At 42.2% G+C, this 72,089-nt stretch overlaps 1 protein-coding gene across 4 annotated transcripts; it reads left to right on the top strand.

Annotated features, from left to right (window-relative positions):
- The first annotated feature begins 12,995 nt into the window (after positions 1–12,995).
- Positions 12,996–26,950, top strand: kcng4a (potassium voltage-gated channel, subfamily G, member 4a). 4 transcript variants are annotated; one of them, XM_035417184.1, is made up of 3 exons: positions 12,996–13,054; positions 15,705–16,581; positions 24,893–26,950. In XM_035417184.1, exons 2-3 carry the CDS (start codon positions 15,832–15,834, stop codon positions 25,754–25,756), a joined length of 1,614 nt encoding a protein of 537 aa, XP_035273075.1. In that variant the 5' UTR covers positions 12,996–13,054; positions 15,705–15,831; the 3' UTR covers positions 25,757–26,950. The 4 variants fall into 4 exon arrangements, with proteins under 4 accessions (XP_035273075.1, XP_035273074.1, XP_035273077.1 ...); XM_035417183.1 differs by lacking the exon at positions 12,996–13,054 and adding an exon at positions 13,064–13,636; XM_035417186.1 differs by lacking the exon at positions 12,996–13,054 and adding an exon at positions 14,479–14,503.
- The last annotated feature ends 45,139 nt before the right edge of the window (positions 26,951–72,089 follow it).

Raw genomic sequence — 72,089 nt, forward strand, 5'->3', positions numbered from 1 at the left:
CTAACTACTTTCTTCAGGCGCATATGTTCAAGTTTAAAATTTGGGTTGGGTAAAATTGACTGTAACTAAAACTTTTTATGGTTTGCATATTAACTTGAAAGGTGAATAGGGGGAGGGGGGTGGTGTCAGGGTGATGTCACCCACTCACCCACTTGTCCAGCCTTATCTCCCCAAAACTATGCATATTATAGTTTATTATATTAGTTTATTAACCAAGCATTTCTGTGTGGAGTTTGCATGTTCTCCCCGTGTCCGCGTGGGTTTTTTCTGGGTACTCTGGTTTCCTCCCACAGTCCAAAGACATGCAGGTAGGCTGGAGACTCTAAATTTCCCATAGGTATGAGTGCCTGAGTGAATGGTGTGTGCCCTGTGATAGATTGGCTGCCTGCCTCTCGCCCAATTCATGCCGGTATAGGCTCCAGCACCGCCTGCAACCCTGTCCAGGATGAGCGGGTGCAGATAATGGATGGATGGATTCTGCTTGCATTACCAGTACAATTCCTTCATATCTTCTTACTTTAACTTTCTTTCAAGCTTAGTTCAGAGTAGAGCCAACTCTGTGCATGTCAAATGACAGCTAAGAAATGAATTAGACATTTCCGTAATGGCAAGTTATGCATCACATTTGTAATTCTGGACTGACATGACAAATCATGGAGGTCACAGCAGGCATCAGCAAGCGTTCACACTTTACAATTTCCTCCTGAAAATGGCTCTGAAAGTGTCTTGTCGGCTGATGACTCGCTATAATGGCGCTCACAGGAGGGTGAAAATAAAGTACGAGAAGGGGGCGTGTGAGCTTGGGCTGGGAGGGCGGCCGGGCCCTCATTCACCTCCCTGATGGATGACTGTCCTTCTGGGAGCAGTTTGGTTTCCCCACTCACGCCTGTGTCCTTCATGGAGGGGCCAGTGATCCTGCAACATCTGTGCCGCCCTCCCCGCACACAGACACTCACTCACACCCGCACACACATACACATACAGTACTCACACACGCACACACACACCCCACACACACATAAACATACATGCATTCATAAAAACGCGTGCACACACCGACTCAACCACACACCCTTCACCCCTGTGTCCTCCCTGTCTACTATGCCCTCAAAGAGAAAGAGAGAGCGAGAAGGGGGAGGAGGGGATAGAAGGAGAAAAATAAAAAGAGAGAGGGCAGAGGAAATGGACCGGTTAGACATGGGAGTGAGGGGCGGGGGGGTATGGGGGGGAAGGATAAAGGACCACAGGGTGAGAAAAGAGAGAGAACAAAAGAATAGAGAGAGAGCAGAGATGGGGTGATATCCGGGAGGGGGAAAAAGACAGGGGCCAGCGAGGTAGAGGGCGACTGATGGAGAGGAACCGATGAATTTAAGAGACACACATTCATGTACGTTCTCTGTAGGAAGATGGAGTCAGTCCTTGCACTGCTCATTACAGAAGCTATTACCCAAGTCTTTCATTTCTGAAATCCTCCCATTTCTCTCTCTCTCTCTCTCTCTCACACTCTCTCTTTCCTCTGTTTTCACTCTCCTGAGGCCTGACCCTTCCCTGGACGGGAAAATGTAATGGACACATTCCAGCACCTTCTAAATGGAGCCAGCCCTCTACTCACTCGTAGGCTGCTCAGCATCAGAGGAAGGGGGACAACAGGGGATTTTGGTCTGCCTGCTGCTCATCCCTCTGTCTTGGTAAACCATTAGTCTTTAACCCTTTAACTGGCACAACCAATGAAAACCAATAGATTATCTTTGCCATATAGTCAGTTAATAACAAAAGGTGAGCTTTCAGTGTCAGTTTTTTTTAACGAGATATTATCAGTCAAAATGGGCTAGAGAGCTTGGCTACTGAATCCATTAAAAGGGGTGAATGTGACAGGTGATTTCACCCTTTTACCTACCACTGCCAGCTGTGAGAGCACAGGTGTCATGGGTCATCCTAATGTTATGCAATGCATTGCCTGATCCTGTCTGCCCAACACAGACTCGTGTAATGCCTAAAGCTTCTGTTCACACAGGCCTCTCCACTTTTTACATTATTCATTTGTTTGGAGGATTCCCTAATCCAGGGCTGTCAAGCTGAAGCCCAAAGGGGCCGCAGTGTCTGCAGGTTTTTGGGTTTCCTTTCAATCAGCTTTCAATTAAGGCCTTGAAAACAAGGTGTGTGAATGCTTTAGCCAATCAATGACCTAAATGAACCACTTAAAAACACTGAGAACGCCCCAAAAACCAGCAGACACTGCAGCCCTCCGGGACTTGAGTTTGACACGTGTGCCCTAATCCAAGATTGGTTGCACAGATTTAGTGGGAATCCATGGTTATGTTCTGGAGCAGCAAAAATAGACGTAACTCTGAGGACACCTATAGGGTACCTAGAGGACATCTTTGATTGTTTTTATCAATGAAAAATATGACCATTTTCATATTAATATTTTTCAAAAAGAAATAAATATAATCAGTAAGGCATAAGTGCATATATTAATTCATACAACTGTTTTCAGTTGACAGGTCAGTCTATAACTCTCAGCTTCTGCTGGGATGTGTGCTGTCCTCTCTGTTCCCAGTAACCCTGTCCTTCACCCAATCAGCAGCCAGGTTTTCACAGACTCCGCCCTCCTTTAATACACCACCTTGACTCTCGCAGACCTGGCTCTGCTATGGTCTCCTTGTTTCTTTTGGAAGGGCGAGGCTGTGAGCAGGGCAAAAGGAGGGAGCGAGGGGGGGTGGGGGGGTGGGGGGGGGGTGGTAATTATCTTCAGTGAGAGCGGAGACCTCTGTGACTTTTAGCCCCGCTCCCGACAGCGATTTTCTTTATCTTTATTAGGATCCCGCTGGGCATCGCTTTCCCTCTTTTAGAACTTTTTTTTCCCCCGCAAAGATTTACAGTCCGGTTGCTGTTACGTGACAAACGTGACTGATATAGCCCGACGGAGGCACGTCCCTGCTAGGGGTGTTGATTAAGTGCAAGGCCCCTTTTCGTGACATTGGGTCGTTTTTTCAATAATGAATGCGCAGCGAAGTGCCAGTGCCGGGCAAGGCGGAAGGTCAGCGAAAGTGATCGCGGTGCAAGGTTCGCGGGTTGGGTTTCAGGAAGCCACTTCCGACGTTTGAGGGGAAAGGGCTGGGAGGGGCTCCGATCGAGCCCTGGGATGGAGTTACAAGGGTCCCATGGTACTGCGCTTCTGACCCAATGCGCGGAAATCATTCGATCAGCTGAGGCATTATGGATCTATAGGTCCTCTGTGCGCGTAATACACTAAGAGGCGCAATAAGCATTTTTACACGAGGCGCATCGACCAGTTCTGGTAAGGTGCAGTGCAGTTGGCCTTAACCCAGCAGTCAGTGAATGCATTTCTAATAAATAACTGACTCATCCATACAAATAACAAAAACAATAATTCTTCTAGTTCTTCTTCTCATTATTATTATTATTATTGTTGTTGTTGTTGTTGTTATTATTATTATTATGATTATTATTATTATTATTATTATTATTGTTGTTGTTGTTGTTGTTGGAAATTTTCCCCTTCACTGAAGCTTAATGTCAGAGTTCACTTTATACATAAATGCCTCTTTTCTCACTGGGGAAATCTTTAAACCACATTCATCTCATTACATTACATTACATACATCTCAGCTCCTTTATGTACATTTAGATTTTTCTTTGTACTCACATTGAATTTCTGGAGATTTCTTTTGACTTTGAACACAGTCCATGCTCTCAAAATCCTCATTCAGATGGTCTGCATCAGAGGTTTGAATGAAAACAACTTTCGCTGACCGGTGCCTGCTAGGCCTGCGTAAGAGCCTGTAAGTAAACCTGGTTTGACATCAGTCTCCTCCTTAAAACATGCAGGGAATGAAAAGTATTCTCTGAACTGCAACCTGCAGTTGTTTAGTGGTTTGTGTAGCGGGGTTTGGTGGATTAGAGTTTACGTAGTGTGATGGGATGGGCTGTATGGTTATCCTTCATATTGGCCAAGATTAGGTTCTTTTTTACTCTCAAAGATGTAAGCAATTTATTAATTTATGGAATGCATATGTGGGGATTAAAACTGTGGCAGAAATGAGAGAGGATAAAATGAGCTGGGGAAATGAGGAGTCTTGTTAATGCTCCAGCCCTTGTTTCATACTTTAATGGTCCACTCTGACACTTCTGTAACAATTACTCTTTGTGTGTGTGCTTATGTGTGTGTGTATGTGTGTGTGTGTGTGTGTGTGCTTGTGTGTGTGTGTGTGTGTGTATGTGTGTGCTTGTGTGCGTGTGCATGTGTGTGTGTGTGTGTGTGTGTGCTTATGTGTGTCTCAAAGGACAGCCTGATTTCTGAGATTAAAGCAGGAGAGGCATGGAGGCATCCAATTTTATTCTTTTCCTATAACAGCATCAGATGCATGACAGCTTTGAGCCAACATGGCTCCAGCACAGCACCGCCGATACCCTCGGGACTACAGTCCTGCTTCTTCTAATTGCACTAACTTACTTTCAGAGAGCACTAAAACGAGAAAAAGAAGAGGCCATGTTATATGTTTTGGTTGAAATTAAGAATGTTGAAGGCGGGTAAATGGCCCCCCATTACAGACAGGAATAGTATTAGTGACCTAAATGGCTCTGTCCCAGTTCATTTGTGCTATGGATGGCTTTTTGGTTCTCTGCAAAGGACATAAGAGACCTTTGAGAATAGAATGGAACACCCTTATAAAAATGTCGGTTCCACTTCACAGGAAGTGGAGAGTTAAGCCTGCGTGTAAACAGCGTTAGGTGTGGTTTCTCGCATCTGTGTTCGGAGCCGCTGCCTGATACCCACACCGGGAGGGTGCGGTGGCGCGTGGCCGCACACGGTCGCGCGTGAGGGGTCGTGGCGGCCAGGTGTCTGTCACCACCCCTCCCCTCCCCTCCCCTCCTCTCCTCTCCGCTGCATTTTACGGGAGAGTGGGACGGAAAATGACACCACTGGCTATGAAGTGACACGCCGACATGGCTGGAGAGTGAATGCTTGCTTGGCCCTACACAGAGACACAAACACACACACACAGTTACAATATAGGCAGACGGATGTAGACGCACACACACACACACACACACACACATATAAATATACATTTGACTGCATGCACACAGAGAGGAGCATAAAACCACACATATATGCACACATATTTTCTCATCTTCATACATGCTTAAATAGTGTCATACAACACTATTTCTACGACCAGCCTAATGTTATTGTCTGCAGGCACGCCCACATCAGAAGTCGCGCAATGATATGCATCATCGAGTTCGACACTAAACTGCCTGGGTCTACGTCCTGCATTTGTAAAGGAAAACAACAAAACAGTGTAAAATATTAACATAATGAAATAACTAATCGAAAAATGAAGGGCGACACATTCATTAGAAGGACAATATCAGTCATGAGAAGCAGAAGTGTTATAAAGTGTAATTCCCCTTCAAGCACACACATACACACAAACACATATATAAATATAGTGTGATGCAGGGCTGGGGTGACCACAGAAACACAAAAGGGGGATAATTGGCTCGTTGTCACATATTTACTTCTGAAACTGAAAAAAAATAGGCAGGCAAAACATACAGAACCACAAAAGGAGATGAAGAAAATGCAGCAATGTTCAGGAATCCAGCCACACAGTCCAAAAACACATCCTCCACTAAACCTCACAACCAAGCCCTTAATTAATGAGTAAGCACCAGATATGATAAAAAATGAAATGCACCAGCCAAATGGAAGAAGTTGTCTTTATGATTCACATTAAAAAATAATTTTATTGAGATAAAGGCAAAAAAAGGCAAGGCCTTAAATGATCTAATCCTAAAATATACCTTTTTCAACAATCTCCGAATGATCACTTGCATTATATTTTTGGTTTGTGATAGAGTTAGGAATTAGCCTACATCACTACAACTGAATGAAAGTTATTGCGACAACGCTAATTGAAAGCGAGTTAAATCGACATATGATGCTAGACTAATTCACTTGCTAGAGGTCATTTTTTCAACCTAAAAGTATAATAACAGAGCCTTTGAAAATAAGAAAAAGCCAACCTGGCAACCAAAACTTTCTAGGCAGAAGCAGGTAAAACACACAGAAACAAAAAAGGAAGTGAGGCACCAACTGCAGCAATTTCTGGGAACCCAGTCCAAAAACCCATCCTCCAATAAGCCTTACAACCAGGCCTTTTATTAAGCCCAATGCTTAGGTAATTGGCCACAGCTGTAGTGAATACCATGAATTACAGCTGTGGCCATGCCTGTGTGTAGGGTCAGTGCTTGCCCCCAGGTGGACAGCACCCAAACTCCCTTCTTCGCACCATAATATGTGATTATACTGTATGTACTCAGAGAGGTGCACAAAACCACACATTAGTGCACATATTCTCTCTTTCATTTACATACATGCTTAAACATATATACACACATTCTCCATCACACATACATGTAAACACATGCACACACACACACACACGCACACACACACAGTGTAACACAGGCTTTACATATACTGAGTATTTTGTTACACTGAGAGAGGAGAGGAGGTTGGGTAGGAATAGTACCCATGTGGAAGCGTAGCACTTATTGATCAACCTTACGGGAGGAATGAGTAGGGGAAACACTAGACGTACGGGTGTAAGTGGACTCTTGGGCCACAAGGTTAAAGAACGCTCTCTAGTTTTTTTCCCAGGTGTACCTGCCTAAGAATAGGTAGCATTAGATGACAGCACAGGAGAGCTGAAAAAACACACAGCCCATTTAATTTGATCATTCTCATGAGATACCGCGAGCGCTATCTCAATCTGTCTCCCTCTCTGTCTCTCTGAGGTACAGTGTATGTTTGGATTGGCAGATCTGGGTTCACAGGTGCCCTGTGGGAGAGAAGGTGATGTGTCCTCTGATAGGCTAGGAGGGGTTAGGGGTGGGGTTCAGGTCATATGTGCTAAAATAATGGCAGTCATGCTTCATTACAGTTATTATTAAGTTACTTATAATAGATGCTCAGTAGCCAGGGCAATTATAGATTAAAGAATTCTTAGCCAGGTAACTTACTTTAGTAGACTCTGAGGAGTCATGGAGATTGAAAATTCGGTCTTGTCATGTCCTGTTCATTAAATGTGCTAATTAGCTCACCCAGCTGTCCCACATGGAGCTGAGGAACTTGGGGCAGGTACTTCCTGGCACCAAGCAGGATATGACATCAGCAAAAATCTGAGGATGCTTCAAATCACACCTCATACCACAGGAGCACATTATTTTCCCCCACACTTCTGAAATTGGCATGAACGTTCAACCATACAGGCAGTGGAGCCCTCTGATTCCAAGGGCCCTCAAAAAATGATGCTGTAATTGTCCCGGGATGGGATGGCCTGGAGTGGGGTCCAAAACCCTGGTGCCACTACTGCTTACAGGGTACCCCCTCTGTTTCCAGAGAAGAATCCACCTTCTGGATGGCCAGGACCAGATCCACCCTTGTCAGCAACGAGCAGACATGCCGCTGATTTGGCTCTCTATCTGTAGGATTAAGATGTAATTCAATGTAGCTATGGATTATGATGTAATCTATGTATTCCAAGAATATTGTCAGCTCAGATTCCACCACCACCCCCCATTTCCTCGCCCAACCCAATCATAGGAGGTCTCACAGTGTCGTGGATCGATTTCTGCCAATTAGAGGCTCTCACATCCGATTTCTAGTAATTAGTGGTCATACAAGCTGCAGCAGTGACAATGACATGGTTCTGTAGTTAAGAAACTTATTTTGGTGCAACTTGTGTGGATAAGCAGTGGAATGTTGAGTCAATACACGGATGACCATTGTGCTGCCTACCATCTACCAACATATTTTAATTTTTTGACATGTAGCAGATGCTCATACCCAGAAATACTTGTGCAATTTATATTTATTTCAGACAATTTATTCAGCTAGATATTTACTACAGTTATTCAGGTTAAGTACATCACAAAGACACTTAAAGTCTTTTTTCCCCAAACCATTATACCACACTGCTTTCTTTTGAACAAAAAAAATCTATTTTAATAATTCTGTATAATTAGCAAGATTGTGCTCATGGTTAAAAGTGACAGGTGTACGGCGAAATATGCAGTGCAGTCCATAGAGCAGCCGACTCCCAAGCCATGTACAAATCACCCGTATGGTGGGGGGTGGGGGGGTTGATCTCCTACCTTGGTGCTTTCTGTGCAAAGGTCCCTTACGTGTAGTACTGTATCTGTTACTCTACACTCTCAGAGAAATGTATGAAAAAGTGCCTTAAAGGCACTCATGCTTGTCCCTGGGGTGGTAGCCTATAGGTATCCCTATTGTACCACTAGCCAGCAATAGACAATTAATTTGTACTTCTGTTGCTTCCAAGAGGTACTTATTAGTGGCCAAATAGAACATTATTTTACTTTCAGGGCACATTTGGGAAATGAGTTTCTTAAAGAACAAAAATGTTCCTCCACTCTGCCTTAATTTTTGAGTATGCTTCCCCTGGCTGACTAAAGCAAGAAATACAAAAACAGCGTTTTTTTTTTCAGACAGAGAAGAAAATAATCTACTGTGGAATGTCAACAATGTCAATGTCGATAAACTTCCACAGGCTGAGCTTCCTGCAATGATGTGACCAGCAGCATCACCAGCCATTTAGCGAACCAGACTGATGGCTGACCTCGTCAGACTGCACCGTGGCACTTTCTCCCACCCCCATTAGCGGTCGCTATTTAATTCATCGTGTGATTGTTATGGCACTGGAAGAACCACTCATGTTATTGTATGTACTTACAGTTCTGTCATGGTTGGCATGGTTAACCTACATTAGCACTTGCAAGAAATCTCACTCTCTGAAGTAATCTCATTAGCCTGGCCTGGTCACTGTGGCTCATATATCTGCAGTGGATGCACTAATGTTCTCCTGCATTGCAAGTCCCTCTGGATAAGAGTGTCCATTAAATCAATGTACTGTAAAGTAATCAACTCCTGGCTGGATCACTGCAACTGTGAAGGTAACTTTATTTAGCTTCGCGTTCAGTAGCTTGCAAGTTCCATTCAGCCTCAATGGTCATTTCAATGCTTCTAACCAGTGCTTGAAGTGGAAAAAAATAAGTGTGGAAACTCATTTGCCCAGATGAGAAGGGAATTCGATATTTGGACACCCTTGTGGAGGGGGGAAGAAGCACTGGAATCCAAGAAAGAAATAGTAGAGTGGTAGAAAAAGTGCCAGCACTCATATGAGCAAAACATAGAGGTTCCAGGACAGTGTTCTGGTCCATTCGAGCGCATTTCTTATGACTAATGAGAGCAGAAGGAAGATAAGCATACCAGCGCCTGAATTAGTAAACTCTGCAACAATGCCCACTTGTCATTGTACATGGAGTGCATGGCCATGATTGACTGAAACGTGCACGTATTATCCAAACCCATTTAAACTAATGCATGGTCCATGTTAAGGAAAATCAATCTGCAATATATGACAAGAGTAACGAAAAGAACTCAACAAGTAGAATAACCTCTATCTGCTGGGGTTAATCACCAACACACAAAGACAAGTAATCGTATCAAGCAGTGCAATTTACTGAAATGGAGAAAATAACTGATATGTCGCAGTGGTAGCCAGACACAGAAAGAATAACTGATGTTAGAAAGTTCCAGTCATCAAAATGCAAAAAGCATAGCCGATAACGAACGCTGATCACCACAAACATACACAGAGAATAACTGATATCAGGCAGTGTTAATCACAGACACGCAGAGTCAGCAGCCAATATCAGTATTAATCGCTGACACGCACAGGCAGACAGAGAATAACTAATATTAGACATGCAGAGTTAATTGCTCAGACACAGGGAATAACCAAGAGCAGATAGTATTAATTCATGATACACAGTGAATAACCAATATCACACAGTATTCATCACTGACCCACCAGGACAATAATTGATGTAAGGCGAGTTAACAACTGTTATGCAGAGATAATTATATGCAATGTCAGATGCTGTTAATCACTCACACGCAGAGATTTAGCCATGGTAAGCATTGCTAATCTGCATACTGTGTCCTCACGCACATGCTGCAAGAGTGATTAGCTCAATGAAGCCTGCGGTCATTTCGAAGCGCCTGGCAGAAGCCAGGCTATAGGCAGCGGAGCTTCAGGGATGACTGCGTCCATATGTGGCTCCACATCTTTCAGCGTTCCCTCTGATCTCCCAGCATGCTCGCTGTTCAGATCTCATCCTGCTCTGCTGGGGATTATCGCTAATCTTTGTGCAGATTTTTTTTATTATTTTATCCTACCAGAGATCACGGCCTGCCAGAATTGCTGGGCACCCTGGTACTAATGAGAGCACCTGCAATGCAGTACGTGTCATGTGGTGCCCGCAAACCCAGAGGGGGGGTGGGGGGGGGGTTATAAGTGTGACAGGGCATGTGCATGACAGTGCATCTGTGTGTGTGAGTCTGTATTTGTGCATAAGAACCAGGTATGTGCTTCTGTGAATATCAGTTCACATGTGTATGTGTGTAGAAGACAGCGTGCATGCCTGCTTGTGTGAGTGAGCATGAGAAAGTGTGGCTAAGAGAGTGAGGTATGATTGTGTATGTGTGAAGGTAAGGGATACTGAAGGAGAGACAGCGTGTGTGAGTGTGTTTGTGTGTGTGTGGGCGAGTGCGTGCACATGCGTGAGTGTGTGTTTGTATGAGCTTGTGTGTGCATGTGAGTGTAATGTCTCCAAACCTGTCTGGGTTATGGTACATACACAGACACAAAAATGAAGTCCTTGGGTGATTGAGAAGGTAAATAATCTTCCAGAGTGTCTGTGTCACAGGCGTCTTCTCCTGGCTCAATATCCATTATCTCCATGCTAATGTCTCCACTCTTCCATGATAAGAACTTTACAAACTATCTGCTTGTTTTAGCATCTCCCCAGACATGTAAAACTTAATGAGCTCTCAAGGACAGGCTATGAAGACCACCCCCCCTTAACTCCCCCAATGCACAGACTATCTCCAATGCAAGAAAACTAAGTTTCCTAATTGTTAAGCGTAGAGCTTTTTCATTTGGTAGCTAACAGTTATTGCCTGTTTTTGTGTGTATGACCATACTGCAGACTGTAATGGGTTTTCAGTTGGCTTCACTGGTGTCATTTTCCCCCCCAAACCACTGCACTAATTGGTTAAATTCGGCTTGTGTAGTGACACTCCGTTTGGTCTTCTCAATCTAATGCACAATATATAGTTTAATGCGTGCTGGCTGGCTAGAATTTCTTGGATCTCTGCCGTGATTTGATTTGACTGTAAACTGTATTTGAATCTCACCAGCCCACCAGAGTCCTGTTGATTTGATTTTTTGCAAATGATGCACCATGGCATAGACCCTTCAAAATGTGCATATTAGATTTAATCCATGTACATTAAAGCAGTTAATAACATAGCGTAGGAAATTTGGGGGGGAAAGGAAAAAGCCATATATTTTCCCGTATATTTATTAGGGGGTAAAAACACTCCAATAATATGCCACTGTCTATTTTTGTATCGTCAGTGATATGGTGGGCCAGGCCTACTTCTTTTCTCATTTTTATCAGTTAAATGTACATACAAGACCGTATTTAAATGTAAAGATGAAAAACGATTTCATGCACTAAGGTTCGTAGGGAGGTTTTGCGTGTATAAACGTTCGTTGATACGGAGCGCGGTCAGCACCCTTATCGTGTCGACCAACGGAATCTATTCTGAACGTTCGTTGCAATTACGGTGCGTGGTTCGCACTAAAGTGGGTGGAGGGAACAAATGAAGCCTTCCACTGAGCCTCAGTTACTGTTGCATTGGGTAGTCTTTCATGCACTTTCTCCCAGGCTTGTTTTTTTTTTTTTTTTTTTTTTTGGTAATCATGCAAATTAATAGGAGCAGGTCTTGGACCTGGGTTTTATTTATCAATTCATTCATTTATTTATTGCTAAAGTTGGTAAGGATGCCTTTCTGGGTGCCTGGGGTAAATGAATAGAATCAATGTGTTAAAAAGAGTTGAAAACATTGCAGCTGCAGCCCTCTACATCTTAGATTTCCCTTTCAGTTCCTCACATTCCCATAACAATTTGTGTGCACATCTGTGCACAGTGCATATGTGTGCTTCTGTGTGAATTAGAAGGTTTATACAGCAACTCTTTGCACATAGATGTTTCACAGTATGTTTGTGATACTTCCTACGCTAATGCATCTTTTATATGCATAAAAGGCCTATATACAGCATTTGTGTGCATCTGTGTGAGAGTGTGTGTGAGTGTGTGTGAGAGAGAGAGAGCGAGAGAGAGAGAGAGACCACATGGGAATGGGAAATAAACGGCAGAGTATGTTTTAACATGCAAAGGTACATGTCAGTGCACATGCATGTATGTCCTGAGGGGTGTACATACATTACGCAAATGAACATCTGCATATCACCGCTCCACTTCCCCTGCACGGTCAGGAATCATCGGGTAACACTGACTGGCTGCTCCTGTATCCCTGTTTTGGATGCCGCAACATGAATACATAACGGCATAAACGGAGATAACTACAGATTTCGCCTCGCCTAATGGATAATGGCCCGTCAATGTATTTGGTTTATCTTTACGCCCTTGTTTTTTTGTTTTTGTTTTTCATGACGTAATTACATTTTATTTGGTATTTCACTTTTGTAAAATACTGCGACATGGTTGTCTCCTCAAAACGGGATCAGAATGAAAATTTAAAAATAGAAATACGCATCAGTGTTGTTTCCTTTAGAAAAGTTACACAATATGAGGTAGAATTCAAAACTAAAAAATAAAAAAACTTTAAAAAGTACACAAATCTGGCTCAGATGACAGACAAATGAAAGATACCGCCAAATATGTGACTTGATTGTAATTACACTGCGGCGTACGATTGATTGTCGACTACACATTGCAATTAGTAAAATCAACCACTGAAAGTTCAGTGTTTCCTCAAATCTCGATTGGTGGAAAGCCGGCGCTGCGTATTCCTTCCGCAGAGTGAAAACGAGTCCGTCAGGTCGACACTCATATCCCACCTCAGGTAGGTTAATAAAATACTCTAGCCAGGTCTGAGCAGCGAACGGATCCGTGACCGAATGAGGAACATAGACTCCCTAACTAATCTCCGTTACTCCCAGCATCCCTCCTTCAGTGAACTCGTGATTTTAATAATATCAGCAAAGGCTTAAGTACTACTACACTTAAAATGTGGACAGAACGCGCCGTGCCAGCAATGGATAATGAGGACGCCCTCTCATACAGGCTATATGCACACACCTGACTCTGCAAACTTAGCCTCTAGCGCTGGTGCGGACTGTGTTGCGCGCACGCGCACACGCGCATCAAAAACAGTGACTTCTGCCTGGGAGCCTTGTCAGACCGGACGGGACAGTTTTGTGGCCGATTCCCTGTCTTATTCTCGCTAAGTGTCTCGAAACGGATTTTACTCGAATGGGACAGGTGCGTTTCCTTTGGCAACGGGACATCTTAATGCTGAAGTGCACTCTTCTCGGACGTTCCAGAATTACTGGAGAGCCAATGTTAGCAGGAATGTGTTTTAATATTTTGCGAAAAGTGAAAATCGCTTTACATAAGTGAGGTAGGGACTCTCGTCAGAAATATGGTGAGTGTAAACTTTATTATTTTTACAGCGTTATGTCAAAATGCTTCGGTATTTGCGTGTATAGTAATTTTGTATAATATTTTCCCTACTTTTGAAATTATAAAACGTTAATGCGTAAACGCGTTCATCCAGTGCTTTCGAATTAGCCTATTTAATTTCCTCTGTGCAACCTACTGTACTTAGATATTTCACACGTTTAAAACATGTCCTGTTAATCTGAACAAACCAAAACCCTGGTCGAGACTGATGTACACTTGAAATGATACATATAGACAACCGTATAAGTGACTCTCACGCTGAGCACTGCCAATTAACGGGGTAATACCTCGAAAGCGAGTTTGCTATTTATCTAGCCTTCGGGCAAGTGACCATATCACAAGTTGAGGAGGGGGGTCGTGGGGTAGAGATGGATTGGAGTTGCAATGTCTGTGTTCATTTGTCCTAATCTGTTCTTTTCATGTCAGACCGCCTCATCAAAGTAACAAACCGTACATAAGGCAAAATCAGACGAATTGTTCTTTGATTCACTTCAGGTCAACTGACCCTCGCCCACGATAATATATATATATATATATATATATATATATATATATATATATATATAACATCCCAAATAAATAGGATCAACAACTGATTTAAAATACACTGCGCGTGGGTTAATATTCATTCCCAGAGGAAAATGTGTTTCTTTTACTTTATTTTAAGCACTAACGGTGTATAGCCTATATTTATTTTTCCTACAATCCTTTTCAAAGTGTGATTGCAAGCTTCCTAATTAAAACAGACGCAATTGACCTACAGTGTACAGCGAAGTGCCACGGAGAAGCCTCTGAGCTTCCGGAAAAGGACTCTTTACAGGTCTCCTGGGTTAGTGGAGAGAATGCCCCTGACGTCGTCACTGCGGCGCTTTAAAACACTTCCCTCAATTAACTTTCCACTCGGCAAAGCAACCCGCCCTCCGATGGGAATGCTGTTACCAGTGGTGCCGTTAATAAATAGTTTATCACTCTTCCCTCTCCCGAACGAGATGGAACACCTTGGCAACCACAATGTGTTTTGAATACCTGATGGCTTTCTCCAGAATTTAGTTTGTTTATTTTCGGCGTAGCTTTATGTGGTCGCTCACCTGAACATGCTTTGTACCCCAGGCTGTTTAAAGCAAGTTGATCGCAGGTTCTCAGGTTGCTAAATTGCGGTATCGTAATGATAACCAGGCTACGCAATGTTCCTAGATTTGAAACTCAGTAGACGCATGTAATTTCTGCTTCTCTCTTCACCAATTACAATCCATGATGTGTATGATTTTATCTGCAAGACAGTAATAAGTTTGTAAAATGTTCTTCAGTAAAGGTAACACCATGTTAAATAAGCGTATGTCTGTTCAGAAATTATACCAGTAAAATTTCACCACACCAAAATCTGACGGATTTAGGTTAAGTGTGTTGTTAAAATGGGCAGCTGGTTTTACAGCAGGCTTATATTCTGCAAACTGAATACTGATAAGTAGAGAAAGATGGAAACAACTGAGGCGAGAGAGGGAAAAGGAGAGAGGAAGAGGTGGAAGAGTGTGCAAGGAGGAGAGAAAGTGTAAAATCCCCATTCTTATTGTGAAGGCCCACCTGCTACAGTCTTTTTTTTGTCAGTGGTAATTGTTTTCTAGTATAGAGTATATATGTATATGACATATGGGCGAAATGTATTTTATGTAGGCTAAATATATTTGCTGTTTAGTAAATAGACTGTTATGTATATGTACCTTGTATATATTTATGTATATATGCTATATATATTTGCTATTCTTTTATTTACCATCTTTGTTTGGGCAGCATTGTGTAATGTTATGGCAATAAAACACCTTTAATTTGGAAAATAATTAGATTGACAAAGAGAGTGGTTCTGGTTCTGTCAGACCTCTAAGTTGGGTCTAGGTGCTGTGATGAAGGACAGCTATGTAGAGGCTCTCTTTCTGTGTGTGTATGTGTGTGTGTGTGTGTGTGTGTGGGTGTGTGTACATTGTGCTGTTGTCATCCTTCAAAGGTGATTTATTTGTTTCTGCCCTTTCACACAGCCTCTGCTTGTAGCTGCCCCCCTCGGCCCTCCGTGAACACTTCAGCTGTCAATCAGGAGGGCACGCCCTCTTGGCCCTCCCGCTGCGCTACTGACTCTGCCCCCCGGGCACCCGCCCTCATGCCGCCATGCCCATCATCAGCAACGCCAATCACGATTTCAGCCACCTGTCGCTCAGCGACGACAGCAGCCTCGACCGCATCTTCACCGAGATCCCGGAGACCGAGACCATCAAGGGGGTCTACTACCAGCGCGCCCAGCTGATCCGCCGGCCGCAGGACCTGCTCTCGGTCGACCACGCGGCGCTGGCGGTCATCAACGTGGGGGGCAACCGCTACACGTTCCCCTGGACCACGCTGGAGCAGTTCCCCCTGACGCGGCTCGGGCGCCTGCGCCTCTGCAGCAGCTACGAGGAGATCGTGCAGGTGTGCGACGACTACGACGAGGCCGCCCGCGAGTTCTTCTTCGACCGCAGCCCCTCCGCCTTCCGCGTCATCCTCAACTTCCTGGCGGCGGGGAAGCTCCGCCTCCTGCGGGAGATGTGCGCCCTGTCGCTCAGCGACGAGCTGGCGTACTGGGGCGTGGAGATGGCCTACATGGAGCGCTGCTGCAAGCGGAAGATGTACACGCGCATGGAGGAGGCGGCCGAGCGCGAGCGGCGGGAGGAGGAGAGGAGGCGGTGCAACGCTCAGCCTCGCCCCCCGGTGGAGGAGACGCGCTACCGCAGGATGATGGGCTGGCTGAGGGACACGGTGGAGAACCCGCACTCGGGGATACCGGGCAAGGTGTTCGCCTGCCTCTCCGTCATCATGGTGGTCATCACCGTGGTCAGCCTCTGCATCAGCACCATGCCTGACCTCAGGGAGGAGGAGGACAGGGTGAGTAACCCACACCGTCCCCTGCTGGGGAGTGGGGAACTGTGCAATCGCACTGAGCACTGTAAATTGAGCTATCTGCCAGCTCAGTTTACTGTAATTGGTATGCATTTACACTCACCTAGGCTCGCTTTAGACTGAAATTCAAACCCGACACAGCGAGGGAGTAATACTATGCCATGGAGAAAGACACGCATCCATGTTTTACTCATTCTTAATTCACAGCAAGACACATAATGTAGGTTGTCTCAATCCGGGCATGTCAGGAGATCAGTGTCTGTATGACATGTTTTACAATGATACATGAATTCTACCCACATAAATACACGCACACGCACACGCACACACACACACACACACACACACACACAGGTGCGAGGATTCCTTTGTGGGAGTTTTCAAAAGGCACGTCCCTAAGGCATATCATGGAGTATGTTTCTCTGCTTAGTATTCTGCACTCAACATCAGGCTTGACAGAAATGGAGAAAGGAAGTGTGTGTATGTACTGTATGAGTGAGCTTGGCAAGAATGTTCTCTGTTAGAGAAGAGAAAAGAATGTATCTCTCTCTCGTGTTCATTTGTTCTGAAAGCACACTTTTTTTTAGGACTATACAGCCCAGCATTTGGCCTTATACATGATCTAAAAGATCATACTCTTCTGGTATTGATCTGTCTCACTTTTGAACAAATGCTCTACTCTGATGTTGGTTTGTCCTTTGACTATTAATACTGTGAACCATACTGCCATGTTTGTTCACTATTAACTTAAGACCTGGCCAGGTTCTGACATCTGTCTGTTGCCAAACAACTCTTATGATATTTTCTGTTTGTTTTCTTGACCATTAAAGGGCTGTACTGTCCACTTTTTGGCTTTAGACTTGACCAAAATAAAGGACCAAAATTTTCTGGTAGCAGACTATCTCTGACTGATATTTCAACAACCGTTCATCTATGATTTAGACCGTTAAAGGAGTGCACTCCTCCATTACAGGAGCATTTTTGCGAAACAGATTTTGTTTTGATACATCTGTCTAGACTGGCAGATGGGTATTTTTACTTTCTCTATGTAAGTAAAGCTAAGCACTAGGTAAGGTCTGTAAACAAGCCAGCGAGAAGCTTGTATATAGATATGAAGTCCTTGTGTCAGTGTTTGTTGAAGGTTGTTGACGGTGATGGCTGGGATTTTTATTTTTATTTTGCCGATGATTGGTACAGCCCACGGCGATTTTTTTTTTTGGCATCATTACAATGTTTGTTCGGGAAAAATTGTAATTAAATGTATGTTTAATTGTGAAATTGGATGTACTTAATGAGGTGATTACAAAAAAGTAATTATGTAGCTAGACACATATATAAATTCCAATGTAATGAACCTGAAAAAAACACAAATTTGACGGATGAAAATAAGTAAGGAAACATTGTAGTTAGATGTAAGTTTAATTATGCAATTGGATAGACTTAATGAGGTGATTACAAAAAAGTGATTATGTAGTTAGACACATATATAAATTCCAATGTAATGGACCTGAAAAAACACAAATTTGAGGGATGAAAAGAAGCAAAAGTATTGTAAATGTAACATATTGAATGGAGGTCAGTGATGGTCAGTAGGGGACACTGTTTTCCCCTAGCTGTGGGTGTGGCCTTGCTATGATGTAGATACTTTCCCCATAGTTGAGAAAGCAGATGAAATCGCATTGACGATGAGCATTGATGACCATTTCCCTTGCCTTGAGAGATGTCTCAGCAACTGCTTGCCTGGTGTTCATTGAAAATTTCTCTAAATCTCAAGTTAATTACCTGGAATATGATGGTAGTGCACGTATTCGTACGTGACTATTTTTCTTGTGCGAACACGCGTGTGCATGACACGCGTGACATGAGCTCACCTGTGGGGCCATCTCTCATCTCATTTTGTGCTTCTGAGAAGTTATCATTTGAACACTTACGAAGTGACATTAATGCAATTATTTAGAAACACAACCAGACTTCCTAATGTTTTTCATGAGTTGTGGTGTTTAGCTTCGCATTTAGAACCCAAACCCCAACTGCAAATTCTCTATCAAGTGACTGAGCGTTGACCTTATCTAGACTGTGCCCTATGCTCATCTGATCAGTATTAAGAGGTCATACATGGTATTTGGGTGTGGAGTGTGTGTAGCCTCCTGAGACCTGTGACCAATTAATTTATGTCCCCTGTAGGAGACGTGAGTCTCTGGTTTGAGTCTCAGTAACCATATATTCTACTATGCTGAAACCTACACAATAAGGGACATTGGATAAAAATAAAATAAATTACATTTTTGAAGTTATTTTTACTGCAACATGTTTTTAAAATTTTATTTATCCAGACCAGATTTTGTATAAGGTCAAAATAGTTAAATAATTCTAACTTCTCCTGGGACTGGGATGATATGTACCGCATTCTTGGGGTTGTGTAATTGGGTGTTCCTGTTGTCACACATTGCCAGGAGGATGATGGCTGTGGCATACTAATGTCAGGAGGAAGTTGGAACAAGTGTGTTATTAGTGTTATTAGAACCGTAAATGTTGGAGGAGTTTTTGATTGGCTGCTGTTAGGTTCCATCTGGAACATACTGCACTTGCTATTTAATTACTTTACATTAATCAGGTGGATGTAAAGAGGTTCAATTCAATAGGCCAGCAGGTCTGTGCAATGTTAAAAGCATTTCTCTGTGGATCCACTTTGATTATTTTTTGGAGAAACAGTGGTGTTCAGAGGCATATGGTCAGTGGTTACTCAGCCCCACTTGTGCCCCAAAAAGCAAAATCTTCAGCCTAAGATCAAATCTAATAATATTAGAGTACATATTGTCCCCATTGGATGCATTTAAGCACCATTAGAGTTGAGTTCACGACAGAACTCTTACACAGCAGCCCTCATCTCACGATGGAGTTTGCCTTTCAAAGTTGAAAGGCATGTTTTCGGGGTTTAGCAGACGCCAGTTGCTTCATTTTCTTGGGGGGTGGGCATCAGAAAATTTGGGTTTGTCTAATTGGGTGGCATGAGATTACTCCCCGGGAAAAACAGTAATGTAACAGGAGGAAGATGGGGAGGGAGGCACTACCTACGGATTTATGCCTTACCTGTGACCTGTGGCACAGACTGACCTCAGTGCGACCGAGGCCTCGGCAAAGAGCACCGCCATGGCCTCCAAGACGCTGATAAAATGTGATTGGACGACGGCCCTCTCTCAGGGGACAGCCATACCTCTCACCCCCACCGTCGCGGTCTGGCGCCGTTCCGGTTTTGGGAACAGATGCAGAGGCGGTATTTTCACACCTCGTGGGCCGGGCGCGATTTCCTCTCTCTGACCTCGGAGTCATTGCGCATTCCCGCCACGCGGGTCACCTCGCGGCCGCGAACGCCTCCGTCAGTCAAGCGTTCCGTTCTCCCGTTAATGGAATCCGGAGCGGAAACTCAGAAAAACCATTTTTAACGTACTCGTGATCACATTATTTTATCTTGTCTCATAATGTTGACACCAATTTATTGCGGTTAAAAAAGTGTAAACAAGTACTTAAATATTCTGTGGTTTTTGGTAGAAAAGCAGAGCGATCAGAAGACCTCCCAATTCCCAAGACATCCCAAGTGTTCTTGCATTGTACACTCGCTAGGAACTGAAGATGGTTGTTGTGCATTAAATAAATCTCAATTTGTGCATAAAAATACAATATAGACAGATTAAATTATATTATGATTGGACGGTTGGCGAGTTTGTTGCCGTGGAAGCCATTTTTATTGCTGCATTCACACACTTCCGTGGTTTTTACTGCCAGGTGGAAGATATCGCTCCCATATCAGCCATTCCCAGATCATAAAATTCCCATATTTCCTATTCGGAATCACAACTCGGAAGGTTGACTTGAATGGTTTTCCCAGTCAGAAGATGGTCATTTCAGTAACTCCCATATGACGTGAACGTGACATTAACTTCAGTAACCTTTAGCCACTTGATGTGTGCCCTTTTCACACCCCTTACATACATAGGGAGGGGCCATATTTATTTGTATTTTAAACATGCATTTGCATGTATGCATTTCACATGTAATACAAGTTGCTCTTGTGTTTTTTGTATGATTCATACCTGTGTGCAAACTGCTGAGCAGCCATCATTTTAACTGTAGTTTGCATACGTGTATTTTGTAAAATGTGTATTTTGGCTTGTTTTTGGCACGCTCAGGGGAGAAAAGAAGCATGGCCGGGAAGCACTGATATACCTTTCAGTATTCACTGAGATTGAGTTTAAATCCTATAGGGCTCGGTGAGGAAGTGGAGTAAAACAGTTTAATACTGAATAGTAGAGCACTGGGGATTATTGTCATGTAGAAAGATTCCCCCCCACACACACACACACACACACACACACACACACATTCACAAATACAGAACACTTATTCTAACATACACACAGATACATACATGCACGCATTCATGCTCAGATGCACGCGTGCACACACACACACACACACATACGAACGCATACATGATCTCTCTCTCTCTCTCTGTTTCACACAGATTAATGAGCATGCTAACACTTACACGCACACAAATGTACATATTGACACAAACACTCTGATCCTAGCACACTGCATGTCGCAGGGTAAGAGGACTCTGAAGGTGACCCTGCTGGCAGAGGCAGCGGGCCCCCGGCGGCTTTGCGCTCTGTGAAGTGGCGAGAGGTGAGGAGAGGGTGAGAGAATGCAGGGGTAATTCAGGGGGAACGTTGAGGGGATATTACATAACATTGCATTATTTTCAAGAATGGGCTGCTTCTGCGGCAGCAGTCTCCTGCAGCCCCGCCACAGCCGTCGAAACCCCACTATGCCCAGAGCCTCAGCACACTGGTGCAGATCCTCCTGGGAACCACAGTAATGATAATGAAGTGACAGGTCTGCTGCTGCTAATTCTGTGTGTGTGTGTCTGTGTGTGCGTGCGTGTATCCTTGATGGATATTTGAGTTTATAGTTTGTGAAAGGGACAGTCTGCTTTTCTGTACTGCTGTCTGTATCCCCACAGCCCTCTCCCTGTCTATTCCCATAATCCCCTCCCTATCTGTACCTCAAACACCCCTCCCTGTCTGTACCTCACACACCCCTCTCTGCCTGTACCTCACACACCCCTCTCTGTCTGTGCCTCACACACCTCTCCCTGTCTGTACCTCACACTCCCCTCCCAGTCTGTACCTCACACACCCATCCCTGTCTGTACCCCATGCACCTATCCTTGTCTGTACCTCACACACCCCTCCATGTCTGTACCTCACACACCACTCCCAATCTGTACCTCACGCACCTCTCCCTATCTGTACCTCACACACTTCTCCCTGTCTGTACCTCGCACACCCCTCCCTGTCTGTACCTCACACACCTCTCCCTGTCTGTACCTCACACACCCCTCCCTGTCTGTACCTCACACACCCCTCCCAGTCTGTACCTCACACACCCATCCCTGTCTGTACCTCACACACCTCTCCCTGTCTGTACCTCACACACCCATCCCTGTCTGTACCTCACACACCTCTCCCTGTCTGTACCTCACACACTCATCCCTGTTTGTACCCCATGCACCTCTCCTTGTCTGTACCTCACACACCCCTCCCTGTCTGTACCTCACACACCCCTCCCAATCTGTACCTCACGCACCTCTCCCTATCTGTACCTCACACACCTCTCCCTGTCTGTACCTCACACACCCCTCCCAGTCTGTACCTCACACACCCATCCCTGTCTGTACCTCACACACCTCTCCCTGTCTGTACCTCACACACTCATCCCTGTTTGTACCCCACGCACCTCTCCTTGTCTGTACCATACACACCCCTCCCTGTCTGTACCTCACACACCTCACCCTGTCTGTACCTCACACACTCATCCCTGTTTGTACCCCACGCACCTCTCCTTGTCTGTACCATACACACCCCTCCCTGTCTGTACCTCACACACCTCTCCCTGTCTGTACCTCACACACCCCTCCCTGTCTATACCTCACACACCCCTCCCTGTCTAAACCTCACACACCTCTCCCTGTCTGTACCTCACACACTCATCCCTGTCTGTACCCCATGCACCTCTCCTTGTCTGTACCTCACACACCCCTCCCTGTCTGTAGGACTGAAACTCAGTGGTAGTGATTCCTATTCATTAGCACACAGAGGGAGGTAGTCAAGGAAAGCAGCACCCTCTCATGCAGATCAGACAATTACAAGAACTGCTGAGTGGGGGGGAAATTTTGATGAACCAGTTTATGTTGCACAGACACGCACGCACACGCATACACACACACACTCTCTCTCTCTCTCTCTCTCACACACACACACAGCAATGCTCATTGGTGTTTGTCTTGCCATTGTGCAGTCATGCTACAATTGTGGAATCCATTGAGTACATTCAGAAAACATGGGCTATGCCAGATTGTACATTCATGCAGTAGTTTTACAGACCCCTGCGTAAGATCAGCTAACATTGAGAACGACCATTTTTTACATGCTAGAGTTTCAGAGCCAAGGAATTCTACAGGACATCAGGCCATATACTGTAGTTATGTAATGTTTAAACTGCCATGTGAAAGTCATGTAGTGCAGGCCTGTGTACACAGTCACGTAATGGTCATGCAGACCAGAGAACATGTTCACAGTGCAGAGATAACCAGGGTCTCCAGTTTTCTGTCCCTAATGTACTTTTAGGAACACTGGAGCAGATGGTGCGGGGACATTTGAGCGCGTAGTGCTTCCTTGCTTTCCAAAGTTGAGATGTGACCGCAGTGTCACAGTGAAATATGTCCTCATCACGATGCCATATGTTGAGGGTTCCTCCTCAAGGTAATCAGGGTGATTTATTGACTGAGTTTAGCTTCATTTTTTGTCCCACTTGTATAAAAATTGCCCTTTGGCTAAGCTTGCTTCTGTGCCAGCTGGAGAAGGAGGGGAATTAGCTGATCTATGCAGTTTAACTTCCATGATGCCAATACTGAAGAGAGAGGAGAATATCTTTCTCCTCAATTTAGGATGTCCAATCACGTACAGCCAGTCACAGTCAGCACTTACAGGGTCCATATTTGAATATTCAAATGAGGCAGTTTAACTTTTATGATACCGCAGCAAAGAGAAAATGGCGACACTCAGGTCTAGACATTGCAGCTTCAAAGGTATAGTGCCACAGGTGGTGGGTGCCAGGTGTAAATTATGCATGCTACATGAACAGACTCAAAAGTGTGTGTTTGTGTGTGTGTGTGTGTGTGCGCGTGTGCGTGTGCGTGTGTGCGTGTGTGCGTGTGTGTGTGTGTCAGCAGGTTGTTAATGAAGATGTGTCTCCCACACTGCCTGGCACTGATCCAGAATTGTAATGGCCAAGAAAACAAGCTTAATCTCCTACTCTCCCTGTATGATGCTGTGACTCCTCCTAATCTATGGCTGGGATTCCATCAACATTTCTCCTTAACTTTCATGCAGAATTGAAGAATAGAACGATTGTTTTGTGTATGTGTAGGGAAATGTGCACGCATGTAGTTGTGTGTGTGTGTGTGTGTGAGAGAGAGAGAGAGAGAGAGAGAGAGAAAGAGAGAAAGAGAGAGAGAGAGAGAGAGAGAGAGAGAGAGAGAGAGAGAGAGAATACATTTATTAATTTATAATTTTTTTTATTTATTTTTTTTTTTTTTATAGAATGTTCATTATTAGTATTCCATTGTAAATATGTATTTTGAATTGATTTATGATGCTTTGGCAATATGTACCTATGTATTTCCTGCCAATAAAGCAATTTGAATTTGAATTTGAGAGAGAGAGAGAGAAAGAGAGAGAGAGAGAGAGAGAGAGAGAGAGAATTTCTGCCTTATATAAGCCAGCACTGATAGAACAAGGGAAACTATGAATATAGATCTCACACACACACACACACACTCCCTCTCACACAGGGTCACTGATAATCCATGTAACCAAAATCTGCAAGTGTTTAGGATCTCAAGTGAAGACAAGTCAGATCTCTGGCAAGATGTACAAAATGCAGAGGGAAATCTGGAGCCCAGTCAACTAGACTAACTCCCTTCTCTCTGTCTTTCTCTTTCTTATGCCTTCCTTTTCTCCTTTCTTATCTCCCTCATTCTTTTCCCTTCTTTCTGTCTCTCACTCCCTCCCCTTTTCTCTCCTTTCTTCCTTACATACTCAAATTCTAATTCCAAATGCTTTATTGGCATGAGATACGCTCTCTTCCTCCCTCCCTTTCTCTCTCTCTCTCTCCCTACCTTTTCACTGTCCTCCCGTTCTCCCTCTGTCTCTGTGTCCTTCCCTCTCCGCAGGGCGAGTGCTCCCAGAAGTGCTACCACATGTTCATCGTGGAGACGGTGTGCGTGGCCTGGTTCTCCCTGGAGTTCCTGCTGCGGTTCCTGCAGGCGCGCAGCAAGCTGGCCTTCGCCCGCGGGCCCCTCAACATCATCGACGCCCTGGCCATCCTGCCCTACTACGTGTCGCTGCTGGTGGAGGACGAGGACGAGGGCTCGGGCCCGCCGCACGAGAGGCCCGGCGGGGGGAAGGGCTACCTGGACAAGCTGGGGCTGGTGCTGCGCATCATGCGGGCGCTGCGCATCCTGTACGTGATGCGGCTGGCGCGCCACTCGCTGGGCCTGCAGACGCTGGGCCTGACGGTGCGCCGGAGCACGCGGGAGTTCGGCCTGCTCCTGCTCTTCCTCTGCGTGGCCGTCACGCTCTTCTCCCCGCTGGTGCACCTGGCGGAGAGCGAGCTGACGCCCGGGGCGCACGACTTCAGCAGCATCCCCGCCTGCTACTGGTGGGCCATCATCTCCATGACGACGGTGGGCTACGGGGACATGGTGCCGCGCAGTCTTCCGGGCCAGGTGGTGGCGCTGAGCAGCATCCTGAGCGGCATCCTCATCATGGCCTTCCCCGCCACCTCGATCTTCCACATGTTCTCCCGCTCCTACCAGGAGCTCAAGCAGGAGCACGACAGGGTGTTCAAAGAGGAGGAGAGGGCTGCGGCGGAGGCGGCCGCCATCGCCGCCGGCGACGATGACCTACAGGAGGGGGAGGACCGCTTCCCACCCTCCAGCCACTTCTACTTGAACCCAAACCTCACTCAAGAGTCCTTCACTCTGCTGGAGCCCTCCGAGGAGAATCTGCACACCCTGCCGGCTGGGGCGTTCTGAGCCTCCTGAGCTACCCCTGACATCTGCCCTTTGACATTTTGGGGACATTGGTTCTGCCTTGGGCTGGGGGCGGGCTTTTTTCAGTCTGACGGACAAATCTGTTGTCAACTCAGACTTTGGCCTTCGCTGTCGATGGAAAAGCTGGAATTGGTGGGTACCTTCTATGAAACATGGGTTCTCTGAGCTCTGAAGAACCACACTTCTGCTTTGCGCCTCTATCTTGTATCCTCCTGTGAGGACACAGCAGAACGGTCTCTGCTTCTCCTTGTGCTTTTCCCTTTCTTTCACTGTCTTCCAGAACCATTTGCCTCTCCAAACACCAAAGGGCACTAGACAAACTATGGCTATAGAGCTTCTTTTTTTATTTTTAAAAAGAGACAAACTTCATCAGGGACCGAAATAAAAAACAAATAATCCCACTGACCCTCTGCATTGCGTGTAATCTTTTTTTCTGAGAAGCGTAATCTGGTTTTTGGATTAATGCTGATCCAGAGGACGGTTCCCTCCATCAGAACTGAGACAGGGGTTGGCCAGGAGGGCCGCCACCATCTGCTCACTGGCTGGCTTTCGGGGGCACCCGGCAAGGGGGGTGGGGCTGTTTGTATGTGGATTTGTTTATGTCCAAACAAAAAACTCCCAGGGTTTACGTGAGGTCTCTCACATCCTTTTACGAACCGCGGAGGTTCAAAGGTCACATGGGGGGGACCAAGGCCATCCGGTGCAATGCCAGATGCAGGGCTTAATCTTGACGAGGAAGGGAGTTAGCACAGCGAGGACATCTTGTTTCCTCTCTTTCCATATGGGTAACTAGACATCAGCACAGAAGCTCTGGGTTGCAGCTGGCGTGGGGGGGGGGGGGATGCGCTGACGCTCTGCAGTTATTCATGGCACGTCCCAACGAAAATGTCTTTTTTACCTCTCTCTCTCTCTCTCTCCCCCTCTCTCTGATAAAAGGATTGCTGATTTGAAGTTTGACCACGTTGTCAGGTCACTGCAGGAGTCTGTAAACAGCAAACAGCTGACATGAGCAAAAGGCACTTATAATATGCTCTGATAGCCCATTTATCTAGTACTGTTAGGCCCAGTATAATGGGATAACATAATATTCACTCCTTTGCCTCATGAAAGACAGTATATTCACAGTATTGTACAATCGATGATTCCTTAATTAAATAATTAACGATCACAACTTGACCTTCTGTTTGTATCACAATGTCACAGTGCTCTGAATGTTTTTTTGCAGTAGAATGTCTGTGTCCTGAGTGGTGTGTGCATTAGAATGTCTGTGTTCTGAGTAGTTTGTGCAGTATAATGTTAGTGTTCTGAGTGGTGTGTGCAGTAGAATGTCTGTGTTTTGAGTGGTTTGTATAGTAGAATGCCAGTGTTCTGTGTGGTTTGTACAGTAGGATTTCAATTCTCTGAATGGTTTGTGCAGTAGAATTTCAGTGGTCTGAGTGTTTTGTGCAGTAGAATGTCAGTGTTATGAGTGGTTTTCTCAGTATATTGCTTGGGTTCTGAGAGGTTGTAATGTCTGTGCTGTTAGTTGTTAGTACAGTATGTGTTTTGAATGTGTGTGCTTGTGTGTCTGACCATGTGTTATGTGTATTTTTCAGAACACATTTATATCACTTTTCCTCTTTTAGTATTTTTATTCAGTTTCTCCAGCTGTCTCATTTTCATTATTTCTCACGCAATAGCTTGACACTGCATTGTTTTGTTTGCATGGCTTTCCACAATGCTACCAAAACAAAGATAACATGTACGACAGATTAAACAAAACAATTGCTGAACTGAAATCGATGAGGGAAGGGGAACGTGCGTATAGAGCAGAGGAGAAAGAGAAAGGGGAGAGGGAGAGAAACAGAAATTTAAGTACGTTCTCCTCTCAGACACTTTCTCTGCAGTTTCAGCACACTTTAGAGGGCTGTGGTGGCAGAAGAAGGGAAGCATTTGCATTCCCATCACCTGTCTGAACACCTCCACATCCTCCGCAAGCTTTTGCGATGCCGGCCACTGTGACGTCCGAGCAGACACTGAGAAAAATACTGAAACGGGGCCATTTCAGAGCGAGGGTTAGCATCGGGCTAGTCCTGCGATTCACTGATGACCTTGAGTTGGCTAAAGGGATGCATTTATTAATACAATATTTCAGGCTTTCTTGCTAGCTAAGCACAATTTAATGGTGGAGTGACTTCCCTTTCTCTTTTTGCGCATGAATGATTTCAGATCTGGGTTTGTGCCATAAGATGAGAGTGGGGGGGGGGGGTGTGCAGATACAGTAACCCTCACTGATTTGGAGCCAGTTTTGGGGGCGGGGGGGTTCCATTAGGAAGGTCCTTTAAACTATCTGACAGCCAGGATAGGGAGCTAGTTAAGGGTGGGTCAGCCTTCTGTACACACAAAGTTGCCCACATTTTGTCTGTCTTTGGTGTTAGTCTAACAGAGCAAGGGTAGATAAATAAGAGTGAAAAGTCCTATTTGAAATTCTGAACATGACACGTTGAGTCAAAGTGCTGAGCCGCCTATAATGGCGGTAATAAACCAGGTTTGGATGAAGGATCCATTTCTATCCTCTCCTCCATTACTCTCACTCCATTCCTTTTCATCCTCTTTCTTTTTCAAATCTGCTTTCTCTCACTGTCTTTTCACTTACTCTTCTCTCTCTTTTTCTGTCTTTTTTACCCCCTTATCCCCTTCCTCTCTCTCTCCTCCCTCCCCTGATATGGATGCAATTGATGTGCAATTGAGGCAGGAAGACAAAGATGTTTAAAAGCTCTGCATGTGTGTGTGTGTGTGTTTGTGTATGCGTGCGTGTGTTTGTGTGTTTGTGTGTGTGTGTGTTTGTGTATGCGTGCGTGTGTTTGTGTGTTTGTGTGTGTGTGTGCATGTGTGCGCGCGCGTGTGTTTGTGTGTGTGTGTGTGTTTGTTTCAGAGGTACAGAGGTGACAATATTCTATGCAGAATAAAGGATAAAGGTAACACGCTGAGTCAGTCTGCATGATCCTGACCGGATGCTGTACTGCAGGGTTCTTCAGCCCTGGTCCTGGAGAGCCATAAGGTCTGAGTCTGCTGATTGTCATTTTCACACAAACGGGAAACCTATTCAGACCCAAGAAACCAGGTAAGGCGAGTTAGTTGTGAAGTGCCAACCACGTCAATTGACCAATTACGTGGCAACAAGACACCAGAGCATCCTGCGGTTCTCCGAAACCAGGGTCAGGGAGCCCTGCTGTGCCGGGTGTCTCACAAATGGAGCAGTCGCAGTCGCAGAAGCTCCCCCAGGACTGACAGCGAACCACGATTACAGAGTGGGAAATGGGCGTGGCAGACCTTTACCACCACACAACCAGAACCAGGCTGAAGCTGCTTTACCCCATACCGTCTGACCGCTCTCTCACTGCATCGCCATTGTGTAACAGGAGCAAATAAAGTTACCGAGACTATAAAAGGGGTCCGGTTGTTTCTCGTGCAGCAAAATTGAATCTGAGATTATAGGCAACCGACTAGCGAAGATGAAGGTCTGCATTCAACATCTCAGAATATAAAACAAGTGCAAAATGTGTAAGTATTCTGAAAGTAATTTAAGTGTGGTCCTGCTCTTATACCTAAGAATAAAGCTGTTCATAACACACTTTTGTGCCTTAATAGTATATCCACAAGTAAATACTTAAATCCACAAGCATACAAGACTCCCAACACCCTCTCCTAAATTGTTTTGGAGTTGCTGAAGGTGGCTGGATTTGACTTGTATTACTCTCTGAAATGATGCTTTTTGAATACAGGCCCAGATCTCAATGACTAAACAAGGTAGACTTGTCTGTGACCAGCACATTAGGTCAGGGGTCTGTAAGCCTGGTCCTGGAAAGCAGCAAGTTTGGTAGTTTGGTGGTTTTCGTGGTTACGCAGCACTTAATGATCACTAAAAAGCAGTTGTGTTATCACCATACCCTGTGTCTTCTTTCTGAAATGGCTGCTGGTTTTAACATGAAACCAAAAACCAGCAGACTCTGTAGCCCTCCAGTAGAGCTGGGGGCTGTACACATTTCGGAAATATGTACACGATTAGCACAAATGTGTTTTGTATGTAATACAGGTGTGTCCATCCATCCATCCATTTCCTAAACTGTTTATTCCTGGTCAGGGTTGTGTTGGGGGTGGGGCTAGAACCTATTCAGGTATACAGTGAGCAGAGTCAGGAATACACCCTGGGCAGGGCAGCAGTCCATCCAGGGTACACACACCGGTCACTCATGCATTCATGCATACAGCTAATTTAGAGTATCCAATTAGCCTACTAAACATCTCTGGACTGTGGGAGGAAGCGAAAGTACAGACATGGGGAGATCATATAAAATCCACACAAAAAGACCTTTGTTCAGGATTCAAACTTGGTACCTTCTTGCTGTGAGGCTACAGTGCTATTCGCTGCATAACCATGCAACCCTCATACAGGTTTAGTCCCTCTTTTTGTATGGTACACCCACCTCTGTGCAGCCTACAACCTGAACCATTTACTTGGGTGACATTTTGAATGTTTTTTTTTTCTGTCACTGTCTATCCCCAGTTATAGTTTCAAATAAGTAGAGAGACAGAGGGACAGTAACGGATGTGAGGAAGAGAGAGGGAAAAGAGCCAGAGCTTTTAAACCAGGCTGTTAAAACCTATTATAGATTTACATTAATGATCACATCTTAACAGACGGGTAATTAGATTTATCTCTGAAATCCTGGCAGAGATTTGATCGATCAGCCCCCAGGGCAGGGCTCTCTAATTGAAGTGAAAGCAGACAAGGACATTTCAGCCACCTGCAAAAGCAACCGGAGGCACGCACTGTGTGTGCCTCATTTTTAAGCCAAAAGTTTTTCCAACCAAAAAAATGAAAAACAAAACAAAACACAAGCCAGTCAGTTGTATTTTTCACTGTCTTACAGAACAACAGGCATGAATCACAGCGACCTCATCACTACACATCAACCACAAATCAATCCCAACATAAATACACAGTTTGTCTGAGAACTGTTCCAAGCAAAACTTTTAGACCATAAAATAGACCTTTCTTCATGATAATTACCTGCAAAAATCATAAAGTTTTCATCCAATGAAGGCCAAGCTATTTGGAATGTTGAAAGTAAAAAAACTCACCCAAAAAATATTTTACTGTCTTCAGATACAAAACGAACACCCAAAGCTTGATCCATGTAACACCTTTATTTGCAGGAAAGCGGGGTGTTAGATTACTTCTGATGAAGTGTAAGTTCACTGACATTCATGCTCTTGTTTTTATCTTTGCAGTTTCCAACTCAATAGTACGCTTGTGCATGAACTTGTCCTTGTGAATTGAGCAAGTGTTAATGGAATGTTCATACTTTCAAACTACCTTCAAAAACATTGAAGACTTGCCTCAGTCTCCCATAGTTCATTGCAAAGTCTCTGTCTATCATACCTATGACATGTTGGTCCACACTATTTTGGGTCTGGGTGCAAACATAGGGTGGAGATGTTTGAGGAAGATACTTTGATTATAATGTTAAATGGTCCCACCCAATGCCAAAACTTAATATAAATTGTCTTTATTCATTTCGCAATTATTTCTGGACTGCATGGTAGAGAGTTTTTATTTTTGTGGGCGTGATTCTAGGGCCAGAACTCTTTTTATAAAGCCTACATTAGGTATTTAATACACAGGTGCATTGTATAAAAGAGAAAACTGCCAGTGGGGAAATTAGGCCTTGGTTGGCAGTGAATAAAAAAATACACAAAAATACATATTTTTACCTATCCTCTATATATTACAGGAACTGATTCTATTTCCTCATGCTTAAACAAAGCTTAAAATACATTTATTTGAAAGGAAGTCACATTTTCGGACTGCTGTTGATGGTCTGGATACCTGCAAGTACTAGTTGCAGTTATATTCATATTTTAGCTGCCTATATATTGTATATTTTATGGATTTGGCCAAAGGGATGAATATGAATGCCCCTTCTATGAACAAGACCATTTCCAGTCTATATACCTAGCTGTCTTTCAAACCATCTATGTACCTCTCTAGCTATAGCCTGTGGGCACATATCTCTGGCTATAATTTATCTAGTGTATCTCCCTCTTAACTTTGTCTGGCTATCTGCCCTATTCATTATATATTTCTTTATCTGTTTATTTCTTTATATATAACTGTGCAAAACTACAAAAACACATAGCCAAGCCCCTCCCGGTTTAGAGCTCACCCACGCATTACATTACATTACATTTATTTGGCAGACGCTTTTATCCAAAGCAATGTAGACTAAATGCATACTGATGGTCATTGGAACAACTACAAAATACAGGTCTGATAAGGTGCAATACTCATTATGTAACTGTTATTCATAGCCATGAAAACATTAAGTCCAGTTCACACAGTGAGCATAGGTCAGAAAGTTATGGTAAGTCAAACTAGGAGGCATGACGATGAGCTACAACATCAAGATAATGATCCAAGTGCAATAGAAGTGCTGGATGAAGATACAGGTATAACGTGAAAGTGCTACTGCAACAAATTAGAAGGATTCAAATAAGAATGATCCTAGACTGGTAGTGCCCTGCAGTGTAGCAATAGTTATTCCAGGTACAGTGTGAAGTGATGCATCTTCAGACCATGGCGGAGGATGGGCAATGACTGAGTGGTTTGAAGAGGAATAGGGAGTTTGTTCCACCACTGGGGGGCTAGGGTGGAAAAGTTCCATGGTTGGGACGAGTGAGAACCATTGAGCTGGTTTGTAGGGTTGAATTATGTCCCGTAGGTAGTTGGGGGCTGTCCTGTTGGCTGAAGTGTCGGCCAAGGTCAGGACTTTGAATCTGATCCGGTCGGTGACCGGTAACCAGTGGAGTGACCTCAGCAGAGGAGTGACATTTGAGAACTCAGGAAGATTGAAGACAAGTCAGGCAGCAGCATTCTGAATCTGCAGTGGCTGTATGGCACAGGCTGACAGGCTTGCAAGGAGGGAGTTGCAGAAATATAGATGGGAGATCACCATGGCCTGGACGAGTAGCTGGGTGAAGTACATGGTCAGGTATGGTCGAATCCTCCTGATGTTGTACAAGAGGAATCTGCAGAACCATGAGGTTGCTGTCATGCGCTCCTTGAGGTACAGCTGGACATACGCTGGCTTCTTACAGCATGAGAGGCAGTCACTGTGGTGCCATAACCAGTGATAGAGAGCTCCCGTAGTAGGGAGGTCTTGTGAGGGATGAACAGCAGCTCGGTCTTGTTGAGGTTGAGCTCCAGGTGATGCCTGGCCATCCATGTTGCTCTGTGCTCCAGCTCATTGTATTTGAACTAAAACAGTTAATATAAAGTGTAGACTGTCAGCTTTAATTTGTGGGTATGTACACTCATATTGGGTGATCTATGTAGGAATTACAGCCCTTTTTAGACATAGAAAGGCATAACACTACCTCCACCATGTTTCATAGATGGAGGGGTGCTTTGAATCATGAGTAGTTCCTTTCTTTCTCCACATTTCCTCTTTCCATCACTTGGGTACAGGTTAATACTCATCTGCCCATAAGACTGTGTTCCAGAACTCTACAGTTTTCTAACAAACTTTTAAGATAACTCTAGCCAGGCCATGCTGTTCTTGAGGCTTGAGTGGTTTGCATCTAACAGTGAACCCTCTGAGTTATGCTTCTCATTATGGTAGTCTTTCACACATCTGCCTACATCTTGGAGTGTGTTCTTGATCTGTTCAAAAACTCAAATGGGGTTTTACTTCACCAGGTTGACATCCCTGGTCTCACACACATACAGTTCCCTTCTCAATCACACACTCATATTGTCTGCTCATACACAAAGTGTATATATGTCCTTCATAGATATTAGTACACAGTTTAAAGGCACTCAAAATGTACAATCTGCATATCCTTTGCTAGGTATCGTATTTCAATAATCAAGAACCAAAAGTGTTATTTTGGTAAAGCTACCAGAAATGAGAAATGTCTTCAGATCTAAACCTAAAGTGGAAGCCAAAAAAAAAATAAAAATAAATAAAACAAAAATTTTAATTAAACAATAATGAGGTTTGTACAGCATATAAGAACAAAAAAATCACTAAGTGTAATCACCACCCTTATGTTTGTGGAATTTCAAAGAACTTCAAATTTCTGTAGGCCAATCCCAAAAATAAAAACAAAAATAACGGTATGTGCGGTATCCATGGGTATACATTTGACAACAGGAAGAATAATATGTCATTGAGTGCACCCTCTTTGAAACCCTGGACCGGTATGAGATTTACAACAATGGCGTTTAACAACCGACAAAGGCCATAAATAAGACTGGAGGAACTAAAGGTGATAAAAATTCTTTAATCAATGATGGCAACAGAGTAATGAGACAAGGCACCACAAATATACGTGAAGTTACCGCGACAACTGAGATGGAAATCTTATCTGTGGCAACGTATTGCTTGCCTTTCTGAGAGATGTCCTATACATTGTGACACACCTGGGTGACCACACTTGGAAAAAGAGCAGTCGCTTTGCGAAACAGCAGCAGATCAGTGTCACAAGTTTTTAAAGTCTCATTAATTCTCTCAGAAGAGCCAAGTGGAGTGGTGGTTAAAAGAATACCCAAATAACTCTGGTCTTTAAAAGTCGTAGGTTCAAAACCCCAGTCCCATACCCTGAAGATAAAAGCTATAGTTACTGTACAGATGCTGACACTGACCAGTGCTCATAATCATCAACACTGAAATCTCTGTCACTGCCACTATTGTTGAAACTCTGCTCTGATTTGTTGGCTCATCATGACTATTCATAAAGGGGTGTGATCACATGAAAATCCCTGAGGTAGGCTGAGTTTAAGCTTTAAGAATAACATTTACTTGATAATCAATTTTAGGCATGAAGAGCAAGAAATGTTGAAATACAACTTTTTTTGAGGAAAATTGATTATTGGCTGAATTCACAAGAAGGGGTAATGGTGAAACACATACACTAGAGGCAAGATCATGTGAGCTTTAGATATTACTGGTGTCTGAGACACAGATACACCACTCTACACTAATGTAAGCAACTTTTTTCAGTCTGTTGTTTTTATAAATCAGGTATAAGCACAAGTTGGAAAATAATCATGCGATTAAGTTCAAGTTCAGATCGAAGAACATTTTTATAAATTAGGCCCCTGTGCTTTGTATAGAACATCTGTACTTATAATCTCATTTAAACCAATGAATATTCTGAAATGAAAGAATAATCGAGAATTTTAATCAATTTCTCTGCTCCTTTCCAACTATTGTACATCTTCACATATCAGATCAAGGATCTTTTCTGTACCAGAAGCAGCTTGCGAGCTTGAAAGAGAGTTATAAATCTTGCCTTTAATCGGATCACGGTCCTCAACTGTAAATGCATTTTGCTTGAATAAAAAGAACTTGAATGATCTGAATAATCCATTGGCAAGAAATCCCAAAGCATTCATTTCATTATCTCATTCTGTAGCATCCTCTTTTCATTAAGCTAGAACATTTACATGATCAAAATCAAACGAATGAAATCATTTCAAAGAATAGTGTTAATTTAAATCCCATTGCCTCTGTATCTCATCACCTTTGGGTTCGATAAAACTTAGCAAGCACACTACAGAAAGTCAGAGAGTAGGATTTGATCTGCAGATCAAGATGCTGTGGTTCCTTCATCAGTATGTCATGACATTATATTACATTACACTTATTTGGCAGACGCTTTTATCCAAAGTGACGTACAATAAGTGCATTTTGAAGGTCATTGGAACAACTGCAAAATACAGGTCCATTATGTAATAGCCATGAACAAATTAAGTCCAGTTCACACAGTAAGCATAGGCCAGATCAGAAAGTTATGGTCAGTCAAAATAGGAGGCATGACAACCAGCTACAACATCAAGATAAAAAATATTCAGTATAAGTGCTGGATGGAGGTACAAGTGTAATGTGAAAATGCTACAGGAACAAATTAGAAGGATTCAAATAAGAGTGATCCTAGATTTGGAGTGCCCTGCAGAGTACAATAGTTAGTCCAGGTACAGTCAGAAGAGATGCGTCTTCAGGCCACGGCAGAAGATGGGCAATGACTGAGTGGTTTGTAGAGGAATGGGGAGTTTGTTCCACCACTGGGGAGCTAGGGTAGAGAAGCTCAGTGGTTGGGACAAGTGAGGACCATTCACCCGGATGGCAGGGGGTGCAAGTCACCCTGCTGCAGCAGAGCAGAGTGGTTGAGCTGGCGTGTAGGATTGAATCATGTCCTGTAGGTAGGCGGGGACTATCCTGTTGGCTGCAGTGCCGTCCAGGGTCAGGACATTGAACCTGACCCTGGCAGTGACCGGTAGCCAGTGGAGTGACCTCAGCAGGGTAGTGTCATGTGATAACTCATTACTATTCCTTGAATCTGAGCATGGAGAAAAAAGAGCACATTTATCTACAAACTGTAGGTATAATAAAACTTTGCATTATTTTGTGATGTAGTGAAAAATAATGCGGGGCGGGGCGGGGCGGGGCGGGGCGGGGGCGGGGCGACATGGCTCAGGAGGTAAGAGCGATTGTCTGGCAGTCGGGTTGCCGGTTCAAACCCCGGCCTGGGCGTGTCGAAGTGTCCTTGAGCAAGACACCTAACCCCTAACTGCTCTGGCGAATGAGAGGCATCAATTGTAAAGTGCTTTGGATAAAAGCGCTATATAAATGCAGTCCATTTACCATTTAATGCTATCACTGAAAATGTGGACATAATTAGTAATACCATTTGAAATAGATTATTCTGATCATTGTAACTGGATGACTGTTAATCAAGGAAAATAAAAGGAAGCAGCTTTAATTAATAGGGGGCCTCCTTCTCCTGTTTCCAGTTCACCAGATCAGACCAGTCTGTACCATAAGTACCATGTGGTGCTGTCCATAGTGAGATGTATGCAGTCAACAACCTTGTCGTAATGGTCAGATGTAATCCTGTCTACAGACTCTGACCCACAGAATATTCTAGCCATGTGAACTGCTACTCTTTTACCTCTTTGTGTAAATCCCACCCACCTTAACAGCAAGTTGCTGTACCCCCCCGAAGTCATCTCCTGAAACCAGGTTTCAGTTGGATGGGGCATTAGTGGTTCATTAGGGGTCATATCTCCCTGCCATGGATCGTGGATAAAAATGACCAATTCCTCAGTGCATTGATGGGGACACTGTGCTTTAGGGGACACCATCTTTAAGATGCTGCAACCACGGTCCCGCAGTCATAAAAAAACCTCTTAACCCCTACCTTCTTGCCCCAGACAACCACATTAAATCATAAATGAATCCTCAGTGGACCCACCCACCTAAATAAAGTATAATACATGAACAGAACATACGTTAGAAGTGTCATAACCATAAATTGTCAGGGAATTCATAAGATAAAAAGCTTTTTTATTAGATTCCCATAACTTATTCTTCTGAACCAGCATGTTTAATTTAATTTACCCACCCATAGGATTACAACAGGCATAAGTGTGGCAATGTGGTTAAGAATATAATAACTTTGTGGCTTGGTAGTTATAGAGCTCCCTCAGCCAGCCTTTGTAACCTTGAACAAGATACTTATATGGCTTGAATGCCTCAAAGGATAATCTGTTAATTGCTTAGGATAATGTTGTTTGAATAACAAATAAATGGTAAAAAGAAACTACAGCAAGCCTTATCCTTGTGCATCGTTTTTCAATTCTTATTAAGTAGTTTAAAAATATCCATGTGCTGAGGTAACCCTGAGTAACACTGAAGAAAATCCAAAGGAAAAAAGACCAGGTGGATATTTTCCTTTTTTTTTTTTGAGAGATTTGCTTTCATAAAATAACCCTAATACCCGCATCAGCACAAGAAGGCTGCATGTTTGGGTTTAAATGAAATCTGAAAAAAATACTTCTACAAGTAATGCAGGTGAATGGGATTGCTTTGGATCAGACTTTGGAAATAGGAGGCCAGGGTGGTCCGGCTGGGGATAAGGGAAGCTATTGCGCTAATCGCTTTACAGAGAAAGGCCGTTTCCGCCTTGGGAATGTATTGCATTGTAATGTGTCCAGTAATGCGATTCCCTTTCCGGAACGTGTCCCGCCTGGATGATGAGAAGAGGCCCGACTGCCCCCCCCCTCCCGGAGGACACCCAAAGTGAGGAGTGCAATGATATTTAAATGATTTTTCTGGCAAAGATTTGTTTTCCCCAGCCAAGATATGACAACCCTCGCTCAAGAGCCCGACTCTTTCCTGGCTCCAATAGGTGATGGGCGTCGAGGAAACATTCAATTAGTGTGACACATCTCACAGTGGAACTGTCAGCTCCACAGCACAGAAGTGAGACAGGATACAATAATAACTGAATACCTGATATAAGGAAGCTCACTGGGAGACCCTTGCTTCTGCCCCACACACATCCCATGTCCAAGCATGCTCTCAATTAATGCCAGGCTTCTTGCTAGAAAAGAGTTCTAGGTAGAAGTTAAAGGCCCCTTCTATCTATCCGCCAAATTTCATCTGACGATGTGAATGCCCCCCCCCCCCCCTTCTGAGACCAGCATGCCTGCCTCTAGTCCTGTAACCCAGACAGTCAAATCGATACATTCTCATCATGCTGTCTGAAAGCAACCTTTGCTATAGCAGTGATATGCACGCCAGGGATGTGCCAGACAGTGTTCAGATTCTCAGAAGGCAATTTTCTACTATCCTCATGCAGTTAAGCCACTTCCCTGTGAATCACAGTCTATGTCTGAATCACCAGTGGAATGATCAAGTTCAACTTTGACCTGCTTTCAATGAGAAAATAAGAGCAGTGTGGCTGGAGGACGCTCATATGTAGCTGGCATAGACAAACAGCAGGTATCCAATCGACCATTTTAGACTACAATCACACCTCCCCTCAGTGAAGCCACAGCCAATCAAGGCTGATGACCACACCCAGTACTACCACAGCTAGGATTCAGGATTCCAGACCTTTTGCCAGTCAAAGCCCGCACATCCATCCATCCATTATCTATACCCACGTATCCTGAGCAGTGTCGAGGGGGGTGCCGGAGCCTATCCCAGCGTGCACTGGGCTAGAAGTAGGAATACACCCCGGACAGGTCGCCAATCTATCTTAGCACACACACACACCATTCACTCACTTACTCTATGGGCAATTTAGAGTATCCAATTAGCCTACCTGCATGCCTTTGGACTGTGGAGTACCCGGAGGACACCCACATGGACATGGGGACAACATGCAAACTCTGAGTCGAGATTCGAACCCACAACCTTCTTGCTGTGAAGAGAAAGTGCTGCCCATTGCACCACCATGCCGCCCAAAGCCCACATGTCATATATAAAAAGGCCTACATACTTGTTATTAAAGTTGAACCATAGGCTGTCACTTAACCTACTGCCAATGTCATATAGGAATATTTTGTTTTTATTCCTCTGAAATTGTGTTTTTGCATTGCGGGAGAGAGACAGACCTTTAGTTTGGTTTCTTTTTTACCCTGCCACACATGAAGCCAGCCCAAGTACATTATTACTGTGTTTACCACATGATGTAATACTATTGCACCATGCTGATATTAAATAAGTTATCGCAGTCCACACATCATTCTGGAGAATATCAATATACTGTGGCAGTTTAGACGGTCTTCCAGGATATTTATTTCTTTATTTAAATATTTTACCTCAGATAGCATTCTGCAGTAAATAAAACATGATTTTTTTTAGACTTCTGAAAACACTTTGACTTTTTTTTTTTGATGTACTTTATTCACTGCGTCACTCTGCCTGAATGGAGAATGTAATGTAAATTTTAATAAAAGGGCAGAGCGAATTGGAGATTCCCAGGTGTGTTTATTATGTGAAGCCAAAGACTCATCTCCCTGTTGTTTACCTGTGAAAGGTCTGTAGTCACAAGGGCCCACCTTCAGATACAATTTGATCACACAGCACCTGAAATATTCCGTGACTGGTGCACAGAGGAAGAAACTGCCTGGAACATATCCACAACACGGTCGGAAAACAGATGGAATATGCCTTAAAAAACACCACAGATGCACCTGCTGCACAGCTGATGCACACCAGGCAGCCGCCTGTAGGTATAAGGCCAATGCACTACACTTTCTGTTCTGTCTTCCATGAATGCATTTGTGAATCTCTTACCTTTGTTAAGGAGAGGATATATTGGACTGGAATTGTTTTTGCTTTTCACCTTGTTTTATAGGAAACAGTGAGGACATACAAGCTTGATTAATAGTTTATCAACATCAATTATTTCGTTTCTCAGCTGAATATTAATGTTTTGTGCAGGTTCTGAGAATCAATACAGACAACTCTGAACCCGAAACTGAATTCAATGCTGCAATAGCACCATCAGTATTTTCAGAATGCACCACACATTTGTTCTGCTTAATCCTCTGTAGCAGCAAACTTGTTTAGCCATAATTATTGTTGTTGAAGTAAACATGCCTTTCATCAGCAGCATAGTCTGTTATTATTCACATCTTTTAATAGCTAGGCTTTATGGGCTGTATCTTTTCCACGCCATAAGTTTTTGGACAATGTCTTTCTAAATGGCACTACAGAAATAAAACTGAATTTGCTGACACTCTGAATAGCACATAATGATCTCATAGCGTCTGTATGGTTAGAGTGCTGTAAGCCAGAAATGCACTTTTTCTGCCTGCATTCAACATTTAGATTGAATTTTCCCTGTCTCTGGATTTAGTGTTATAGTGTCTTCTATAAATTGTATTTTTTTATGAACATTTTTGAAGTAACACCCTAAAGAAAGAATACTAAGCTTAGATTGTGGCACTAACTTGTTGCCAACAATCTAAAAAAGCTAAAGACTGTTGTGCTAATTTTATAGCCACAACAATCCAATATCGCAACCCTTTACCTTTACCTTTACCTTTACCTTTACCTTTACCTTTACCTTTACCTTTACCTTTACCTTTACCTTTACCTTTACCTTTACCTTTACCTTTACCTTTACCTTTACCTTTACCTTTACCTTTACCTTTACCTTTACCTTTACCTTTACCTTTACCTTTACCTTTACCTTTACCTTTACCTCACTTGTCAGAATAATGGCTCTCGTGCAACATAAGTGACACTGAAGCAAAGCTTATCAGCTTGCTTGGGGTTTAAATAGAACGCCAACAGGTGCAAATTGTAAAAAGAAATTTGCACGTGTATAATTCAATCAACTCAATGGCCGTAATAACTGAAGAAAAGGTGCATAAAAAAACCAATGACCGTAATAACTGAAGAAAAGGCGCAGGAAGGAAAAGAAATGTGGCATCAGCCAAAACCATGACAATGCCATAGCATGGTTATGTTATAATATTTAAAAGGTAAAAATCCTTCATAGTATGCCTTTAACCATTTATGCTATTGATAATTCTGCTAATTTCTTGTCAATAATTTCAAAACACCTTTCATTAAAAAAAAATTCATAAATTAGATTGCATTTATTTAACAAGTACTCTGAAATGTAACTTTTCCATCATTTTATCAATCTAGGCTGGACGTTCATGAACCATGTATGAACTCCCAACCGCACAACTTCAAGGGGAGGGGCTTTACTATCCCAAAGTCCTGGGGTTGCCAACAATCATACAGTGAGGTTTACAGTTTAGTGTGGTCAACTCTACTCACCCTTTCTGAAAATAGAAATCAAATTTGTATGGCCTGATATATAGTGATATTTGTCGTATTCAGAAACTAACTTTCAATAGATAGATGAGCACTGACAAGTGAGCTTCAGGATACTTTCCATAATGATGCAATACAAAAACCAATTTTAAATAACTTGCACAAATGTACCAGTAAAAGTCATTCATAAATCTTGCTCTTATGATTGACCTACAGCTGCACTTCCCTTTTGCTTTTATCTTTTCCTCACCATTTTATTAATTACACCTTTCACTACATACCTTCAATACAATTTTTTTACTTATTTTATTTTTTATTAGTGATTAAGCTTCTTTCCAGCGACAAGCCAGTTCCATTCTTTCACAAAAACATGATGCAAATCAGCTGGTGCAGTTCTTAATTATGACAGAATGTTAAACCCGTCACCAGCTCTACCATTTAATTCTGCTTGTCACACAGAGTGGAATTTAATGGGTCTCCCTGAGATTATGGATCTGCAGAAACAGACAGGACAATGCAGTGAAATGGGATGAGAGGGTGCACAAAATGGCAGTAAAGTGGGGCAGTGCATTATGGGGTGAGATCAAGGATGGGGTACCCCACTCCAGGAGGGTCGCTTCAATTTTTGGATTTCATTCTAACTTATCTGTTCTTCATTTTTTCATTAGCCCCAAGAATTTATGTTATCTGACCTTTAAGTTACATTTCTCGATAAATTTATGACTGACAGCTAAGGAATGTTTTTGCATCCCTATTTGACACATACTGCATCATAATTATTGTGTAATAACCTACGAGTGCACTGGCATTGTTGTTTTACAGGTAATTAGCGAATTGAGCCAGGGTAATAGCAGGAAAGAAAAACCAACACATAACTGGCCCTCCAGGAATGGGGCTGTGCACCAGTGCCATTGGTACACAGTAGTTACTTCAGACTTTTCATGTTTCAGTGCTATATGTAGATATAGAGCAGTTGTGGCCAATTCTGGAGGGCTAATGTGTGTATGTTTTTTTGTGTCCATCAGTCACTCTAGTTAAATTAACTAATTATGTATATAGAAATGGCAGTTGACTCATCGATTCAATAAAAACAATAAAACGTTTCATAAAGGGACACAAGATCATTATTCAGCAGTCATTCATGATTTTATCAAGGAATTCAGCTAAATTGGCTGATTTTGTCAGAGCACCATCATATTAATGATTGTGCTAGAAAAATAATAAAGAAAAGAAGTTTGCAAGAAATCGAGAAATAGATATGCTCTTCTTGTCCACCCTAGAGCAGTCATAGCTGCACAAGTCTAATGTACACAGGCCTGTGTATGTACGAATGTGTGTTTGTGTGCGTGCACCTGTGCATGTGCATGCATGTGTATGAATGTGTGCATGTGTGTGTGTGTGTGTGTGTGTGTGTTTGTATATGTGCCTTTGCATGTGTGTGTCTGTGTGTGTGTGTGTGTGTGTGTGTGCACATGCGTGTGCTCATTTGTGTTTTTGTGTTCACATGTGTGTACATGTGTGTGCTAATGATGAACAATAATTAAATGAGAGGGCACCGAGTGGGGAAAGTATCCTACAGTAATGGAGCATAACTGGTCTTCAAACTTATAGAATATAATTTAAAAACTCCTAATGCAGTCCTGGGGTTCGGAAAACAATTTGATTAGGCTGACCAGACGTTCTCTTTTTCCCAGACAGTTCTTTCTGAGACTGAAAATTTCCATTTGTGCTGGATTTATAAATTCCTAAAATGTCCGGTTAGGATTTTTCAGGCTCCATGGATAATATATAAACAAACAAGCAGCTTCGTATTATGTTCATAATGCACAGCAGCCCCTGTCCTCCTTTTTTTGAAATCCAATATGCGGCCGCTCTAATTTAATTATATATGTAATCCAACGTTTAACACTCATGTAACCTAGCACGGCTCTCTCTGCCCTACCAACCAGCAGAAGAGGCAGGTTTCCTTCAGGGTGAACGTGTTCTCCTCATGCCGTCTGTTTCAAAACCAGGAGTCCTTAAAAGCAAACGCGCATCTGCGTTCGAGGGTGGGGAAAAAAAATCATTTCTAAAATGAAGTACGACAATAGCAGCAAATTGATTTTAAATTAAATGCAGCCTCTCAGTCTCTGATAATCTCCCGAATCTCCGGCAATTCCTGTTAAGGAGAGTGATGACATGCTTTCAGTGCAGCTGGTCCCGGCTGTACTCTCCGCCGATTAGGTTTTAATGGAGGTGGCCCATCGTTGACCGGCCCTCTTGGCTTTTACCTACAGCTTGCTACTGTACACGGTGTCCCATGGTGGGGCCAGCTGTTGAGGCAGGGAGGTGGAGCATGTGTGGGCTGGGGCAAGGTAAGCTGAGGACAGCCTGCGGTGCCTGGCCCAGAGACCCAGCCAATAGGGAAGAGAGACACCAGCGTTCACATTAACATTATAGCGCCATAATACGCTCCGTGTGGTTAGAGCCCAACCAGGAGAAGCTATTCCACAAGTCCTGCTAGTAAGAGAGGGTGCAGGAAAGGTTTACTGCACACCAGTGGTTGAATGTCAGATTTATTGCTAAGCACGCGGTGTCTGTGATCATTCTTTGTGGAGCAGAAGGAGGGGGATCAGCAGTATTCTGGCAGGTCTTGACACCATCAGCAAGCCAGGTCCCTTGAGGATCGGCAGGGAAATAATTCTCTCTGCTGAGAGATTCCTGTCAGAGGGTGGATGAGAGTACATACACACAGAGAGAAGGCAGGAGTTTACACTCACTCACAGAGAGAAGGCAGGAGTGCATACTCACTCACAGAGAGAATACTGGAGTGCATACTCACTCACAGAGAGAATGCAAGAGTGCATACTCACTCACAGAGAGAATGCAGGAGTGTACACTCACTCACAGAGAGAAGGCAGGAGTGTACACTCACTCACAGAGAGAAGGCAGGAGTGCACACTCACTCACAGAGAGAAGGCAGGAGTGTACACTCACTCACAGAGAGAATGCAGGAGTGTACACTCACTCACAGAGAGAATGCAGGAGTGTACACTCACTCACAGAGAGAAGGCAGGAGTGCACACACTCACAGAGAGAAGGCAGGAGTGTACACTCACTCACAGAGAGAATGCAAGAGTGCATACTCACTCACAGAGAGACTTCAGGAGTGCGTACTCACTCACAGAGAGAATACAGGAGTGTACACTAACTCACAGAGAGAAGGCAGGAGTGTACACTTGCTCACAGAGAGAATACAGGAGTGCGTTCTCACTCACGGAGAGAAGGCAGGAGTGTATTAACTCACAGAGAGAAGGCAGGAGTGTACACTTACTCACAGAGAGAATACAAGAGTTTATACTCACTCACAGAGAGAATGCAAGAGTGTACACTCACTCACAGAGAGAAGGCAGGAGTGTACACACACTCACAGAGAGAAGGCAGGAGTGCACACTCACTCACAGAGAGAATGCAAGAGTGCACACTCACTCACAGATAGAAGGCAGGAGTACGTACTCACTCACAGAAAGAAGGCAGGAGTGCGTACTCACTCACAGAGAGAATGCAGGAGTGTGTACTCACTCACAGAGAGAATGCAAGAGTGTGTACTCCCTCACAGAGAGAATGCAGGAGTGTACACTCACTCACAGAGAGAAGGCAGGAGTGCACACTCACTCACAGAGAGAAGGCAGAAGTGTACACTCACTCACAGAGAGAATGCAGGAGTGCGTACTCACTCACAGAGAGAATGCAGGAGTGCATACTCACAGAGATAATGCAGGAGTGCATATTCACTCACAGAGAGAAGGCAGGAGTTTACACTCACTCACAGAGAGAATGCAGGAGTGCATATTCACTCACGGAGAGAAGGCAGGAGTGCGTATTCACTCACAGAGAGAATGCAGGAGTGCGTACTCATTCACAGAAAGAAGGAAGGAGTTTACACTCACAGAGAGAATGCAGGAGTGCACACTCACAAAGAGAATGCAGGAGTGCACACTAACTCACAGAGAGAAGGCAGGGGTATACACTCACTCACAGAGCGAATGCAGGAGTGCGTACTCACTCACAGAGAGAATTCAGGAGTGCGTATTCACTCACAGAGAGAATTCAGGAGTGCGTACTCACTCACAGAGAGAATTCAGGAGTGCGTATTCACTCACAGAGAGAATTCAGGAGTGCGTATTCACTCACAGAGAGAAGGCAGGAGTGCATACTCACAGAGAGAAGGCAGGAGTTTACACTCACTCACAGAGAGAAGGAAGGAGTGTGCACTACCACTTACAAAGGACACACAGGAGTTCACACTCACTTTGAAGACGACAGATGGGTACACACATACTCAGAGAAGTCAGAGAAATGACTCCATCTGGATGGGTGAAGATAACTCAGGAAAAGGCCATAGAATCTGCATTGATTCTTCCTCTTGAAACTGTTAATCAGCTCAGAGTCCCTGAAGCTATGATGCATGCAAATGCAGCCACAAAATGTCCTTCTGCATTGAATTTACTTTCCTCACACTGGTCAGAGTTTGAGGGCCAGCACCTCAATGCCAAAACTAAACTAAAAGCAAGAGGAAGACACACATGACTACATATCATCGCATTGGATACATCTGAGAAACCCTGTTCATATTGGATCTGAGGCTAAATTGCACATTTGGTTTTTGTCTTGCCAAAATATTTCATGGAGCCCACACCTGAGTGCATGTGCGTGTACATATGCCTTGAAGCAGCCCAGATGAAGAGGCCGGATACCAGCCCATTGAAGGGCTATAACCCAAAACCCATCTGTGGATCACCAAAACCTTGAACAGAAAACCAGTGTGGCGCTGCACTAATGAAACCCTGGAATGACTTTGGGATGACCCAAATGGCTTCACGAGTGCAGGGCCAATATAGAAAGATAGGGGACTGGGTAGTGTAGAGGTATAAGCACTCAACTACCACCACAGAGACCCTGGGTTCAATCCCCGGCAGCAGTACTACTTGGTTGGAGGCGCCTGTTCAGCAGGGAGGGGATCTGGGAGAGATAGTGTGAACCTCCGCACGCGTTACGCTCTCCCAGGGAAACTCCTTGCTGTCAGGCGAAAAGAAGCGGCTGGTGATTCCACGTGTATTGGAGGAGGCAAGTGACAAGTTTACACCCTCCCCAGACCAACAGAGGATAGCACATCGACCAGGAATTTGGCTGGTCCACACAGGGAATTGGAATAACGACTAAATTGGAAAGACAATGGGGGGAAAATGGCAAAAAAAAAGAGTAACTGCAGTGAGCTTCAAATTACTGGCCCCCACACAAGCATTTGTGTTTGTGCTTCTTTTCTACATCTTTGTAAAAAAAAAACAATGCAAGAACAGGCCTCTGCTCACATGTCCACGGTTGGTTTTGCCAACTTTCTCACATTAGCAAGGGCATCTAGTTGTTTAGGCCAAAAATGTTTTGTCCCATAGAGGATGTCCTTTGGTTAGCAAAGTCTGCTAAATCTGGTCAGCTATACTGTTGCCATGTGCCCCAAATGTAATTTATTTGTGAAATAAATTTGGTTTCAATTTGTAAGTAGCTGTACATTAAGTATGCAAGAATGCCCATTGGCTAGGCTAGCTGAGTGGCTGTCTGGTCCTTAACCTTGGGAATTAAGATTTTTATTGTGAATAATTGCCATAAATTAATGTGTACTGTATCGCGTCTGCAAATATTATGTTGCCCTACAAACTAAATTATTTGAAGTGTATTGGTGTGCTTTAAACCACAAATCCATGAATTCTCCAATGCTATGCGTTTTAAGGCAGGCAGATCATTTTAAAGTATATAAAATACCCTACATCACGCACAAACCTGGGCCAATTCAACACTGTGTTATCTATTTAACACTTTGTTGAATATATAAATATTTGCTGAAGATTTGACAATGTATGATCGAGAGGATGTGTGTCAATCTGAATTACACACTGAGAAGTGTGTAATCCAAGACAGACAGAGGAGGACGTGTGTCATTCCAAATGATATACTACGAAATTGGCGTAGACCTAAATTACAGGCTGAGGAGAGGTGTGTAAATCTAAATGACTCACTGAGGCGAAGGCATGTCTGTTTAAATTACCAGAATCTTTCCTACCAGTAGCATCATTAAAATGTACACCAACAGATTTTTTTTCAGGAAAGGATTTACCTGTGTAAATATTACATCATATGTATATTACAATCAAGGGGAAAGTCACCAATATATTGTAAATGCATTACTCAGGGAACGATTAACCATTATAAATAGTTCATGTGAACATAAATACAGTACAAATCTATTATGTGGGCATAAATGCACTATAATTCAAAGATAAATTATTCCACTGCCAGTTTGGATTTATTATTCTAAGGAGGTGTCACTTTTATAAATTATTCAGTGTTATTCAAGAGTGTCTCACCAATATAATTCCTCTGTCCTGAGCAGCTCGTAGCTGATCATCTGAAATGTATTACTTAAGATTCCGTCACCATAACAAATCTACTTTCAAACAGAATCATTGAACTGAATCTCCATTTAAAATGAATCTTAGCAAGGTTATGCTAGAATAATATGGAAACAAGTTTGCCAAAATACGCAGAGCAGAATCTCTTTTTTCCTAAATTACTCCCAGGACATGGTTGCAGCTTTAGATTAAACAGATTTTTTTTTCCACTCTAAGCTTCAGGCCTTTAAAAACCCAAATGCAGAAAATCACAGAATGACCTTTATGAGCCTGAGCGGATATTTACGAAATCCCCTTGCCAAGAATAGCAAAATGCAGAAAGAGTTCATAACAGTGATTCATTGAATGAATATTCATGTGACATTTAATGTATTGCAAAACTCAGAATCGCAAATGTTAATGTTAACCTTTTTTTAAAAAAAATAAAAAAACAAATAACTCAAATTACCTTATGTATATACACTTTCACAAAAAAGCAGTAGGATTTCAACAAAAACTCAGACGACACTTTAAAAAATAAGAGAAAAAACTAGCACCGCATTCTGAAGGCTGTAGTCTACCACATACAGGAGCAGCCTAAAATATATATTTTAAAGGAAATAAAAGAGAATACTACAATAGCTTGTTATGACTGCATAATCTTCATAGTAAACTGATATATAACATAATTAATGGTGTCTGAGCAGAAGCCAGCTGAATAGTTATAACAGCATTCTGATATTTTTGGCATTGATCCAGCTCTGATCCAGCAGTAACTGTTTATAACATGACAACAGAGGCTACAGTCTTAGATAACATCTGATAGACCTGTGCAGTATGTATACTTTAAAGATTAAAGCTGGCTTTGATTTATTGGTGTGACAACCATACAGGTATATTGACCAAGTATACTAAACAATGGAAAATATCCATATGATTTTAATAAACTGTAATTACTTTTCAAAAGGCAATAAACTATTCAATTGAAAATGTGAGTTAAATGAAGACCAAGATAGGAGAAAAGGTAATTAACACACAAGCCTATAGTTATAAGTGATTATGGGTGAGACATGTTAGGTGTGTGTGTGTGTGTGTGTGTGTGGCATCCCCCACTATCCCCCAGGCCTACACAGCTCAGAGGGACAATGTGTCAATGTCATGTCAGACAGAGAACTGTAAATTGGCGTGAGGGTTTTCACCCATGTATTGAACAAATGTGCAGATTTTTGGTGAAATAAGTACAGGAGAAGCTGTGTTTTAATCAGGAGGCCTGAATTACCATGACATTTCTTTTAATCACAAAAAACCACATTGTGACATGTTTGCATTTGCTGAAAATTGATCAGCCCTAAAACAAACATTGTAAAGGGGGGATTTATACCAGACCTGGCACTCAATGTGCCCTATTCATTTTCTAAGGACAGGCTGCGTAGTGCATGATGGAAGCAGTCCAGCGAGTGGTGTGGTGCCATCGCTGGTCCTGTATTTGCACAGAATGTACTCCATCCTTGTTCTATGCTAAGGAAGGCATCCAACATAGCTGGCATTGGCTAACAAAACTCGGATCAAGCTTTCAAACTAAGTGTTGCAAACCAAATATTAACCAAGATTCCGCAACTGCATTGCCTATGTCTTGCCTGAAATGTTTTCATGAATATATTTTTGTGGAATATTTCGGTGGAACAAGAGAAAGTTTATAAACGCTTCGTTCCATTTTGAAAAGGGGAGCCAAAACCAAGGACCGCCTAGCTTGTATCCAATCAAGTGCTGGCAGTGTTCCGTGATAGGCTATGTCACGTGTTAGCATTTATTCCATAGAGAAGCCTAATTATCCAGGAGTGATTGGCAAAAGAATTGCAGACCAATCAGTCCTTTGATGCCTGTTCAAATGCATCCAAATGTGGCCACACTAAACTTTTTCCATGTACAATCCAGGATTTGACTTCTATACAACTGAGGGTGTTAAGTATGCATTACTAGACTTCTATGAAGCCATTTATCAACAGATTGTCACTATCAACAGCCTGAGCAACAGCCTGTTTGTCAGTGCCAACAGTACAGGTAATCCATCCATCCATTTTCTATACCCGCTTATCCTGGGCAGGGTTGCAGAGGAGTTGGAACCTGTCCCATTTTGCATTGGTCGAGAGGCAGGAATACACCCTGGACAGGCCGTCAATCTATCAGGTACTGATAATGAATCTGTGATAACATTAGTTTATTTTCCAGAGAAAATTAAAAGAAGCGACACCCATTTTGAAGGGCAACTGCAAGCGTCACTTTATAAACAATTCAGTAAAAACAGCCAATCAAATCCTCAGCAGACCTAGTTGCCAGGTCGGAGCTTTTATTGTTTTGGTGTATGATGACTTTTCATGCTACACGAAAGGAGTGAAAAAAATGAGTTTTGCAGGAATGTACAGGAAGATACTGAGACACATTCGCACTCAAATCCGGAGGTTCTTAAAGTGTTGGCCAGCTTTGAAATCATATTTCTGTCATTTGGGAAATATGATAGCCCGTACATTATCTAGAAGTGTAAATGTTGGAGATGTGCTGCAGAGTGCAATGCAAATAATGCTTCAGTTTCCAAATGTGTCCTGTCTTTCATGCACAATGTCATTAGGAATTTGATTCTGTCATTAGGAAATCTGAGAATGTGGATGCTACTGTGCCGGAGGTGTACTCCTTGTTGAAACATTGTTCAATCGGTCAAATGTATGTGATACTAACAAACTCTGTGGAAGCAAAACCAAGCCCTGCGCAACCTTAATCTACTGGAATGGAATCAATACAAACTGGCAGATTTTTTGAAAAAGCAGCAGTGTACTGTATCTTGAGACTAACTTTGATTTCAACAATGTTTTTCACATGTTGGCTGTCTCTGTGTGGATGATGGATACGCATTACATTGTAAAGTCTTTTAAAAAAAACTTTTAGTGGATAAACTTGTTCTGGCGAGCTTTAGGTCAGAATTGAAATTAATTCCTACACCAGAGGTGGAAAGTCCAGGGGTCAGAAAGTAAAACTCCAGCCTTGTGTTTCTTCCGCCCATGAAGTCAGCCAGCTGATTTCACTAATTAGTTCTGCCTCCTGGCTGAAGAACTGTAGCAAATCCAGGTGGTTGGAACACAATTCTGGGAAGAAGTTTTACTTTCTGAACCTGGATTTTCCACCTACTGACTTTATTTCATTAATTGAGGGACAGTAACAACTAATAACTGATGTGAAGGGAAATGCAAAAATATGTGTGGCAATAGAGCACTGGATATAATCCTTACAAGCAAGCCTGACTAGGCTATGTAGCGGTTATCTTTAAATAGTAGGCCTATATTGTAGTCTTGTTATGTTGAGCAGCATACGGTGTGGTGTATTTTTTGAAAAGTTTAGCTTTTAGTAAATAAAATCAACTCATTAGGGCTGTAGTTGCCTGTTAACTAAGTGCCAGACCATAACTTTAAAATACAGTAGCCTACTTATTCATTAGTAGATGAGATAAGACGCCCAGGGAAGCAAGTAGAAATGCAGCCAGAACATTGGATATATTGGATTTTATGTAAAGAATTTGTTTTCACCCAATAAATATGGTTATCCTGAAAAAGTTTAAGGGCCTAATTTATCTTCAGCATGTGCGAAACCTTTTACCGCTCACAAAACTAATAACACAACCAATGATTAGTGCAAAACAATCACCATGATCATAGGCCATGTTATTAGTTTTGGCTGTGCACATGCTAAACAGCTTAGTAATTCAGACCCTTAATGTTTATATAAATATATTAACATTTTCCTTGCACACTCAATGCATTTCATTGGTCATAATTAGCAGTAGCATTAACAAGGATCCAGGAGGGCTCAGTTGACAGAGATCTGTGTCTTTTCCAGTGACCCCCATTAGTGTCTTCCCCTGACTCACTCCTGTGTGATCCCAGAATGCAAGCTATGCTAAGATAAGATGTGGTGCTTTAAGAATTCTGCGCTCTCCTGAACTGATAGTCCAGTTATGAGCTTTGCGATATGATTGAGCATTGCAAATTGGGAGAAAGTGGTGAGAAAGCAAACAAAGAAAACAAGGTAAAGCCACTTTCATTTTTTGACATACTGTTAGGTCACCACTTGTAGCCAGTACAGCTTGTATATGCCCTGGCGTATAGAGCATACCAACATCTGCCGGGGGAATATACCACTTTTCCAGTTTCATCAAAAAAATGCTTAGTTGACAATTGAAATTTTTTTCTTAGACATTGTTCCAGAATATTCCATAAATGCTTTATTGATTTGGATTTTAGGACTGAGAAAGACATGTTATATGGATAACTAGTTACTGTCATGTTTGTCAAACCATTGGCCAACTACTCATGGTGGCATTGTCATCTTGAAAGACATCCTTGTTTTGTGGGAAGAAATTTTGCTGCAACAGTTTGCATACACCTAAGGCATGAGTGCACTCAAACCTTGCCAGTAAATGCTGCACCATTATGGAATTTCCTGACCTCTTCACTGTCAACTGATTCTTGTTTTTTGTTCACTACCTGCAGAATCGTCTTACTGTTGCAGTAAAATGCAAGAATAAAAAAGTCAAAACATAGTGGCTTACTGACTTCACAGATCTAAAATAAATACACCATTATTTTAGACACTTACCTTGTCTGGAAATAGTTTAGTTTTTTATGACTGGGCATTCCAAATTAGGGAAAGGAAAGAAAGAGATCCAAGAAATATAAGGTTATTTAAAATGAAACAATGGTCTACAGAACAACGTTAACTTGAATCATCTCACAAGCTGCTTCTGAAAACAAGAATGTGAAAGAGCTACAATCCAAAAGATTACAAACACTACTATATATAAATCTGGAATACATATTTTGACATTTCTACCTGCATTGTGACTTTCATATTTTCTATGATTAAAACTCCAGTTATAAATAAATAAATAAATAAATAAATACATTCACACCTATTATTGATATAAGAAATACTTAAAACTTATCAAGTTTGATAACTTCACAGTAAATCAAATGATCAATCATTCAAGAAAGGGTATGAAGGGGTTAAGTAAGCCAGCTGACTTAAATAAACCATCCATAAAACCACTGTTAATACAGTTAGCTTTGTTTAAGCTGCAAGTAATCATATGCCCATTCATCCGCAAAAAGACTTAATTAATGGAAGGTGAGATATAAGCCTACAGGATGAATGTTTGGTTCCAGAAAAGTAAATGAGCAACATATTATTTTCTACTGCAGAAGAATGTGAAGTCACATTGAATGTTTTTCCACATGCTGGCCAGTTATATAAATGATTCATACATATGTTGAGTAATGTCTAAAATAAGAACATCATTGGCCACACTTTATCTTTACCATCACCTTGCTGATATTTTATCCGTGCACAGAGAGTGCCACAAGGCTCAGTGTTGTGTCTTTTATTATTTAGTACACTCTCAGAAAAAAAGGTACCATTCAGTACCTAGAAAGGTACAATCGCTTGTCACTCTGCCAGTACCCCTTGAAGGTACAGAACTGTACCTTTACTAGAAAAGGCTACCATTCAGTACCTAGAAAGGTACAATCACTTGTCACTAGTACCTTTAGAGGTACAGTTTTGTACTTGTACAGAATTTGTACCCTTGTGTACCTTTATTTCTGAGAGTGTATATCCACAAATAATGTAGAGTAAAATGCTTTTAATGCAACCATTCATTTTTATGCAGATAATATTGTGGAATATTCTGGAAGAGGGGGCATCCTTGACTGTGCACTGGCTGTTTCATTGGCATAATTTACAAAGCAGTGCCTAGTCAGCTGCCTTTCTGCTTGCTTCTGTGTTGCATACAGTATGTAACCTTTCCATCAAACCTAAATTACAAATTATGTTCAGATAACTTTTTTTCTGTACATGCCTTAGTACCTGAAACCTGGACTGGGTTTGGAAAGAGGGCTTTTGCATTTCCTGTCTGAAATGGACTTAAAAAACCTGTACATTTACAAACTTTCACAGCTCTCAGTGACTGTAAGACTCAAGTCCTGGACATTTTAAAATAATTCAGTGTTTTAATGCACAATTTGCACATTGTTACAGCCTGTGGTAAACATGCTATTTTATCCCCCTACTGCAATTGTTTTTTGGTTTATTTTTTTTTTTTTACACAGCCTATTCTCTTTAATTTCTTTTCTTAATTTTCTGTTGTATTATCCCTTCATCAACTCTGCTTTTGTTTTCTTATCACTTTGCTTCCATTTAGCGTCCATGTTTTTGCATTGATTTGTTTTATGCACAGTCCTTTTGGCCAGGTTTCTCACAAGAAATCTTTGACCTTAACGGATTAGCCTGGTAAAATAAAGGTGAAATAAAAAAAATATGAACTATGCAGTTAAAATATTGCCAACCTGACTGTAGCTAGCCACAGTTCTAGCTTGCTAACGATAGAAAACTGTAATAAATTTACAAAGCTTGGCTATGCTAGGAGTATGATAGCCTGTTTTGATATACTGTACACTCTCTCTGTTCCTAACAAGCACATGTACATGCCTGCCTTGTTTCGCATTCGGAAATTTACTACTTGTTGCATTCTTTCATTAATACTATAAAATTCAATACCAAACCATTCTTGAAATATAAAATATTTTGGACATACTGTAGTCTATATCTTGACTGAAAAAGGAGCGTTAGTTAACTGGCTGTAGCTCCTTTGGGATTCTGAAAATGCGCCTACAGTAACAGAAGTACCTAATAAAGGTTAATGCACAGGATCCCTGGACTCGCTGATCTCTAAATCATCTGGATGGCCCATATTGGCCTTTTAAGTGTAACCTATTAGTGTGTCTTCACAATCTCTGATAACATCTCTATATCCCCCCTATTCCCCCGCTATCAATTTTGTACTCGTAAAATATTTCCAGGGGTTAAAGCTGAAAACAGCATGAGCTCACTGGTTCTGAGCAGACAAACAGACATCCGTTCCAAGATGAATGGTTATAAAAGCACTGACCTGTTGAGGTGGATGGAGTGAAAGACAGAATGGGAGAGATAGGAGAGGTGAGGCAGGGGCTGCAGACAGATTTAGTCCCTGCATTTCACCAGTGTGAACTCAAATAATAGAATGCTGACAGTCTTATAATTCCTGAATTGTACTTGTTCTGCGACCAAACTAGATTGTTTAAAGAAAAATGGGCTATGCTTGAAGAAACAGTCGTAATAACAGCAAATGGAACTTAAAATTAATCGCCTTGCACTGAACTAGGAGCAGTCTCCGCTAATTTCACACCCGATATACTGAGTAAAGTATCATGATACACCCTCTGAATATTCAGTGCCATTAGATGGATAGCATATCATAATAACCTCGGCTAATATGAATGAAAATGCACAGCGATCATAAAGGGGAAGACAGAGCATCTACATCTCTGAGTCCTCAGAGAAAAGGCCTAGATTCGATCGAAATAATCCTGCGGCTCTTCTGGAGAGACAACCAGGAGGCAAACAGCAATCTGTTTGAAAACCAGCTCATGATTCCGTGCTGGAGACAGGGGTGAGAGAAAGATCGATATTGGTCTTAAATTCCTGAAGTTTTGTCTGAATAATGAATGAAGCAAAAATAGCTACAAATAGACTGGAGGAGATGGACAGAGATGAATACATGTGTTTTGTGAGAAATATATACTATCCTTCTCTGAGACACATGCACACACACATACTCAGATACACGCAGACACACACACTCACACACACACAGGCACACAAGCACATTCCTCACATACTCCCAGAGACAGATACTTCCCACAAACACACACACTGTCCTAACACCACTGCTTCCATGCGTAGACACACAAAAGTACACACTTGCAGGTGTACACATTATTACAGGCACACACACTTTATCTGTTATAATGGTGGCTTTGAACAGAGTGTGATTTGGACAAAAAATGTATAAGGCCACAGGGTTCAGAGCAGGTCAGAACAAAACGCATTCAGAATCACTTTTTCATTTTCACTAACACGCGCCATGGCTCTTAATTTATCATCGACGATTTTAAAGTTTTCACCTGCATCAAAAAAACAATATGGAAACAATGTGTTTAAATAAAGGCCTTTTTCACAGACTTTTTCACAGTCTCTTCCGCATGTTGGACTCACTGGTGCCCTGCCCGAAGCCCTGATTGAAATTCAGCATCATGTCCCTGGAGCCTCAAGCTAACAGTGCTCTTTCCCAGCACAGGCTAGGCCCCACAGGCTAGCCGTCTCTTGGTCAGCTCTGGGCTCTGTGAGTAATTGCATTTCCGGTCTGGCCAGCCAGCTTGAGTTAGTTGAAAGCCTTGTGCCAGAGTCTGCTGGTCCATTTGCTTGTCCACCATCAGCTCACCATCCATGCAGCCGCTTTTTAGTGTTAACTTAATACTGAAAAGTGGATAGGGCTCATACTCAACAAAGCAAAATCAGAGATGCGCCATTATTGAATCTCTCCTTCTATTTATTGACTTATCATTGTGAAGCAGGTAATCGTGATGGTTTTTACATTCAAACCACTGCATCAGATTTTATGCTTAAACACATTGAGCTGGTTTCAAACTGGTGACTGCCAAGCTACCTGTGGTAACCAAACCCTCGACCTTGACCAGGCTCCTTTACCCCAACTGGGCAAACAGGGATAGTGTGGACCTGAGACACTGAAAGGACTGGACTGAAGCATCATCAAAGCCCAGAAGTGGATTTAGTTCAGTTTAGTCTAATCTAGTTTAGTTTAGTCTAATCTAGTTTAGTTCAGTTTGGTTTAGTTTAGTTTCAGAATGTTTCAAAACAGAGGACATAACATTTCATTGAAAAATGAACATAGACAGTACAGGATGGCTTTAGAAACCCAGAAGGGCTTTTATGGGGCCTTACCCTCATCAATCACAGTGATCCACTTTATTGGAGAAATTTATTTTAGTCCAAAGGTGCTGCTCAGTCCAGTTTACAGTTTGACCTTGTATCAAACAGAAAAGTATTAGATTCGAAACATTAATCATTGATTAGTACTCATACGAGAGACTGTAAATCACTGCTGAAAATGGCTGACAGCGCTGTTTATGAAAATGGCAATGCTTATCCTCCTCACAATGATGGAAAAAAAATAGTTGGTCCCAGACAGTGGAATGGTTAAAATGACTGGAATTGATGTAACTGCTTCCACATGCACACACACGTTTTGCATCAATGTTTTTGAATTTCTGTAACATGAGGCATGACTCTCTCTTTCTCTTTCTCTCTAAGAGGCCTTTATACTCCAGAAGATCCTCAGTGATTAGATAAAAGCCCATAGTTTCTGGGCAGAGTGTCTCTTCTTGTGAAGATGAGGTGGAGAGGGGTGAGCTGCCATATGACAGACAGCTCAGGCTAGGCCCAAAACAGAAGAGGAGCAGGGAGGGAGCGGGTACAGGAGCAGGAGTAGCAGCTTGAGTGGATTTGGAATGGTAAAAAAAATTAAGAGCAGGTACAGGAGCAGCAGCTGAAGAAGAACAGAACCAGGAAATGCGAAGGACCAGGGAGCAAAAACAGGGGCAAGAGTGGGAGACAAGCAGCAGAGAGAACCAGGAGGAATGGGAGCAGGAGCAGAAAGGTTAGCAGAAGAGAACAAGGATTCCTTTCAGCCTCCTGGGGCACATGGAGGCCATGCCTCGAGAGCTTGGTGCTGGCAGACGTCACCCATTGACTCTCCATGGGTCTCTAAAACACGTTTTGAAGCTCAATGGCGGGCGCGGCCATGTTGTCGACTTGGAGCCAAAACCATAGAGTTAAGCGGTTCTGTGATTTTACAATGTGATTGACAGTCCGGTGCGGAAAAGCCCATCAACCTGAATGAACGATTGCAGAACGAACTCGAGGCAAGCTGACTGTCTGCCGTTATGTCTTAAAATATATTATCAAATGTTTACGGAGTTTAATTTCCATCCGTGACTGTACTGTGTCATGTAATCACGTTATATGTATGACATTAATAATAAAATTATGTTCAGTTATCTTCAATTTATGTTTCTCAGCAAAACGAATATGCTTAGCTAGCATATCAGCTTGCCAGTGAGCTAGGTAGGCTATCCGTGGTTAGCTAACGCATTAGCCATATGAACCCATAAACCGTATGAATCACAGGGGAAGAACATCGACTACACTGATAGTCAGTCAATCAGAGATGTGTACTGGTGATTTGACTAGGCTAATTTTCATATAACTGTCTGGTAGACCTGCTGTTACACAAGTTATCACTGTAGGTTTTCGCCACAGTCAGTTAATGAGCCAGTAACTGCTACTCCATCGCCGTTTGTGGTGTTCACTTGCTGGGTGACGCTAGCTGACCGATCATTCGCAAGTCACTTTTAAACCACTGGCTTAAATGCTCTTGTCGGTCTCTTAAATGCTAAAAACATGTTCCTCCCAGTCTTACAATGATGGTTAATTTCGTTAAATTCTGTGTGTGTGATTTCATCGTGCGTTGTAGCCTATGTTATCCAGCAAATAAACCTAGACACAAAAATAGACATTTACGGAATGTACACGACCGACAAGCCGTCAAACACATTTGACAGGTTGAATATTTGCCGGTTAGGGTTAGCTAGCTAGTCAAATGGCTTGGTAGCCAAAGTTGCGAACTGTTTTAGCATAGGCTACTGGACTACCAAATATAGCAAGCTGATTACGCTTTCTGCCAACTAATTATTTGGTTAAGTAGGCTAAAGGTAATAGTAAAAATGACTTGGCTACCGAAAAAACCTCAGAGGAGGATTATTTTATGGTCGTCTAGTGCAGCTGTAAATAGCACACGCCATAATGAAATCACTACGAAATGGGATGCCTGCATTTTCTGACTTCGCACAGGTGGACCGTGTACGATGAGTGAGAGCTGCAATAGGCCTCAGAAGGCCAAGAGGCGCCACCTCCCACCCCAGTGACCATAGACTGTAGCCCCTACTGTAGCTTAGTCGTCCGCAGTAATCAGGAAGTGACGCAAACTGTACCTCATTGGTCCACAACAAATATTATGACAGTGCCCAAATGACACAATAAATCATGAAATCGACCCATGGACAGTCATAAGACAAATAAAATACACATATTGTGAATATTTATTCTTGTGAGAAAAAATTATTGACTTTGTATTTTGATCGCATTTGTACCGTAGACTCACATGGAAACCGGATATGAAAACACCTATACTGGAGCCAACCACAGTGGCGCTAGTGAGAAACCAGGAACAACAAGACCAGGAAATGAGCTTCAAAAACGAAGTCTGGTTTTGGCCGCTTGGTCCCAACCGGTTGCACAACATGAGGCACACTTAACACTCTCCTTTTCTGCTCCACTACAGGCAAGTAAACCCATCTAATTCATGGAGGAGTGATTGGTATGTAGGAAGTCTTTGTTTGTTCTCCTGTATGTCCAGGCATAGCATGTCCAAACTAGACCTTTGTAGAAGGTCAACCTGTACAAAAGCTACTCGTCAGGCTCAAACCTCTCCAGAGGGAAATTCAGACATATCCACACCATCTCAGGCATCTTGTTTTATCGTTGTGCAGGTTTTGTACACGTGAGAATGGCTTTGCTGAAACGAAGGAAAGAGTGAAAGATTCAGGGAGACCTAGCTGTGTTAATGTGCTGTTAACTGTGTAGTACAAAGTTAACGAGTGTAGAGGTCAGTGCGTGTTATGTGATAGTGACCTGTGGATCAATGCTGTCTCCATTAAAATTGCTGTTCCTGCCAGGTTTATGTACCTGAAAGTTTTGAATGAAATTCTATCTGTGAGGACTGTAAATCCGTAGTACAATCACAGTGAATAAAAACAGCAACAGCATAAGTAATGATTAAATATGTATGAAATTAGTATCCCAATAACTCATACACCGATATGAGCAGTTTCTGTTTGCTGATAATAATGTATTTTTGTTATGGGCAGGGGTAGTGGTGTCATAGATCATGAGGATTAAATTTCTTTCTCTGTATATTACTGAATGCTATTTCTGTCAGGGCTGAACTTCTGGTTCAGATATGCTCATTGTTTCTGGAGCAAGTACTTGTTCTATTAACCTTTGAAAAGATAAATGCTTGATCGTTAAATTTGGTCCGCAGGCAAAGCCTATTAACGGCCTTTTGAGTAAGAGCCTAACATTGTGTCACAGTGGACGTAAGATCCATCCTAATGAAGGCCTTTTGGCTGCTAGCTTTGCTCTATCCAATAACAACATCAACAAAATTTCTTATTCATTGCTTAGCCCAGACAATTTAGTTGCATTTTTAAAGCAAAATTTACATTTTCAGAATATCATCAAGGCAGTGCTACTTCCATTGGGCTCATCGATTATTTCTCATTGAAAATGGCTCTGGTGTGCCATATGTAAATTATAGTGCACGATTACAAAGTTTATTTAGCTTGTTTCTCAGCCTGTTTTCCATAAAATAACTGATAGGACTATCTCCAGGCAAGTGCACTGGTAATTTTTCCTGTTGACTATATTCAGCTAGCAAATAAATATCCCTAATTTGTGTTCAAACTTGCAATGAGCTGCATCCCCACAAAATGGACTCTTCCATAAGGAGGCAGTGAGTAAAACGGGGTTCCCCCCGATGGGGACTACAGGTAGTTTATCCTGCTTCCTCGCCTCCTAAGTCTTTTTATTGACCTTAACAGTGATCAAGGATTTTGGAGTGCGTAATGTAGGGATCTATGTCACAGCAACATGGACATCCAAGATCACTTCCAATGTCGTGGCCACTGTCCATACTGGTGACATTGACCCCCGTGACCATCCTGGGCATATACCCGCACACAAGCATTTTCACAAGTTTACTCAGCTAGACCCATACACATACACTTTTGTGCATGTTTACTTAGCCACACCCACACACATACACACGCATTTGTGCATGTTGACTCAGCCACACCCACACACACGCATTTGTGCACAGTTACTCAGCCACACCCACACACATACACATACATGACATATTTATTGAAACTGCAGTACAATCCTCAAACTCAATATTCTGAGGTAAGCCAATAAAGGTCAATATACATATCTGTATATATATCTGTATATATGACTGTGTCTGTGTGTGCATGTGTGCAAGTGCATTCATGCATTTGCAGGGGAACACTGGCAACACTATTCACTACAGCATGCGGGGAGTGCTGCATTATGTTGCATTCATCATACTCACCACGAGATGGCACTCCTCACATACAGCCTACGTGCTCTGAGTACGAATTAATACATGCTTTAAAAATGTCTGAAGTCTTGAAAGTGCACTGCAATATCCTACTTACCAATGTATTTCATGGTCGATTTCTACCATCCAGAACTGCCAACCCCATGGTTCTAGGTCCAAGTTCACAGTTTTGGTACAGTAGCTCTACTAAAACAAAATAAGCCAGAGCAATATTATTATTGTTGTTTGCTTTTAGTGGGGCTTATTGACTCATAATCTTGAATATAATGATGTCTTTACACATCAAACTGACAGTGTGTATTGTACATTTATGTGAAACTACATTTTTATTACAGATATTAAATGTACATTCACGTGGACTCAGAGACAGGCTCTAAATTGTGCTGTTGGGTATCACTGCCTCACAAATTGCTGGGCCAGGACTTGGCCTGGAGGAATCGGGTCTTATGCTGTGCGGACTGCGTGCTTATGGGCGATGCTCAATTTATGGTGTACTCACTCTTCAGTGTGTTTATGGCTGGGGTTCTTTACGCCCGCCCTCTTCCTGGTGTCATACGCCCACAGACGGGGAGCAGAGGGGCACCAGGCCACAGTGCTGGTGTCTGTGGCAGCTGCCTTGGACCTGGCAGGCCTTTGCGGTCTTCGTCTGGCTGGCTAACCTGTGACTGGTGTACACAGACTGACTGCTAATGGCAACTGTGACCATACCGGTAGCCACCCTGCTGCTCTGGCCTCTGTCCTTTGTGTGCTGGAGGGATTCACATCACCATGTTCACGGTTCATTGCTGTGCTGGATGAGAAGGTTGGTGTGGCTTCACTGGACAGCACATGCAGCTTCTTCATGCTCATGTAGATCTGAGAAAATCTGAAACTGTAATCATTTAAATGTTAAACTAAGGATCTGTCTCTTTGGTCTTGCCCATTCTTAGAAGTTGCTGTGCTGTCCTGTTGTATTTCCTCTTATATTTTTAGTTTTTATTCTCCTCCTCTCTTTTATCTATTGTTTTTTCTATGCTTTTTATCTTCTGTAAAGCACATTGTATTGCATCTGCTTGTATGAAATGTGCTAAATAAATAAAGTAAAAATAATAATAATAATAATAATACATTTTATTTATATAGCACCTTCAAGCATGGAGCACAAAGTGCTTTCTAAAGCAGATAAAAATAAAGTTTAAAATTACAACACAGGGGTACAATAAAAGCAGCATAAAAGGGACGAATAAACAGTAAATAAAAAAGGAATATAGAATATAGATGAAAAGGGCAATATTAAAACGCAAAAAATTAAACAAAGAAGAACTAAGCAAATAAAAGGAAATGGTAAAACAGTAGCGTTAAAAAAATTAGAAGGAAAAAGTTCAGCAGCTAGCTATCAGTCATTACAGAAAAAGGTTTTGTCAAAAAAAAAAAAAGGTTTAAAGGTTTTTAGGCTAGTTTTAAATGCAGAGTCTGTGTCAGCAGAACTAATATTGTATGGAAGGCAGTTCCAGAGCCTAGGGGCCATAGCGGCAAAGGCTCAATCAGCTCTTACTGACTGACTAGACTGTGGAACAGCCAGAAGCCTAAGGCTGGCAGATCTGAGGGGCCTCTGGGGACAATAGGGAGTTCAAAATATAATGGGGTGCCAAACCATGTAAGGCCTTGTAAGTAATTAATAAAACTTTAAAACTGATTCTAAAACCAACAGGCAACCCGTGCCGAGAAGCCAGAACTGGGGTGGTATGGGAAAAACGCCACAACACAGCAGCAACATGGGGCTCCTGGGGCATCCCTTGCAGATACTCCACCCTTACATTAGCATAATATAATGTAGCATTGTCAAGGTGTTATCTAATGTTACTAGACTGTTGTCCAAGCTGGATTGTGCGACATTGCTGCAACATTACCGAATGTGACTAGGCAGACAACCGAGATTTAAGGCAGGGCTGTCAACCCGAAGCCCTGGAGGGCCACAGTGTCTGTATGTTCTTCCTAATTTCCTTTTAATCGGTAGCCAGCTAATCAATTAATTATTGAAAAGAATCACTGCTTCTCTTCTTAAACAGTTTGTAAAGGAACATCATTTGTGGGCCCCCAGGCCTGGAGTCTGACACCACTGATTGAAGAGGTATGGGGGGGGTGAGCAAGCCTATCCCAAATTAGGTTTTGTCAAACACTTAGCAAACCTCTCACTCCCAATATCCCTACTATTATAAGCATAGCAGTATTACTTTACATGCATGTACATTTCAATACCATGTGAACTCCATATGATGGCAACATCAGCAGTGAGCATTTTTCCATTGACGTCAAAGGGACAAAAAAGTCATCCAAACAGTGCATATGCGTGCTTCAGGAATTCTGGGTTCTGCTGTCTGAGGGTCTTGTTCATGTTGTGGTGAACGTGGAGACAACCGCAGGGATGTATAAATGTTTATCCAAATGTAAGTGCATCATATCTGCAGCCAAAGACCTCTCACAGAAACGCAGAGACGCCGAGCCATCCCAAAAATGCAAGTCACGAAAGGCCAGTTCATCATCACAACGAGCGGGCTTGTAAAAGAGCAGCGACAGCCTGCAAAATCTCAGCTCCTCTCGTTTGTAACACGAGATTCAGCTCGGCTTGTAAAAGCTTACGACTCAGGAGAACGTGAGCCCGTGACCTGCCAGAAAGGGGCCTCAGAAGAACACAAAGCCCTCTCTTTCTGGCACGGTCTTCCCAAAAAGGACATTGTGTCTTGCAGATTTTACGACCTTGTTTGTTCTTGTTTCACAATCAGAATGCGTCCGTGGTTCTTGTTTTGAGGATTGAAGAGAGCCTTCGAACTGTTAAATTACCTTTCGCGGTCTCAAGAAGACCCAGCATGCCCCTGGCAGACCGACCTCAAAGCTCGTGCGTGGTCCGCTAGCGGGAGGACCATTGACCGGCTATTTTGCATTCTTTTAACAGCTGAACCTCATCTAAGCTGTCATGCCTCAACTCTCCATTAGCAGTCCGCTGCAGTCTGGGAAAGTTGGCCTGAGCTAAAGAGTCATTAAGAAAATTATTGTACTCAGATTCCACGATGTCATGGTAATTGGAACAGGTTGTTTTTCTGCTAATGTTCAAAGACCTAATGATATTACCACAGTATAAGTGATTTGGAAAAATATACTTTTTAACTGTATAGTCAAAAGATGATAATCCAGCAATTTATTAGAAACACGCAAAGAAAGGTCCTAGTGACTGTTATGATATTGGCTGGATTGGATACTAATGGTAATAAATTACTCAGTAAACTACTATTGCAAAAGCACTACTTAATAAAACTGTGTTATTGAATTGGCAGCATATGAATCATAAGGGTTCAATTTTCAGCTGTTCTATATCTTGAAGTTCTATATCTTGAATACCTTGTGGAATAACAATGTTACGTTAGCCTAGTCCAGGTAAGTACTGTCTTCCTTTTTAAAGGGGAAAATCTTGCCCTCTTTTAGCTTTCTAAATAGTCTCCACATGTCTTAAATTGTATTCAAAGAGCATTTCACTTAATCACTTAAACTACAAAGAAAACCTATGAAAAGTCTCTCACTCTCTCTCTCTCTCTCTCTCTCTCTCGGTGCGCCTGAGGTTAAGTATGCATACTAAAAACTGAATAACACTATTAATATGTTTTGTAGAACTTGGGAGTGCAGTTTGTGTGGTGGTTGAGGGGAATTGTGACAGAACATTCCTATGATGGGGGGGTGGGGTGGGGGCTGTTGAAGTCAGTGAAAGAAATTGTGTTGATGATTTGTGATTTGTTTTTTGTTTTTTTTGTTTTTCTTTTTGATTTTGTTTTTGGTTTGAATACTGTTTGTATTCACTCTTTTTTTTTTTTGGTTGTTTTTTATTTTCATTTTATTCCAGCGTAATGACTGTGATGTTCTAATTAAGGCAATCTCTCTCTCTCTCTCTCTCCACCTTCTGGCCATACACATGAAAATATAACAATATTTTTATTTAAGTTTTTTTCAGCCAGGAATGTCAACTAAAATCGTGCAAGGACCCCTGATAATGAAAACCAAGAGGGTCTGCAAGGGACAGGGACGTGACATTGAGCATCAGGGTATTTGCACATGGGTGTACCATTTGGTCGGAATGCACCACTACTGTCTCCCCATTGTGCATGCCAAATTTGTGTGCCTTTGTGTCCATTGCTGCAGACAAGAACACACAGTATCCTCAAAAAAGCATGATGCCAAGCCACTTTTCATTCCTCAGTCCACCAGTTACACTCACACAGACACGGAGTTAGTGGAGGTCACTTTGTGTGTAGCTTGTGCAAGCTGACAGCAGACTGTGGGAGCCCCACTGACCAGAGTGGGAGTTCATTTGAATGAACATAAAGATTTCCAATCGAGAAAACCAAAAAAAATAAATAATAATAGGCGTAACAAATTGAAGTAAAAGATTTTGGCTTATCCACCGAGACCATTTTTTCAGTGTGGTTGTGGTCAATTATACATTACCCCGTGGGATTGCTGGCCCTCTGCCAGAACCCCGCAAGGTCATTGGATTTTACTCGCCTGTGGAGACGACTGCCCCCTCAGTGACCGATCAACACGGGTTCCTGCAGCAGCTTGGTTTCCCCCGCATTCTCGTCCAAAAACAAATCAACTCCAGCTCTCTGTTTTGGCCCGGCGAGAGAACCGTGTAAAATGTCTGCTGGCATCTGCAGTTCTCTGTCAGCCATTACACTCCAATTACGCCGTAATTAGGTTCAGGCTGGTTGACGCGGTTCATTTGTCGTCCGTTGCAATAAACCTCACGCTGCAGGTTGGGGGTCTCTCTGTCTAAAAGTCCCTCTTGTGTTACACAATCTTAGAATCGTGTTAGATTCTGCAGAAACGGTCAACTTTATTATCCTGAGCTGGACCACACAGTATGTAAATGAAGGTTAGACAGTCTGTATTGCTCTTTCTCTTTGCTTCGTTTAACTTTTCTTTTGCCATTATCTCTCTCTCGCTGTCTCTTTTTTCTTGCTCCTTTTTTGTCTTCACTCTCCCCTCCTCTCTCTGGCTTAGATTCAAATTCAAATGAGCTTTATTGGCTCAGCAAACAAAATGTAATATATTGCCTGCCAAACCGGATAAATCACAAAAACCTCTGTCTCCTCAGAGATCTTCATAGACAATGTGAGTGGCTACAGGGCAAGCTTCTTGAAGGTCTGCCACTCATTTTCTCCGCCCATTTCCTGCTGTCACTGGCCCAGATGAACAGGGAGGAAGAGCCAACGCCCAAACTGGGAAAACCATTCCTGGGCTACAAGAAAGGGGGCAGAGGCCTCAGAAAAGGGGCACAGAGAGCTGGGGAAGGTAAGGGCAGAAGAGAGGAATGGAGGCTGGACCAGGGAGGAAAGTGAAGACATGGAGGACGTGGGTGCTGTTGTACACAGGGGCTGTTGCTCTAGGGCAGGCCTGTCCAATTTTATCCATAAAGGTCTGGTGTGGGTGCAGGTTTTTTGTTTTAGACCAGCACTACAACGCCATGATTCTACTTATCAAGGTAATGACTGGAGACCATGATTAGTTGTTTATTGGAATCAGGTGTCATAATGCCCCCGCCCAGGCAATGCTCAGTGGCAGCCCCCCCTGTCAGTTTCCCTCATTTGGGCTCACATTAGCATCCCATTATGCCAGTCCCTCCGAAACTCCTCTAATCCTGAGAAGCACATACGAAAACTGCTCATACCAATAAACCTTAGATATGTGGCATTAAAAAGTTAGGTTTATTATTCACCCAGATTAGTTGCCCCCATGCTGTGCTGACGTATTCTGTCTCCCAGTACGAGACAAAGCTAGGGGCTTGAATTTAAATTAAGCTTTCTATTTTTTCTGCATTGTAGATAGCGGCAAGTGATAAAATGAAATGTATTTCTGATGCAACTGAATATTCCTCCAGCTTCTGTCTTTTTGCTGGTCTGTGGTATGAAACACCAGATACTTTATTTGAAATATGTTAACTGTTTATACTGCTTATACGCCAGTAAAATTCCTGCAAATTGCTGACATTTGTAAGACAAAAATCTGTTTTCACCAATATTCAGAGTATTCTGAAAAATCCTTGTTTTATATGATTGTTTTTATTTGTAAGCTTCAGCTGAATATTCTTTGCAGGGGCACTAAAGAGTTAATTTGTTTCAAATAGGTATTTGACCCAGGTCTTTTAGGGATGGTCTACATCCCCTAATACTGATTTATGATAGAATTCCAAGGGCCTCGGTGTTGCTTTAGACAGACCTTAGCACTCATGGGAAGGTGTTGAAGCAAGTGAGGCGGAGAGAGACAGGGAGTGAGAGGAAGACAGAGGAGGAGGGGGAGAACAGAGGGAGTTGAGAGAGGAGGGAGAAGGAATGGTTGATCGCGGCAATAAATGTGCTGAAAGAAAATAGCTGTCTATTCTATGCACAAGCTATATTCGGTAAAACTTAAAATTGCAATGAAAATTTTGCCCAGAATGTGTAAATTAACCATCCTGTATGTTTGTATAACACTGTAACATAGGGCTTGCTTCCAATCCTGACTTCAAAAATTGATTCAGTAATCTTTCATTTGGAATTTTTCTGGCTAAGCAGATTGCTACAGCAGCATAGTCTGTTCGTTGTCATATCTATACAACTCCCTGTGAATATGAATTGAGAGGGAGAGAGAGGATGGCAGAAAGAGAAGGAGTGAGAGATCCTGCTAAAAACCCCTGTTTTGTTCATTAATCAGTTCATAGCAAATTGTTTTCAGCTGTGGAATCCATCGCACAATGCTGTTGGGTATCCCAGCCAAGTCATAAACAAAAACAAGCATGAACAATCCTACAAGAAAAAGGAAAATGCATGAAAGCACCACTCTTGAATATTTATCACCGATGATAAATGTCAGCTGAAGATAAATTGAGTTGGGCTGGGTTACAACTGAGTTGGGAGAACTTGGGCAAATGTAGTTGGGAACTTGTGTAAGTCAGACTGCTGGCAGTGGTATTTCTGGGCCAGGAGGGGGCACTCTTTCCACAGACCTTAGTAATTAATCAAACTCTCATTGCAGTGATGGGGGCACTGTGCTGTAGGAGGTGCCAGGTCCTTCAGGTGAGAGGTCAAACAAAGATCCTGGCCCATGGTGGTATTTAAAGATCTGATCGCACTTTGGTTGGTCACATGCCTGCTTTGGCCAAATCTAGTGCAACATAACTTATATTCATGTGTGCATGTTTAACATATAACAAATATAACATAAAAGGGGTGCTAGTACACCAGACAGAAAGGTATGGCTTGGATAAATAATGACTTCTGATTGGTTGACACAACATGCATCATATTATAGGGTTTTAATCAGTGATGCCAACTTAGCAATTTTGTTGCTAGATTTAGTATGGGGCGAGATAGCTCAGGAGGTAAGACCGATTGTCTGGCAGTCAGAGGGTTGTCGGTTCAAACCCTGCCCTGGGCATGTCGAAGTGTCCTTGAGCAAGACACCTAACCCCTAACCTCTAACTGCTCTGGCGAATGAGAGGCATCAATTGTAAAGCGCTTTGGATAAAAGCGCTATATAAATGCAGTCCATTTACCATTTAGTAACTTTTCAGACTACCCAGGCAACTTTTTTTTCAAAAAGCACCTAGCAACATATTTAGCTACTTTTAAAATTTATTTGAAACTTTTAGCAACTTTTGAAAAGTGACTCAAACGCTAAAATGCATGCATTTTCCCTCTAAATGACACAAAACAATTTTCTCTGTCACACACTCAGTCACAACACACGTTCTGTCTGCCTGGATGCAAAAGTGCATTGTGAGTGCCGTCAACAGTAGTGACGGCTCAGCTCAATAGCCAGGCACAGGCAGCCGCAGCAATCATTACTGGCTGACTGCAGCAGCAGTTCCTCCATCTGTTTTGTGTTGAACTACAAAATCTCTTTTGACTTTTATGTTTCTAAGATAATAACTACCAAGAAAGCTATTAAGACCTCTCAGATAATCTGAAAAATATAAATGCGTTGTGTGTATAATCTATATTTCCCTTGTACAGTTTGATGTTGTCCTTATTGTTTTTTGTTTTCTTCTTTTGTTATGTCTGATATTGTTTCATGTATGAATATAAGATGTTATAATGATCTTTCAATGTGATCAACTGTAATATATATTTTTCTATACAATGTATTGTAGCATTGAAATAGAATCAATAAAAAAGTAGCATGCGTTCGACGAGACGAACTTAATTTTATTTTTGTTTATTACTTTTACGAATAAAAATATGTGATAATAAACAAACAAATCTAAACTAACAAATTTCAAATCATATTTTTCTCCGAGATGGCCAGTCAATTTGAGTAACGTCATTGTGTATTCTACGTAATGATGCCGTTTTACATCATTACGTAATGATGTCATCACGCAATGACATCGTCATTTAGCAACTTTTAGCAACAAATCGACCTGTCTGTAGCAACTTCCCCTGAAAATTAGTTGGCAACACTGCTGTTAATGTCCCACCCACTATAAGAAAATGACTGGACCTAAGAAGTGGTATGAAAAGACTGGTTTCGCACAAACATTTTAAAAATCCTATGTTTCCTCTTTCCCCAAATGACGTGTCTCATGATCAAACTCTCCATGGCATTATCCATTTTATCTAGCAAGATAATGATGTAAATGTCTGTGTAGTATTAACAATATCATAAATCTGGGCATAAAATTGTAAAAATATTCCTCTGTCCAGTCACTTTTTTTTTTGGCGGGAAGGACTTTAACTCTATTGGCACGATAATCTGGGTATTTGTCACTTACATTTCTGAATCACAATGTGAAAATGTTCTAATTGTTGCCTTAGAAATCCTGAAATAAAAGGAAACAACACCATAGCAACAGATTATAACAATTGATTTACAAAACTAATAGCTAAGGTTAAATATGCAGACAAAAAGGGTTTTAATCCCGCTAATATCTTAGTTGCAACAAATTACATCTTGCTAAAATGTAATTTTTGTGGTGAGAGGTGAAGTATTTATTAAATTGAAAATTTAAACGTAGCCTAACATAGTTATGTAGAGTAGGTTTAAGTGATCCAGCTGACAGTCTGCTCACACCTGTAATTTATGCTACTTTGTTTTCCACTGATAATGTTTTTTCTCCTTTCTTAGGTTTTTGATTGCTGATTTTTTGAGCCAAGGGTTCAAGCATTTATTATCAACCAGTTCTATGCGAGAACAGCAAAATGTAAACACATTTGCAGCCGTTAAATATAAAAATACATTTTTAGCCTATAAAAATATTTGTCCTACATATTGGCCCTGTAGAAAAAAGTCTGTGTTATCTTCTGGAGGCTTTTTTTAGTAGGCTACTTTCACAATTTTTTCATGTGCTGGAAAATATGTTGGAATTCACCCAGCTATAGGCTACCATTAGCCATTAAGGGTAAGGAGGTTGAATGTTCTGCCTGCAATGTAATCACAATGGATGTTCCACACACAAACATGGAAACAAAATTGGCATCTGGTCTCACTTTAACAGGTAATTTAATTTAATATACAAAACCTGAGTAGATAAAGCTATTAAATCGTTTCAAAAGTGCACTGACAGTTCAGCGATGTTACGTTTTTACTTTAGAAGTCAGAAATGATTTTGCTAATTTGACTGTTTACGAGCATTTGTGCCTGCACTTAACGCTTATTACATGTTATACATGTTATCACAAGAAAAACTTACTGTGAAATGTTTTAGTTGTTAATTGGTTATTATTTCTTCGTACGTTTGTATTTAGGCGTCGTAAAAATGTTTCAACTGCCAGCGTTCTGAGGGACTTCTACAGCTATTTCAGAAGTGAAATGGCACCAGAAGTAAAATCGCTCACTATCCTATTCAACATAACTCGAGAAGGGATTTCGTATTGGTGAAATTAAATTTTATTCGAATTGTAGCCAACCCCTGTCTTGACATCATCCTGATTGTTCAATTCCGATACATCAAAATTATGTTGGGACATATATAGGCCCTATAAAATGTTTTCTGACTTTTCTAGACACCTAAACCTAGATTGAACAATGATATGTTTACATGTATATCTTCACCAAGATCTTGTCTACAGTGTGGTATAAAGTATTTTAGTTTAACAAATGGGTGTTTTTTGTATTACAGTGAAAAATGGGACTTGAGCCTGGTCGATTTGAGTCCCCAACTGCAATGTAATTTTGAAGCTATGGAGTCGCTAGGTTAGAAATTGCGACGTTTTGGCATGTGTAGCATTTCGAGAGTACATATTTCATTAAATATATTAGTTTTACTGTAGCCTACCACTAAATTGGTTCATGTAGTTGAAGAAAACAAGATAACCCCACCCTAGAAGTCACACAGGCAATGATGCATTTCTCTCAACAATAGTGATTACATGCTGAGAAAAGCAGTGATTTATATGTTGTTATTTGATTATACTGTAGTATTTATGACATTATACATTAAAAATAAACTGTCAAAATATATTTTCTGAAAGATCGCCAAAAGACCTCCCTATTAAGGGGACGTGTATAGACCACCTGTCGGGATTAGTGCAGTGGTCTTTCTTTTTCTACAATTGTGAATCCACTTTAAGCCATAATTGTAGCATGCATTCAACTCTGTGGTATTTTAGCTTTCAAAAATTGGTCAATGATCCCATTGACTCATCAATTGATTTTCTTCGCCTGTGCCTTGTGGAACAACCTGAAGCTGACTATACATAGGACCTTTGCTTGACTAAATATTTCCGACAACACTCAACCCATTGTTTCTTCTCATCCACCTTAATTAAATGGGTTGAAAATGAATAGACATGTTAAAAATACATTAAGATATCCTTTAACCATTGCATTAATTACATTTCAGCGTTATAATGAAGGTAGTATGATCATTATACCAGGACTTGTCTTTACTTGAGATCATTTTCTAGAAGTGCACATCACACATTACTGGCAGATGTGTACATAATGGTTTAAGTTTTGTACTTGAATAAAAGTTTTTAAAATACCGTTTATATATATATATATATATATATATATATATATATATATATATATGTGTGTGTGTGTATATATATATA

Source organism: Anguilla anguilla, chromosome 5 (assembly GCF_013347855.1).
Source record: "Anguilla anguilla isolate fAngAng1 chromosome 5, fAngAng1.pri, whole genome shotgun sequence".
In the NCBI taxonomy this organism is placed as follows: domain Eukaryota; kingdom Metazoa; phylum Chordata; class Actinopteri; order Anguilliformes; family Anguillidae; genus Anguilla; species Anguilla anguilla.

Excerpts from the sequence above, each read along its gene's own strand:
- kcng4a (XM_035417184.1), top strand. The coding sequence starts at position 15,832 with ATGCCCATCATCAGCAACGCCAATCACGATTTCAGCCACCTGTCGCTC. Across the intron at positions 16,582-24,892 it reads TCAGGGAGGAGGAGGACAGG|GGCGAGTGCTCCCAGAAGTG; the intron begins GTGAGTAACCCA and ends CCCTCTCCGCAG.